A 72089-nucleotide genomic window follows, 5' to 3' on the forward strand; every position below is an offset into this window, starting at 1 on the left:
TTATTTTCAAAAAATAAATTAATAAATAAATGCTTTGAGTGCCCGCCAAGAGGGTCGCGGGCCGGAATAGACCCGTGACGAGATGGGCTTGGGCACGGGCCGCCCAAACCCGGCCCAGTCAAGCCTTAAACCCGGCTTGGGCGTAAGGGCCTTAGGCTCCGTGCCTATAAACAGGCACGAAACCTGAAAGGAAGGGGGGGGGGAGGGGGACTTCTTGGGGATGGAACTGAACCTCTTTGTATTTTTTTGACACACGAAACACAACCGAAACCGACTGAAACACGTTACAATCGACTGATTTGGATCTAAAATACCTTTAACATGTATTAATCTGAGGAACTAGACCCATTTAAATTCATTTTCATTGCTTGACACGTTTTCTGATTTTGTTAAAAATACTCGTTTTAGTTTTAAAATAAAACTTCGTTTTTTGGGATCCCGTCAGACAAATCATGACCCGATTTAGATAGTTCGGGATTAAAACGTCGATTTAATTACAGTTTGGGGGTTGAGAAAGAGGGGAGAATGGCAACCCTGGCTTTTGAGAAAGCGATCATGGATTAGGGTTTCTCTTTCCTTATAAAAAGACTAGTTAAAAACAATTTCGTTTTTTTCTTTCATTTTTTTTAATTTTTAAAATTTTATTTTGCAACTGAAGACCGTTGCTAAGAAAAACAATACAGTTGGTAAAATGGGTGAAAGTTTTACAACCGCTTTTTGCAATAGGGAGACATCGTTAGTGTTCCATTCGGTTAGTAATTAGCGACCAAATATAATCTGGTTACTAAATTTGATCGCTAATTCATTGTTTTTCTATAGTGAACATCAAATATATACAAACAACTTTTCACGAAAAAGCTATTTTTTTTAGTGTTTCATGCAAAACTCTAAATCATTGTTGTTTCCATAAAAAAAAATGTTAAACACTGATATTATATAAATCTAACCAAACACTATATTTCATACGACTTGGAGTAACTAAACGTTGTTTCAAAAAACTGAAATAAACACCCCTTAGTTTACAGGGCCGGCTGGGCTTCTAGGCAACCAAGGCAATTGCCTAGGGCCCCCTAACAATTAGGGCCCCATATATTATAGTAATATATAGGTTAGTTTGGTTAATTGGTAAAAAAGAGAGCTGGGGTAAATTTGCTATATATATACGATTTTAAGTTAAAAAAAATTGCCAGTTTCATTTAATGTGGAGATTGGAAAGTACAAAATATTGTCATATTTTATTATTTTGGAAGGATAAAAAAGACCCCACTCAATTGACTAAATGCTAGTAAGTAGATTATAGTCTCCTCTTTTTTGTGTTTGATCATAGACTTGGAAAGGAAAACCTATTCAATTGTTATCCGTTTTCTAACGTTCAAAAAATTGAAAAGACAAGGTGTTTATATGCATCTGTCCTTACAAATTGAGTTCTTTACAATTAAATTTCTCTACTACACATTCTTCTTTATATTCACTTACAATTATGCTCAACTACAATTATTCTAATCTGGTTCTCTACAAGTTCTTTTTCATACTCACTTACAATTTTGCTCAACTATTCTAATCTTGATTGATATTTGTTCACGGATTCATCTTATCAGATATAAAATTATTGTTCCCCATTTAATACTTCCTTTGATTTTTCTTTAGGTGACTTTGCTATATATATTTTTTATAGTTTCCGTATTTTGTTTGTTATTTTTGTATATTTTCTTTATTTAAATTGAAAATTGCAATTTATAATGAAGAGAAAATATGAACAGTTGCATCTGCAAAAAGAAGTTTTTCAAAATTAAAGTTAATTAAAAATTATTTATGTTCTGCTATGTCACACGAAAGATTAAATGGATTAGCTTTATTGTCTATTGAAAATGAGACATTAAAGGATATTGAATATAAAAGTTTAATTAGTGATTTTACATCTCAACGGGCTAGAGCAATTTTTAGATGAATATTAAATTTATAATTTCATGTATATAAATATATATATTTTTTCATGTATTTATAAAAGTTGTAAGGTATTCTTCCGCCAAAAGAGATGATGATATTATACTTAAATACATCTATTTATTTTTATAGTTTTGCTAGTATATAAAGGCCCATATTTTATATTTCGCCTAGGGCCTCAAGTAGTCTCGAGCCGGCCCTGTTAGTTTATAAAAAAATAAATTCAAATAAACAATTAGAATGCACAATACATTTATTTATACCTTCGCTATATATTTATCAGAGAAGATGCTAAGATATATTTATTTGACTAAATGTAATTGCAGTGTTGTAAGATCCGAATCAGACCGGCCGGCAGGATCAGGAATCGGGCAGGCCTTCGAACATGTTGGGTTTTTTTGAAATGCAATAATATACGGTTCTTGTTTGGTAAAGAGCTTTTGAGGGTAAAGTTAGAGGTTTTTACTAGTCAAAACTCTAATAGTGATATTTGGTGAAAAGTGGTTTGAAAAAATTTATTGGTCCAAAAAGCGAATTCTGAAAAAACTGGTTTTATAAGTTTTTTCAGATAGCTTATTACTCCATCTCTTTTGAATGACATGTTTACCCATAATTGCTACCCTTTAACTCCAAGCAAAGGCTTTATCATGTTATTATTTGTTATTTTACCTAAACAACTATTAGGAATCAGCTAAGTTTTACCAAACAAACTTACATAACCAGCTAGTCAAATCAACTAATAAAAAAAGATAATCAGCTCTTTATCGGCTAACAGTTGAATAACTAGTTTTTTATCAAACATGGTCATAAGCTTCCTTCGGTCATCACTCTCACTATAGAGGATGCTCAAAGGCTTTTTTAAAATCCTATTAAACATGCAAGATATGAAAATAAAATAGGATTGGAGTATATTTAGCTTTATATAGAGAAACAAAAAGGCATTTTCAAAGCAATTTTCTGACTTTCTTAGTGAATTTCAAGCATCCAAAATATGCTAAGATGCCCAATTACAAATTACATTGCGGTTTAAGGTAGTCTCTTTATATTATGATGCAGTCCAATGAGTTTATACATGTATCATTTTTTATATAGTATATTGTTAAATATAGTCAGTCTTCTCTTTCTTTATTATAGTATAATATAAAATCATGACCCATTCACGGTTGGATATATTATATTTGAAGAAATTTAATGTGATTTTATACTTTTCATTTTTTATATTTTCACTTATATTGGAATTAAAGTGAGTTCCAATATTGTAATAAAAATCCCTAAATTTATACCACAATGGAAACCTGTAAATTTATATCACAATTAACTCAAATCAATATATGCCACAAACACTACGCCAAAACCCTATTCAGACGACGGTTAAAAACCGTCGTCCCGCGAGATATAAATCTGTCACGGGATTCGTTGCCGTCTATTGCACCTTCAGACGACGGTCAGGTTCTGTCATGTTTTGTCATCACACATGACATTAGCCTATTTTCTTATTGTCATTTTACCATTGTTACGATGCAGCTCATTTATTACTGCCGTCACCTTTAATGTCATCACATGACATTCTAATAATTAAAACCGCCAGGTTAACGTGTGGAAAATTGACATATTGAATTTGAGATGACAGTTCGTATAATAATTTCTGCCGTTGTAGCCTGTTTAGATGGCATAGATCTTAATCAATCATGTCAAAAGATTTTTTTTTCAGATGACAGATACGTTTATTTTAATGTTTTTTATTGCTGTTTAGATGACATTTTTAAAAATTAAAATGTCACTTTTTGTCTTCTTCTTCGTTTGATTTCTGGTTTTTACCTAAATGCTGAAACATACCAAAATATGAACATGAAATTCTGTATCTCAATGGTTTTAATTTTATTGGAGACCAATACTCATAATATGTTTACATTTGTGCCTATAACCTCAATCCATATCTTGAATAACCAATACATTTCTGAATTAAAACACAAAAAAATAACCAATATCTTACATAAAGTCAATCCATATTTTGGAGTAATAATTTAAAGCTCCTATATTTATAATCTCAAATTAATTCTTCAATTAATCAAATTATTTTTCTAAGCCCAAAATACCTAATAGTAACCTATGTATAAATTAAAATGCATAATTTATAATAATAGGATAACAGAAAGGATGAGACTTCTTTCCAATGTTGAGAAGATGGTGGGAAAGTGGAAATTCTACCACTTTGCCTTAATGAATTGGGATTGGGTGGGCCCCATTTTTCTGTTTAGTTTATGTATGCCAAAGATTTTTTTTTTGTATCGTTTTCGGTGTACATATGAAAGATGTCCAACCTGAATGGGTTGGGCACGTTTTTAAAAAAAAATTAACCTACTCTTAAAACCACGTCGTTCTGGGAGTAGACTTAAGTAAAAAAAAAAATGTCTAGCCCATTATGGTTAGGTACTTTGAATCTCTCGTGAAAAGCTCCCAACACATAATATAAGAGGTCGATGAGCTTAACACAAATAAGTGTGGCGTCAATGGCTAGCAGGGCTTCAACTCCCCAATCCTTAACATGCCTCTACTTTTAGACATGATTACTTGCAACTCGACAACATAAAATTGAGTTATAAAATAAAAGTATTATAATAGAAGTAAATATCTGAAATTCTCTTCTCACGCCGGTCGAATGTCTCGTACATAGTTTCAAAAGCTTCTAGTTCCATAATGTCGATGATAAGAAAAGCCGAACATTCTTGGTTCATTTTTCTAATCAAACACATTCAGTTTACTCCTAATTAGACTAGGAGTGTCTAACTCTTTTTATTAAGGTACGATTTGCAAGTATCATCATAAATATATTACATATTTTCTTTATTTCTTTTTAGTTTCTCCTTAGGTAAGAACTGACTTAACGCCAGAGTATCCCTCATTGGGTATTCAGCAAAACATTATTTTGCCGTGCAGAACCTAATATCACTCTAGAACAAAGTCTCGACAAGCGCCTCCTTACATTAGTTCTGAAAACAAACACTCGGATCTTTTTTTTAGCAACGTATAAATCTCTAAACATGTAGAACTTCATTTTTTTACATCATTAGTATAGTAAGTGTAGACCTGAGATCATTAACAATGACTACTTCAGGCTTGGATATTGATGTAAGGAATGTGACTGCAGGCACCGACACTTCCAAACAAAGGGGACTTCCCCCGAAACCTAAATAAAGGAAACTCTACCTCTTTGCTAGGAGTTGATGATATTAGCACTCCCAAATATGTGGGTCAATGAAGTTTGATATTGAGAAATTTGATAGATTAACATACGTTGGTCCATGGCAACTCAAGATGCAGGTCAACTCATTCCAAATGGATGGGAAAAGGCGTTGTTGGGAAAAAGCAAAAAGCCTACCATGACATAAGAGTAGTGGGAAGAAAAAGATCCAAAGGCACTTTCAACTATGTTTCTTTGTCTATCGAACAAAGTGTTGCAGGAAGTCGCCAAGGAAACCACCACCATCGGTGTTTGGCTCAAGTTGAAGTCTCTCTACATGACTAGATCAGTCACAAATATATTATTGCTGGAGAAGACTCGAGGAACTCCGCTTGGAGGAAGGTAAATTTATTAAACCTCATCTATTTCTTAGAATCATTATGGATCTATAAAAATATTGATGTTGTGATGGGTGGTGAAGATTTAGCTATCACATTGCTTTGTTCGCTATCGAGTTCATATAAAAAATTCGTGAGACTATTTTGTATGGACGTGACGAGATAACTTTAGAGGAAGTTAAAAATTCCTTGCTACAATGAGAACTCATTAATGGTCACCTGACCAAAGTTGATGAGCCACGTGTAGTTGGCTTGGTAGTCTGTAGCATCAATGGACACTCATAGTCCCAAAAAAAATATCATCTGTCATTATTGTAATAAATAAGGGCACGTAAGAGCTAAGTGCTGGCATTGGAAAAATAAAAAAGCAGAAAGTTCAGAATAAGGAGAAGCAAAATCAGAGAAGGCGCATTCCACGTATACGGATGGTGATGATGAAGCATATGCATTCATGGTTATCATAGGGGAAGAAGAGACAAAGAGTTCAGATTAGATATTTGACTCCTTTTGTTCCTATCACATGTGTTCCAAGAAAGAGATATTTTGAAGCTTAAACTTCAATAAAGGAGGAGATGTGTTTATAGGCAATAGCGACTCATGCAATATCTCGAGATTAGGAATATTGAAGAAAATGGAGTGGTATGAATATTGAAGAATGTTCGATATGTACCAGATTTAAAGAAAATTTTGATCTCTTTATACACTCTTACGGAAAAATGGTATAGTTTAGTTGGTCATAAAAATGACCTAAAGGTAATGCTAGACTCTTCTGTTATGATGCTATAGCCAAAAAGACGTGCTTTCAAAAATAAGTCACCGCCTATTAATGTTTGGGTTTTTAGTTCAAGTGAAAGGCTATAAAAGCCATATAGATGCAAAGGGAAAATGAGCTAGTGAGGAAAGAAAGAAAATCTCTTGGAGAAGAGATTGTTATATATATATATATATTGATAAAAATGTCATATTATCATTCCATTAGATAATAAAAAATAGAGATATAGAAATTAAGAGGAATAAAACCTCGTATTCATACATGCTACAACGAATACAAAATCCACAAAGGGAAGAAAATAGACTACAAAGAGCAATAAAACAAAAAGTACACATACAATAAAAATAGAATCATACCCTTCTCGTAATTCGATTCGTGTTGAAAAAATGTTGTAACTCATACTTCATCATTTAGTCTCTTCCGGACGTTCGGATCTGAGTGTTCTTTTTTTACAACCACGTAGATTTATAGATCTACGGATAAGATAAACCTTTTCCGCTCTTACTAAGACCGAAGAACAAAGAAAATTAGAGCTTTTTGGGAAATACTTTGTGCATAGAATTTCTTAGTAATACTCTTGGGTCCAAAGTTCCCTAAATTCGCTTGTAATTGTTCTTGGTTGTTCGAATGATAAAGTTTGTCCTCTTCTATGGATGTAGGCAAATTGGTTGAACCACATAAATATTGTGTTTTGAGTTATCCAATAATTTATTTCTACATATCAAGCTTGTCTAATTAATACGTGATCATATCCAATTCCTAACAAAAGGCACCGGTTTAGAACTAATTTTCCCTTTCAAAATTCTTCATAACTAAAAGCCTACAATAATTCTGATCGTGCTATGGCACAATTATTCATCGGTGAATATCTTGGAAATCAAAGAAGTAATCCACTATTCGATTAGTTCCTCTGTTCTGAGGTAGATTTTCGTGCTATGGCACATTGAACTTATGGACTACAATGTGGTGAAGCTTTTAGCTTAGTGGTTGAGAGCTTACCTATGATTAGAGGTCATGGGTTCGAATCACATTCGGGTTTGGTGGTGATTTTGATTTTTCTTTCTTCAGCGCATTGTGTGCAATTTTTTTTTTTAAAAAAAAAAAACTTATAGACTACAATGGTTGGTATATCTTTTAAGAGATTTTCTCATCCCTCATCCGCATCTGGCCTAATTCTATTGGGATAATTAATTCTCATCCCTCATCGGGATCTGTATACAAGATTGGATACGAAAGAAGGGGAAAGAGACATATATAGAATTGCTCGGATGAGAGATAGGAAGACGCGAGATCTCGGAAAAGTTAAATGTGTGAAGGATGTGGACCAGAAAGTCCTAGTTGGAGATAAGGATATCAAGGAACGATGGAGGTCCTATTTTGATGACTTATTTAATGGAGATCGCCAACAAGATGTTGGAGATATAAGTATCCATCACGATATGATAAATCATGAATGCCTGCGGAGAATTTAAAAGGGTGAAGTCAAAATGGCATTAAGTAAGATGAAGTTGAAGAAAGCAGTAGGACCTGATGGCATCCCTATTGAGATTTGGAGATGTTTGGGAGAAAGAGGATTCGAATGGTTGACGACGTTCTTCAACAAAATTTGGAGAAACAATAAGATGCCATCAGAATGGAGGAAAAGTACCTTAATCCCTTTGTATAAGAACAAAGGCGATGTCCAAGATTGTGCCAACTATCGGGGAATCAAATTAATGAGTCACACTATGAAACTTTGGGAGCGAGTGATTGAACAAAGGCTAAGGAGGACGGTGAAGATCTCGGAAAACCAGTTTGGCTTTATGCCGGGAAGATCAACTATGGAAGCCATTCATCTAATGAGACAATTAATGGAGCACTATCGAAATAAGAAGAAAGACTTGCATATGGTTTTCATTGACTTGGAGAAAGCATATGATAAGGTACCAAGGGAAGTACTTTGGTGGGCCTTGATAAGGAAAGGCATTTCGCGGAATATATTGACATCATAAAGGACATGTATGAGGGAGTATGCACGAGTGTACGTACTAGTGTTGGGAAGACTGAAGAGTTTCCTATTACGATTGGAGTGCATCAAGGTTCCGCACTAAGCCCATTTCTTTTTGCCATCGTTATGGATGAACTAACAAGTTCACTTCAAGATGGTATACCATGGTGCATGCTGTTTGCAGATGATATTGTGTTGGTTGAGGAGACGAAAGAAGGAGTGGAGATGAAGTTGGAACTATGGAGGCAAACTCTAGAATCTAGAGGCTTTAAGTTGAGTTGAAGTAAGACAGAATATTTGGAGTGTAAGTTTAGCGGCCGTAGGAGTAGGGAGGCAGGGACAATCATCCTAGATGGGAGAGTTGTTCAGGCCTCGGATTGCTTCCGGTATTTAGGATCTATTATCCAAACGGATGGAGAAGTAGATGGAGATGTTGCTCATAGGATTAAAGCTGGTTGGTCGAAGTGGAAGAGTGCTACGGGTTTCCTTTGTGATCCCGGCATGCCTAATAGATTGAAGGGAAAATTCTACCGGACGGCAATTAGACCAGCATTGTTATATGGTACGGAGTGTTGGGCAGTGAAACACTGCCACATCCATAAGATGTCGGTGGCGGAGATGCGTATGTTGAGATGGATGTGTGGTCACACGAGAAAGGACCGGGTGCGTAATGAAATAATTAGGACAAAAGTAGGGGTCACATCTATTGAGAATAAAATGAGAGAAAACCGACTAAGGTGGTTTGGCCATGTGAGACGTAGAGCGCTTGATGCGCCGGTTAGGAGAACCGAAGAGTGGCAAAGGGATGTAGTGGTGAGGGGTAGGGGAAGACCTAAGCAAACTTGGAGGAGGGTGATCGAGAGTGATATGAGTTTATTGGGAATTGAGGAAAATATGGTAGTGGATAGGACGGAGTGGAGGGAGCGAATCTGTGTCGCTGACACGACTTGATTTTCACGGTTTTATATGATGGTTCATGTTAGCCGACCCCGAATCATTTCGGGACTAAGGCTTTGTTGTTGTTGTTGTATTACTATATGCGAACCAAATATATCGAAATTGACTCCCACTTTATATGCCAAAAACTTATGCAGAGCATCATTCATCTATTTCCAATACGTTTTTTCAATCCACGTCCAGACCTTTTCACCAAACCACAACATTTCTTGCTCTTGAAACTTTAATGTCCAAGCTTGGGATCCTCAATATCTTTACTAGCAAAGCTTGAGGGGGTGTGATAAACTCTAGTAGTCACAAGATACAGTAGTAGCAGCAGAGCAATCAATTGATCTTCCTAGCTGAAACAACTTGTACATTTTTCATTACAATTTAAACCAACTATTACAAATTATTCCCACAAGATAAATGATTAATTGGAAGCTTTTGCTATATATACACCATCACATTCAGTTAGCCGAACCCGAACTAGTTTCAGCCACAACCTTTTCATCAGTGTGCTTGTACTTAAAGAACTTAGCACAACAAAGAAAGTAACCAAAGTTTACTATCCCTATCACTACTAATACCCAATACACATTATCTAACCTTCCATGATCAATATCATCCGGTAACCAATCCGAATTTGCTCGAACGATATCGATCACCGCTGTACTTAAATAGAAAGCAATCCCAACAATCAAAGAACTAATAGCAGTTGCTGTACTATGTAAAGATGCTGGAAATTCTTGGTAATACAGAGCAACTTGTCCTGGAAAATAAAATGCTTCCCCAATTCCAAGAATGATCAACTGTGGAAATAGCCATACTGCCGACATTACATGCTTATCATTGTTCATTCCAAGCCTTCTTCTCTCCACCACAGCTGCTACAGCCATGGCCAATGCTGTTATAACATGTCCAATACCAAGTTTATGGAGAGGAGTTGGCAATTTTCGCATCACTTTTCGCCACAACAAAGGGAAATACCGGTCTATTACGGTTAGAGAAGCGGATGAACTAATCAGTGCCAGGACTGTAATAGTGCCTGCAGGGATTTTGAGATGGCCTAATTGACGGTCCATGACTAGAGCTTGCAGGACGGTACAACTACCTTGGACTAGTGCTACTTCAACAGCTACTAGTATACTGCTTGACCAAATCGGGAATACTTTTATGAATGCCTTGAAATCTTCTACTTGTTGTACTGTGCATAGTCTCCATGGTTTTGCAATTGAACCATCTGGTTTTTTATCTCCTTCTGTTTCTATAGCTGCTTTATTCAAGAACCTGTTTTATTGCAAGTTAAATTTTGAATTCATCAATCAAGGAGTTTATGATATGAAAATAAATCAAATAAACATAAAAGTCAATTATTGAAGTTCTAGTGTTAATATGATGATCCCATCTCCATCTTCTTTATTGATTGATGATTGATAGAAACAAAAAAGTAATGTGAAAGGAGACCTACTAAATAATGGGAAAAGAGAGCTACTAAAAATAATTGGAAATTTGAGGACTTTTTCTTGATGGATAACAAATTAAATATACTATTTTTAGATAGTGATGGTGTGGGTGCAAAGGATCCGACGAACTACTTTTCATTGACATTTTTGATACGCAATATCAAGAGATTCTTTTTATCAAGAGGATCCAACTATTAGATGTAATTTAAGATTTTTTTTTATCAAAATCAATAAAATATTAATGGGATTACGAAACAATGTGGTTTGACTGATCTCCAAAACAGTTCTGGTGGTTTAAATGTTTTGTGCAGTTTACAAACTCAGTCATTCTGTTAGAAATGATTATTGTGACTATTTACCTCAAAAGGAAATGATGTCCAACAATTAAAAAAACTGACTTCAGAAATTACTTAAAATATGAGATTTTACTTTGCAAATTAACCAAACTAGAAATATGTTTGATGGAAAAATTGACTCACATGTCCTTTAGCTGTAAATTTCACAAAACACATGACTTATGTTTTTGTACTTTTCCCTAAATATTAATCTTTCCTATCTCCAAATTGATGTTGTTATATGGTTTTTCATCAAATCTAAGAAAATACTGATTAGATTATTAAAATGACTAATTTATCATCACTAATTCTTTTCTAAAGTTGTCCTTTATATGTAAAAGTTCTCTTTCTTTTTAAATATTATATTTGAATTAGAACTATTTTGCATTGGTAATAACTCGGTCTGTTACCATAAAGAAAAACAAATTAAGAAAATGTTCATTACAAGTGCAATGAGAATGTAAAATGTCATATAAAAAATAACATTTTGATAATTCTAAAACGACATCTATTAAAGATCGAAAGAAGCAATACATACGCTATGCGAGAATCCAAAGACGTACCTTAGAGTGTTGGTTAATTGGGCATCATGACTCTGATAATACAAGTCCTGAACTTTGGTAGGCATATTTATCTTCCGAATAGAAGCAACTACTACTTGAGCTAAGCTTGTGAAAGGACTTCCTTTAGGCTTATCATGGCGATAAAATCTGTTTCCAACAAGGAAAACTGCTAGACCAATAAAAGTAGCCCCCAAACATATCTCATACCCAAGGGCCCAACTAACATTATCTTGTATATACACTATGCCTGTGAATGCTATCACTGAAAAAAAGTATAATTCGAAGAAAAACCAGTTGAAAAAAGTTGCTTGATCTTTTTCTTTATCGAATTGGTTAGCTCCCATTGTTGATAATGTAAATCTAGATATTCCAAAACCAATACAACCCAGTACTAAGTCTCCATATAATACTGCATACTGAAATTTTGATGGACTTTCGCAATTACTTGCTCCGGTTGGGCACGGTGTAGGCCTCAATGAATCAAGCACTGATGTTAAGGTTATAAGCAGTGCCGCCTGCATCATAATATTGATTGATTGGCGGAGTCAGAACCAAATACTAGACAGAACAAAAATTAACCATTTTTTTGGGATTAAGTATTACTGACAGAATATTCAGTCGACGATTCTATCAGTGATGTCAAATACGTGCAACGAAATTACTGACAGATGTTTTATATTGGCTGTCGTAATTTTTGTCGTGAAATCAGTTTGTGACCAATTCCCTCCTCCCTCGAGTGACATTTACATAATTATCATTTTGTTGAATTATATAATACACTCTCCTTTTCATAATATCTGTCATTCTTATTGTTTCACTAGGATTAAGGAGCATTAATTAATATTTAATTCACGATAGAATTAAATGATTAAGATTAAAATACTCTTATTTTGGCATTTGACATTTTTTATAGCATTAATTAATTATTATAAAATGAAAAGTGGGGAGTAAAATTGGAAAAGGAACAAAAGAAATATTATTGAAAAACTAAAAACAACATAAAAAAAAGAACTTAGACTCCGTTTGTTTTACCTACTGCTTGTTTATTCTTTGTTGTTACTGTTTGTGATTGAAAAATCTATTTTTTCAAAAAAAAAAAATAGGAATTATCTGCTTTTGTAAAATGCTAATTTTTTCAGTGTAAAAAGTAAATAAGTGGTAACTAACCAAACACCAAAAACTCTCTGTTTTGAAATGAAAAGTCAAACAGAACAACCAAATACCTCCTTAATTTTTCCTCAAAAGGAACAAAGGGATTATAAGGAATAAATTTCAAATTTGCCCTTATCATTCTTGGAGACACATTTATCTAAGGTATGAAATGATAAAATTATGTGGTAACGGTTCCAATTGAAATCAATTTTACCATGCTAACAGAAAATTTGAATATACTGGTTTATCGTCGTTTAACTCATTATCTAATTGGCACTTCGGACATTCTAACCATGTGAATTGTATCTAAATTCGAGGAAACAGAGGTTGAGTTTCTTACCACAAAAGAGACGCAGCAAGAAATGGCTACAACAGAGAAAGAGCCCAAGTAAGAATCAGCAATAATGGCTCCAATTAGAGGGAAAAAATTGATTCCAGCATTAACCCTATTGAATACTTGAGCAGCATCTATGCTTTCCACATTGAATTCTTCAATTAGATATACTATCAAGTTAGCCATCCATCCTCCACTGGCTAGTGTCAAGCAGGCCATGGTTCCTGCATAAAAGGTACTAAATTAAATCAATAGAAAGAAGGAAAGAAAGAAAGAAGGAGTAAATTGAGAAAGAAAATAAGTACCGAGGACGAAAGGGAAGGTTATCCAGTTGCCTTTCCTTTTTGTGTTAGAGCTTTGCATTTCTACTTCTGGATCCATTATGCTTTAATTTGCTCTACCTATTCTAATTTTGTTCATCAAACCTCTTCTTATAGCACATTAATTAACTATGTTGTCAAAAATAGCCACCAAAAATGACTTCAACTAACTTAGATTTACATATTAAAATGGCAACAATTAAAAAAGAAATTAATAATACAATAAACTTACAAATACGTTACACTTATTAATAATCAACTGTCTTTCTTCAAAAAAATAATCAAATGGCTAATTAAAATATCAATTTAGTACAACTTGTTAAATGATTAATTTAATTTATTTATTCATAAAATATTAAGTCAAGTGCATCATAAGATTGGCTAGTTGGCGGTACGGGCTCATCCTTTACTGCGGAGCTCTGGGGGATCTTGTCTGGCATTAAACTCGTCATTCGCATGGGTGTTAAAAGACTTTCGGTAGAGTCTGACAATTTGGAGGCTATCAACAGGATTTCGGATAGACAGGCTGTTTGTCTTAAGAGTCAGAATCTCATTAAAGCCATCTTGAGGCTTCGTCCTGTCTTCGATTCTCTTACCTTCTCCCATATTTATAGGGAGCAAAACCGCGTGGCGGATCGCTTGGCAGCTGCTGGGCATGGGGGGATGTTAGGTGTTTCTACCCTTTCCGTTCCTCATTCTTTTCTGTTACCTTCTCTTCTTGAGGATAGGATTGGGGTCAGTCTTCCTAGACTGATCTCGGGTTAGGTTTTTGTTTGTTTGTTTTTTTTTCTTTCATTCTTACCAAAAAAAAAAAAAAATAAGATTGGCTAGTTGGCTTTAAACAAATAAAAATACTACGTTAGAGTAGAATGGAATAAATACGACTGGTTTTTAAATATATATAAAAATTTATAAATATAGGTTAAAAAATAATTATAGTTTAGATTTTATATATAACTTATAAAATTATTTTTATTAATTACTTTAATTATTCACTATACCAATTATTTTTTATAAAATATTTGAACTTACAAATCGAATTCAACAAATTAAAAAGTATTATATTTATTTTTTATAAAATAAGTTTTAGTTTGTTTTTTCGTATTGGATGAGCTTACTTTATCAAAATTCATCACCATCTAATGATGAAAAAACAAAATAAGATTTACTTTGTCAAAAACAAAGTAAACATGACCTAACCTTTATTTAAAACTACGGTATAAAATTGTATTTATAAAAAAAAGGCCTAATACACGAATAATTCCATGAACTTGTTCAAATGTTGCAACTGCCCCCTCAACTTTCAATTGTAACAACTTACCCCTCAAACTTGTCCAATTGTAAAATATAACCCCTCAAATTTATCCAATTGTAAAACATAATCCCAAATTGAGATTTTTTTACCCCGTACTTGAAGCAATCGTAAAATTGTTTCCCCGAATTCGTATCACGCTATGAAATCTTCAATGGAGCTATTTCTCCACATAAACACATTTTCACCCACATAATATCCGAAAACTTTGAATCAAGAAATTACTAAAAAAAGAATAGCAATAACAAAAAGAAGAAGAAGGGGTTGAAGAATTAAGGATTTGGTTACTTAAATACTGATTTTTTTGGGTCTAAAGATCTGATTATTACATTCCACAAGCGTTTGCAGCTTTTGTATTTCACGTGTTTCTTCAATTGCAGTCCGTGTCAGCAATTTGGGGTTCTGTTTTACAATTGAACAAGTTTGAGGGGTTATATTTTACAATTGGATAAATTTGAGAGGTAAGTTGTTACAATTGAAAGTTGGAGGGGGCAGTTGCAACAATTGGACAAATTCAGGGGTTATTTATGTATTAGGTCTTAAAAAAAAAGTGAAATTACTCAAAATATTAAACGGTCAAGTCAGGTTAAAAAAAATAAAGTCAACTACCCGAGCAAGCAAGTAGGCAATTAATTACATAAAGACTCAAAAAGTTAGGGTCAATGGATAATTAATTAAGGAGTCTCCGTATTCCGGTAAATTTGGACAAGGTGCGAACATCATGAATCTTTTCTTATAGTAAGTGCACATGTGCATCACGAGTATTCTAATATTGCACTATATTGTTAGGTGTATCATATTTTATTTAATAATTACATATAAATGCGTTGTATCATTTAAATGAATTTATCTGTTATTAATACAACTGATAATTTTGTTTTATTTTACCCATCCATGCTTCTCACATGGCTATATGTATTAGGATGGATCATAAATCTATTTCTTAAACTGATTCTATTATTTTATTTTTTATTTTTTTTGAAACCAAGAAGTATATTATTAAACCAGAACTAGTTGGTTGTGTAAGATTAATAATTTTACTTTTGAGACAAAGAAATTCATTAATCAGTATTTTTTGGACAAAGAAAATCTTGCTCATCATTCCGAATATCAAGGTCCCGAAAAAGTAATAATTGGTAATAGTTCTAAACTTCTAATTCATTCAATTGGTTTTTTTTTATTGTCATCCTAATGGTAAAAAGCTCAAATTCAAAGATGTTTTGTTCGTTCCTTCCACTAAAAATTTAATGGCTTAAAGCACTTTTTGGCTCATGACCTATCCAACATTTATGCATTTGGCCCCTGATCTATTATTTGGTCATATTTGGCCCCTGACCTATCAAAATAGATAAAATTCAACCCATATTGAATGGAAAATTAACTTTGTTGGAAAATTAACAGTAGTCACCAATACAAAAACGACACATGACACATAAATAGAATTAATTTTCAACTGGAGATGGCAACAGTAACTATTTTACATAGTAAAAAAATCCTAAAAACATTTTCTAGTGTTCTGATAGAGTGAAAATTAGTTTTATTTATGTGTCATGTGTCATTTTTGTATTGGTTACTGCCGTTAATTTTCCAACAGAGTTAATTTTTCATTCAATATGGGTTGGATTTTATCTAATTTGATAGGTTAGAGGCCAAATATGATCAAATAATAGGTCATGGGCCAAATGCACAAATTTTGGATAGGTCAAGGGCCAAAAAGTGCTTTAAGCCAAATTTAATTTATGTTTGTTCTTTTACTGCGTCTAACAAAATTTCTGTTGAATTTTTTTGCTAACTATATTTTGGTGAAAGATTTGGCAATAAAGGTGGTAATCCTCAAGGGCAGAGTAGAGATGAGCTTTATTATCTTCCAGTTTTTTCATCAGTTTCTATCAATTTTGCTGCTTTATTTGCGTCATTTTCTACATGGCATACCCGTTTGGGTAATGTATCTATCCCAGTTATTAGGAAATTAGTTTATTCGAATTTTATTTCAGGTTTTGATAATAAAAATAAGTCTATCTGTGAACCTTGTTTATTGAGCAAAATTCATAAGCTTTTTTTTTTTTATGAAATATACCTTTGTTGCAAAACTACTTTTAGAATTAATTTGTTCAGATGTATGGGGAGCGGCTAAAATACAATCACATGATGGATATTCCTATTATGTCTTGTTCTTTGACCATTATACCAAATATTCATGGATTTATTTTCTCAAAAAGAAATCTGACGTATATGCTACTTTTATTCAATTTCACACAATTGTTGAAAAGTACTTTAATCTTCCGATTAAATCCTTTCAATCCAATTGGGGTGGTGAATTTCAATCTCTTACTAAATATTTTGTTACGCATGGGATAGTACAAAGATCCTCTTGTCCTAATACCCCCGAACAAAATGGTTGTGATGAACGGAAACACCGACATGTTGTTGAAACTGGACTTGCTATGTTGAATCATGCTCGCTTACCTGCATCTTTTTGGTCATATGCGTTTGATACTGCAGTTTATATTATTAATCGTTTGCCTGCCTCAACCATTAATTTTTCTATTTCGTTTAAATTATTGTTTGATAATATGTCAGACTATTCCCAACTTCGTATTTTTGGTAGTGTGTCCTATCCTTGGTTGCGTCCTTATGCTCCATATAAATTAGCACCTCATTCTACCAAATGTGTCTTCTTGGGTTATAGTCAACTACATTAGGGTTATCGTTGTTATGATCCTCCGATTGGAAAAATTTATATCTCACGCCATGTGCTTTTTTATGAACATGATTTCCGTTTGAGGGCTTTGTTAAACAAGCTACTAGTATCCATGACGTGAAACCGGCATTGTTTCCCAATCATATAGTGTCAATTAAACTTCTCTCTAGCTCATATGCTCCTATCCCGGCTACTGTTTGAACTTTAGTTGATAAATCACAGAATTTGTCGCATTCGGATAAGGGGCCAGCCTCTATTGGGAAGCGACCTGCAAGTTCTTCACAATCAGATTCAGCCTCACCTGGCGCGTCGGGTTCTGTTGTGAATGTCAGATCATCGTCGTTCTCTCCAGAGACAACGTCTTCGTCACCATATATGCTTGTTCGTGCTCCTGTGGATCCACTAGCTATTGAAAGTGTTGATGTTACCATGTCTTAGGCTGATTCTTCTTCGGCATCCGGTTTTCCCTTAGTGCAATCTTTATAGCATGCGCCTTCCCGAACTCATAATATGGTGACACAAGCTCAAGTGGGGGCATTTAAGCCCAAACTCTTCCCTACCGCTATTGAAAAATAGCCCACCACGTATTTACAAGCATCCAAGCATCCTGAATGGCACAAAGCTATGACCGAGGAATACAATGCTCTTATGACCACACGTGGACACTGGTTCCTCTTCCTCAAGGGCGAATGAAATTAACAGTCGATGGATTTTCAAGGTAAAAACAACGGCCAATGGTAAAATCGAATGATATAAAGCTCGGTTAGTTGCTAAAGGTGACCTGGTATTGATTATGGGGAGCCCTTCCTGTGGTTAAACCAACAACTATTAGACAGATTTCGACTCTAGCTGTTTCTTTGGGTTGAAATGTCATACAGCTTGATGTTTCTAATGCCTTTCTTCATGGGGACTTAAAGAAGAATGTTTAGATGACACAACCATCTGGTTTCTTTGATTCGACTCGTCCTTTCTTTATCTGTAAGTTGCGTAAGTCCCTCTATGGTATAAAATAGTCTCCCCATATGTGGCATGAAAAATAAATGTCTACCTTGGTCCTGTTTGGTTTTCATGGTTCTAAGGCTCACAATTCACTATTCTTCCTCCACCGAGGACAGCTTCGCTTATTCTATATTATTTATGTTGATGATCTCTTAATCACGGGCAATGATTCGAAGTTGATCACTCATTTGGTTCGGTTTCTTGAGTCGACATTCTCAATCTGGAGTTTGGGACGACTTCATTACTTTCTCGTCATTGAGGTTGCTTGGACACCAACAGGTCTTTTTCTCCATCAACAGAAATAGTGTAATGCTATTCTCTCCCAGCCAAATATGCATCAGAGTAAACCGGTCTCCAGTCTAGCTACCCCCACGAACAAATTAAAAGAAGACACTGGTGATTTATTTGTGGATGTTGGCTTGTATCGTAGCATTATTGGCACCTTGTAGTACTTAACTTTTATAAGGCCATATATTTCCTTCACAGTTAATAAAGTATCGCAATATATGCGCGCTCTACGGGAGCCCCATTGACTTGCTGTTAAGCGCATATTGCATTATTTACGAGGAACTTCTTCTGATGGGTTGCAATTGACTAAAGGCGGGCGTCTTGGTCCATTACATTGTTTTTCTGATGCTGATTGGGGAGGTGATTAGGATGATCGAAAGTCTACTTCTAGGTATGATGTCTTTCTTGGTCGTTGTCTACTTTCGTGGAGTTTCCAAAAACAACGCACTGTGTCTCGTTCTTTAACCGAGGCGGAATATAGATTCATAGCCTCGACTACTTCTGAGATTGGTTAGATTTAGATGCTTCTTCGTGAAATTGCTTTTTCAGTTTCTTCACCTCTTATTCTTTAGTGTGATATTCTCAATGTTGTTTATCTTACTGCTAATCAGGTGTTTCACAATAAGAGTAAACATCTTGAGAATTTCTTCATGGTAGAGTTCGTTCGAAGACACTAATTGTGTGGTAGATCTCTATTGAAGATTAGACGGGCGATATTTTTATAAAACCCTTACACCGATGGCATTTTTTATTCTTACGTGACAAGTTTACAGTGTAGTCTCGCCTCATACACCTTGAGGGGGGGGGGGGGGGGGAGGGGGTAATATAGTATAATTAGGATTCGACTACTTGTGTTCCACTTTAGTTATACTTGTATAGGAATAGGTGTTTGTGTTGTATTTTGGTTCCTTGGGTGATATGGCTTGGCCGAACCCTAGGTGTATAAATATGTGCTTCGATTCAGTTAATAACACAAGCCGAGATTCTCAGTTCCTATTAGTCTTTCATAGTCATATTTAATATAAAATTATACTAAATCACTCTGCTTGGGAAATAGTTGTTAGTTTGTTACATTAGTTGTTAGCTAATTACTTTTTTGGTTAGTTGATTTGACTAACTGACTATGTAAACTTGTTTGGTAAAACTTAACTAATTGTTGATAGTGGTGTGTGTAAAATGATAAACACAGACTTAGTAAGGACTTTCTTTTGGGTTAAAGTGTAGTAATCAGAGGTAAAAATGTCATTCAAAAGAGATAGGCCCTGTTTGGGAATTGGCTGTTAGCTGATTACATTAGCTGTTAGCTGTTAGCTGATTATATTAGCTAATTTGACTAGCTGTTTGGTAAAAATTAGTTGATTGATAATAGCAGTTTGTGTAAAAAGACGAATAAGGGCATTTCTTTTTTTACTACATAAAAATATACATAAAATAATTAGGGTTAAAGAAGTCCATTAATTTTAATATTGCAAAACGCTAATTGAAAAAGCTCCTAAAATGAGCTTTTTCTAAATTAGCGTTTTCATCCCAAAAACTCTCTCCCAAACATCTCTCCACCAAACACTTCAATCAGCGGTTTCAGTGGTCAAACCGCTAAAGTTGGTCAAAACCGCTCTTTTTATCCCAAAACGCTCTTTACCAAACAGGGCCATAGAGTAATAAGCTAATTGAAAAAACTTCTAAAACCAGCTTTTTTTCAAAATTAGCTTTTTAGACCAATAAGTTCTTTCAAACTTCTATTCACAAAAAATTACTGTTAGAGATTTAACTAGTCAAAACCTCTAATCTTACCACAAAAAAACTATTTACCAAACAAGCCAATGGTTAATTTTATTAAAACTCAAGTCTATGCAATATATTTATAAAATCACAAAAGTTAACAAATATAATCTATACAAAATTAACGATATGAATTATTAATATTAGGGAAAAAGTGTAAAAATACCACTAACGTTTATAACCAGGAGCAATTTTACCTCTAAAATCGGCAGCAAAGAGCAATTTAACCCTAACGTTGGCAAGTTAGGTTAATTTCAAACATTATTATAAAACACATATATTTTGCACCAATTATATTGTTGGTTCTAAAAAAAATATTTCATATTTTTTTATGATTTAATAATAGAATTGGAGATTAATTTTTATAAATTCGGCGAAATATAAGAATTTTTTTATCCAACTCGTACAAAAGATAGTATATTTTTTAAATTTCTTTTTACGTCTAATTATATGTTTGTTATCTGTTATTAATAAGTAATAAAATGATGCACATGTGAAAAATATGTGACAAGATTTATGACTGAGAAGATAGTTTGATAAATTATTTCACAAATTGACCTAACTTGTCAATGTTAGGAGGTAAAATTGCTTTTAAGTGCCAACGTTAGGGTAAAATTAAACTATTTCAAATGTTAATGATAAAATTGCTCCTAATTATAAACGTTAAATGTTTTTTTTTTTTTTCATCTTATCGTTTAATTAGTTTTCACATCACGACAAGCAGGCCAGCTGCTGTGGGTTAATTATTTCAGTATTTTGATTTGTAATCTCATAATAATACATTTATACTTTTCTTTATCGAATCTCATAATTGTTAGTATTATTTTTACAATATCTGTAAAGAAGAAAATAAAGAACTTAAGAAATAATTAAACCCTGTTACTAATATGATTGAGAAGCAGAAAAAATAATAAAAGAATTAGAGGTAGGCACATTAATGTTTTCATTCATTTCATTTGTCAAAAATTGGGCAAGACCCAATTATTTCTTTGTTGAAAAATACTACTTGTATTTTGCATGCTTTAAATACCATCCACCACAAGGGATATGTATTTAATATATGCAGATGTATTTTAAAAATGGTGAGATCTAATATATTGAATTTAGATAAAATCGAGTAATATTTATATGATACTTCGAGCAAAGCTGAGTCCAAATTTAGGTAGGTTTGGTATTGGTTTGTCAATTTTTTTAGTAGAAATTGCTCGTCTTCTATTTTTCATGATTTCGGTAGATTATTTGAAGCTCATTCGAATGATGTGGTTGGTAGTTATTTGGGTCTTCCTACCTTGATTGAATGGAATAAGTTTCAAATTTTTCAATATATAGAGTAGTGAGTTCGAGCTCGAATTTACAGCTGAAAATCAAAACTCCTTTCAAGTGCCCATAAGGAAATTCTTATGAAGTCACTCATTCAAGCAACTCCATGCTATGCTATGAGTTTGTTCTTAATTCAGGAGTCTCTTGCGCCGAGCTTGAAAAGGATTATGATTCCCACTTTGTGGGGTTCTGTTAGTTAATCAATGAGGTATTCGATGGAAATCATGAGATTGGTTATGCCTTTCTAAATGTCAAGGTTGGATTGGTTTTTAGAAATTACATAATTTTAATCTAGCCTTTTTGGCCAAGTAGGGATGGAGATTTCTCACTAACCCCTATTCTCTCGTTGCTAAAGTTTATAAAGCTCGGTACTATCCTAACACTGGTTTTCCAGGGACTGAGTTGAAGAGTAACCTTAACATCAGTGCACAAGCTAATTTAAGCCTAGCAGATGCAACAAAGGGGCTTTTAGCACCAGTCAAGCTAATATGAGCAATTCCAAGATCGATAAAACTAGTTGACTGTAAAGAAATAGAAAGCCAATATTCTGACAAATCCGAAGTATGTGTAAACGAGGCATAACAATGGAGGGAAATGGAAGTAGGATAGTGCATATGTGATTTTAACTTAGCTTCAATAGCGGATTTGGTTAGGTGCATTCGATCTCGGCAGATTACACTTGGACCTTTGATCGGATGCATGCTCGAGCTTACTTCACCAACTCTAAATTTTGTTTTCATGATCGATGTGTAATTGTGATTTGATTTAATGATTTGGATCTCAGTCACTAAGAAAGAATTCATGAAAAGTGGTAGTTGTTTCAGTATTATCTAAAGCTGCAACACAATAATCAAACAAATCAAACATTCTTACTGTTATATATGCCAAAATGCTTCTTGAAGTTGGATCAAACAAATCAACTGAATTAGGCATATCCGTTTGAAGGAGAGGCGCTAGACTAAGGCGTTGTTTCATAATAATAATAATAACTACTTAAATTAATATGTTAAGCACTTATTTGATATAAGTGTGTTTGATAAATATTTATATTAGGTACTTAATTTATTCAATTAAGTTAATATTTCACTTAATTGGATAAGTAATTTTTTTTTTACTAAGGTGTTTTTGATAAAACTGAAAATTAAGTGCTGAAAAAATAAGTACTGAATTTTAAGTGCTGAAAAATATTAAATGATATAATTGTTATAAAAATATTAGTTGATAATGTTTAACTTAAAATGTGAAGTTAAATATTTTAACTTATCATAATAAGTGCTTTTTAATTTAATTTATTAATTTAAGTGGTGGATAAATAATTGTTATCAAACGCACTTAGATTACGTAGGTGTTTAACATTTTAATTTAAGTTATTAAGTGAGAGTTCTTAATGATTTTCATTTTATTTGACTTTTATACCCTTTTAATTGCTAAAAGATTTTGTGGAAAATGAAATATGCATCAACCGTGTTCTTTATTTTTCAAACAAAAGGATTAATTATAAAAGGATCTTTCTTTTTTTTTGTTTTAATATCTGTGCAACACAATTTTTTTTTTTTTCTATGTAAACTTATCTTTTTCAATATGTTGTATTTATTTCCTTTAAATTAATTGGAACCATAAAAAAGGATAAAATTGTCTTATTTATAGTTCCTTAATTTTTCTTACGGTAATTATCAAACAAATTAATTATATTTGGCACTTAATTTTCAGTGTAAAACAAAATAGTTCAATAGCTTAATACTTTTAGCTTTTTTAGAATATTGAGCACTTAAAAATTAATACTTAATTTTTTAACACTGAATTTTTATTTTTATCAAACACCATCTAAAATAGAAAGAATTTTTTTGCCATTGAGGTAACGATCGGAGGTGAGGCGTGCCGCGGTTGAAGGAGATGGTGTAAGTAAATAGAAATCCAAAGAGAAAGATTGTGTAGGGTTTCACATCACATTTGAGAAAAGCTATGACTAAATTGGGTGTTCTTTATGCACAATAGTGGGTTTATTTTATTAACAAAGCCCATGGGTGGTTTGTAAAAGGGTAAATTACACGAAAATCATATTGGAGTAAATATATACAAATTTCTCACTATAGTTAAATTACAATTATAATTATAAAGGATAAAAAACTATTTTGCTTTTTTCATTGAAGAAACCCAATAACTGCCACACGATTCTTTCATATAGGTGGAAATTAGTTATTAAGATATTTTTGTTTAAAATAACTGTATATTTTGACAAAAGTAAAATAAAATATTAGGTTTTTAAGAAAATAATAAAAGAAATTAATCTTTTGATAAAACTCAAAAAGATACATGCATTTATTAAAACTAATTTGAGACATGATGTATAGTGTAATTTTCTCTTTGTAAAATTGCCCTACAAAAGGGCTTCCAAAGCCCCTTTTTTTGTAGTGTAATATACTTCAAGTTATAAAATGCATCAAATAAAAAAAAAACCGGCACATTATTGTTTAAAGAAAAAATAATAAATATAAATCTCAAAAATGATTTGTGTTGCCATAGCTTGTAGATGTGTCATTCTTTAAGGTGTCTTTTGTGTAGATGGAAGAATGACATGATAGAGTGAATGATAGTATCGGGCAAGCCTTCCTAGCTCATTGATCATGTTCGTTTAAATGGTTGCTCATGTTTATCATATACCACGATCAATCAATCATCTGCACCATAATATAGAAGGATATAAAACCATCAAAAAACACACAACGATCATGAGCATTTCATCACCAAAATATTTTTTCAAAAGACAAACCAAAATAGAAAACAAATCATGACTGGACTTCAGTCTTAACTCACGTTCAAATTATTCTCTTCAAAAATTGTATCAAGAACTCAATAGTTATATCTATCGTTTTCAAAACATTTGAAATAAAAGTGAAACCCACATACATAAAATCACAGATTTAGGGTACTTACGAAACAAAACAAAAATCCTAGATAAGATAACATACATCTACTTAAAAAAAAGACTTCTTTGTTTTTTTTTGCCATAAGAAAAACACATATCGAGGAAAAAAACAGAAATTAAGAAATCCAATTTGCCAACCTGGGAACTTGCAAATGCTTTTGGCAAGGATAATTCAGACTAATGAGTATTGCTCTTCAAGACACCTCATTTTTATAATTTCATTGATGGGAATCTTCTTCATAAGAACAAATATATTCTAGAAACACAATGAATATATATATATATATATATATATATATATATAAAGTTGGAAGGTTACTTTTAAAAAGGAGAGAATGATGAAATTTCAACACAATAATAGAAGAACATAATATACAGACCGAAAAACTTGGAAGGTCTCAAATTTTAAAATATACATTTTACTTCGTGATAAATTTGATTTTTCGTAACTGGTCGAAAAACCTTGTTACATACACTTAATCAACTGTATATTAACCAAGCTATTTGTAAGGAGCATGAACTAAGCACGTTACAAAAAAAAAAAAAAATTCTTTGTAACCTGGTAGGAGTAAGGAAAGCAGGAGATATGCCACTAATTTGATCACACTCTCAACCGTCCATTCTTCTTCTTTTATAAGCAAATACTTGTATTACACAAACAGACTGGATACAGGGGGATGGAACATCTTCTATCAAGACTTCCATTTGGTTTAAAGACATAGCCTAGGAGACTAGTTGGTGAGCCGCTTTATTTGCTTGGCGCCTTTCATGTACACACGAACTTGAAAATTGCCAGCCAGTTCCACAATGTCCTCATAGCTAGTTTGTGGGGATCAGCTTATTGGAGATCAGTTGTATTTATGAATCGACTAAAAAAAGCAATTTTTTCAATTAATGAAGCTTCGAATAATGGTTAGCATCGTCTTTGATTGGATATGTAGATTCTACTCATGCAGGAATTTTCATATGCACCTTAATGAGCAATTGAATTCACCGTTAGATATGAGCTTATTAAATCTAAGTTTCAGGATGCTTTGAATCTCCATCTTAGGATTCTAATAAGCCTAGATCTAACGGTGAATGAGCAAATTCTAAATGCTTATTAAGGTGCATGTGATCAAAACTGTCTGCTCATGTGGTTGATCTTTTTAAAAGAGAGCCCACAGTGGTGCCTTGGGAGATTTTGAATAAAAATATATATTAATTTAAATTTAAATACCAACAAACACATGGATAGTCGTATCCGTCGCGGACAGTCGTATTCGTAAGTGAACAGTCGTGTCTGTCCGTGTACAATCGTGTTCATTCGTGAAAAGACTTATCCATTCAAGTTCTATTTATATAGAATGGATTGTCAAATTCACAAGTTCTTGAAAAAAGTTGTTGAAAAACTCTTTGTCTATTCATAATGTTCTTGTTTTCCTACTCTGGTGATAATGAGTCTACACACGGTTTGAGTTCGCTTGTGTAATCTGTTGTATCATGTCTGTCTTAAAGAATAATAATTTGAATGAGTGAATCACTAAATTGACATATTCTCATTAAAATTAAAAGTCACTAACTATTACATTTTATATTAATGTAGGTGTGCTCTCCAAGCAAACTTGGTGGCTAAGAAAATAAAAGGGACAAGACAAGTGTCCAAAGACAAACCCTATGATAATCTGGATTTCTTCTCCCTTCCAAAAACCTTCTCTGTACCTAATCTTCATCATCTTCCATGAATACTGTTCTGATAAGTTTGATAAAGAAACTGTTAATACAAACCTCAGATTTATCTAACTCTTTCCTTTTAATTTATAGTTTTATTATTCGTATGTTTTTTTTGTGTTCGATTTGTTTTTTTTGTTAATCAAATCCAATATTTTTAAGACAAACGTAATTGTTTGTCCAATAAATTTGACAAGATTGGATGAAGTATTTATTTTTGTGTTGTAAAATGAGGTTGGTGGTCTTTCATATTTTTCTGTACATAATGCACTTTCTAAACATGTTTTGTTCGGTATATAATTTTTTACGGTGTCCTCAACTATGTATTTTTGCAGTTCGCTTATTCCTGATGATATTTTGCAGTTTAAGCCAGTTTTATTATCTTAATATGTGAGATCTTTTCTGGCTGTATTGTTTGCCATTATTGGTTTTTAATAATATTTTGACTTGAAATTGAGAGGAGTCGGCCTTGTTTGATAAAGCACTTAATTGTTTAAATTAAAATGTTAAGCACTTATTTAATTTAAGTGCGTTTGATAACGGTTGCTTTTCCACCACTTAAATTAGTTAATTAAGTTAAAAACCACTTATTTTGATAAGTCAAAATATTTAACTTATCATTTTAAGTTAAACATTATCAACTTATACTTTTTTAAAAACTAAATCATTAATATTTTCAACACTTAAAATATTCAGCACTTAAAATTCAGTACTTATTTTTTCAGCATTTAATTTTCAGTTTTATCAAACAGCACCTTAATGTTACATTCGCAGCAAATTAATCCCAAAATATGAAGTGTATAATAGAGATAATGCAATCAAAAATCACGTTGAAGTCAGTCAGGACAATAATGATATGTTTAGCTTTTTAATTAGTTGTGCGTTGAGTGGCCCCAAATTGATCTTGGCCGATAATCATGAGGGTTAAATGGTACCATTTTAGACGTACGAGTAAAATTATTCCTGACCGTCAATATTAGAGATATTTTTATACTTTATCTATTCTTTTGATACGTGGTGAGTATTTTGAAACGTGGAGAAATATATGAAATTATTGAATGTAACTAGAAAAAAAAAAATAGAGATCATTTAGAATTTTTAAAATTTTGTGCGCAAAGTATAAAAGGTAATTCATGTATTAATCCAAATTTGTTGTTTTAAATAATATAATCCAGCAATATTGGTTATGTACAACAAGATTGAAGCAAGTTCTCTTCTTTATCAACCAAACAATTGAAGAAGTGGAAGAATTTATAATGATTGTGTTGATTCCACTCACAACATATTGGATTTACTCAACGTCATCCTCTTGCATTCCGGGGTTGGAAATGGGGCTCAGACTGTTTCTCTCATCTTTCTTCTCATTTAGATACAAAATCCTTATTCCCATTTATAAATGGGAAAAATATAGTTTCCAACTTTGTCCAATTGGATTAGGATTCTCCGACACATTAAAGTTGGATGTGATTAATTAGTTCATTGATTTTGTATTTCACTATAAAATTCAATTTAATAGGGAGAATTGTACTATAATTTTATTCAAAACGATTCAATCTTATTTCTATAGTCTAATGTCATGTTTGGCAATTAGCTGTTAGTTTATTACTTTTTTAGTTAGCGGATTTGACTAACTGGTTTGAATAGCGGATTGTGTAAATTTGTTTGGTAAAACTTAGCTGATTGCTAATAGCTGTTTGTGTAAAATAACAAATAAGGATATAATAAAACATTTATTTGGAATTATATAATATTGATTAAGGGTAACAATATCCATAAAAAGAGATGCAACAATAACCTAATTGAAAAAGCTCCTAAAATGAGCTTTTTCAAAATTAGTTTTTTGGATCCAATAAACTATTTCAAACCTCTCTTCATCAAACACCACCATTAGAGGTTTGACTAGTCAAAACCTCTAAAGTGGTTCAAACTTCTAATTTTACTCCTAAGTATTGAAGATGAGGAAGGAGGTGTCGTTATGATGGAGGATGCAGATCTGAGTAAAGCAAATGTGGATATGCGATGGTGTCTTGTTGGAAGATTTTTAATAGATAAGGCTATAGGTTTCCAGGAGATGAAGGATGTCCTTACTTCATTGCGAAAACCAAGGAGAAGAGTCGATATTCGTTCGCTCAATTCCAATCTTTTCCTTTTTCAATTTTTTCATTAGATTGACATTAGAAAGAGTTATTGAGCGTGACCCTTGGAGTTTTGATAATAAGCTTTTGATTGTTAAAAGGTTATCCGTTAATGATTTACTGGCAGAGGTTCCTTTATTCCATATAGATATATGGATCCATGCTTTCAACCAAATGGGGAAGTTCATCGACTCTGATCCCAATAATTATCAGGGAATATGGAGAGAATACACGCGTATTCGATGTCAGGTGGCCATAGATGTCAGACCGGCAGGAAAAAGTTGACAAAGGGTGCTCCTTTGTTGGTTAATGATGCTGGTGGAAGAAACAGCCACGGATGCAGGCCAATGATAATGGATTCTCCGATCAACCAATCGGTGATTCCAAGATTAGGAAATAACAATGATGGGGGAGTGAATTCTGGTAATCAATGAGTAATTAGTGAGATTACTAATATGGTAGTTGACATTGAAAGTTGAAGGAATTTTGAAAATGTTAAGGAAGGTAAGAAAGAAAAGTCAATTGATTCTGTTTGCAATGATGGGGTGGTGATTGTTGACTCTAAACATAGAAAAATGGAGGACAATAATGAAGGAAGGGTAGTTTCGGAAATTTCAATGGAAAATGCAATGGGCTCAAAAAACGGGTCACAAGCGGGTTCTGCTGGACAGACCCGCCTATCATCATGAGTATCATGGCTTGGAACTGTCGTGGGCTGGGAAACCACAGTCAGTTCGGGTTCTCTTGGATCTTGTCCACGTTTAGAAGGGTATGGACATCTGTCTTGGTGAAATCGATGCAGACGTGGTGGTTTGAAATCTTAATCAATCTGCCTCCAGGTCTTATTATGGCATTGTTCTTGATGATTGTAATAGGTTGATCATTCCTTTAATGATGTTAGTATCATTTTTGCTAGTCGTTCTGCGAATAGTGTTGCCCATTAACTTACAAGGGCTTCCTATTCTATGCCAGGACTGATGATGTGGCATACTAGTCCTCCAAATGTCATTGTTCAAACCTTATATTCTGATTCTATTTAATATATGGTCTTTTCTTAAAAAAATTAAATAGTTAATTAAATATATAACTTTTTTTTTCTAAAATTAAATATAAAACTAAATAAAATAAATAAATAAATAGTTAATTAAATATAAAACTAAACATCTAAAAATTCATAAAAACTATTCCTCTAAAAACAAATTCTTCACACAATATCAAATGAAGATTTCTCATACCCATTGCGACGAATCCCCGAATAATCACCACCCTAATTATAACCCTAATTCAGATTGAATATAGACACAACACAACTTGGATTTTTGGTTTTAATTAGATCTTGTACTCATAATTTTTTAATTATCCACAAGTCTACATATCATCCTAATTAATAAATGTAATAAATTATAATTATTATTATATGCAAATACAATTCTAACCTTCCATATTACTATATTATCCTTAATAGAAATAATAAATTTATGTGTTCCACACATTGTTTGTAGTGAAACTCTTAGCCTAGTGGTTGTGAGGATATCTATGACTAGGGAGATCATGGGTTCGAATCACATCCGGATATGGTGGATATTTTTCTTTCTTCTTTAATGTAAGTGTATTGTGTGCAAAATTTTAAAAAAATAAATATAAACACATTGTTTGAACCTCACCATTATATTAACAGATTTTCAGATGACTACAAATAATCTTCTATTCCATAAACAATATAAAATATTTAAAAATATTACTATATAATTCTATACTTTTAAATATCATCATTAACCTAAGTGTCTATATCAAAAACAGGATTGAAATTAATATTAATCCAAAAAACTTATATAAATTACTTTTGTTTTTCAAAAGTTAATGTCCTTTTCCTAGATTGTGGATGAACTGTCAATTATATTGGATGACAATATAATTAATCATGATTTGAACCACAAAAGCACTTAGTTTGAAATGTATATATTTAGTGAGGCATAAATGTTTATGGTGTTGATTCCACTCACAACATATTGGATTTAGTCAATCATATAAATATTAGTATTATATTAGGCCATTTTTGTCACTTGCATTCACTAATTTTTACAACTAAAATCATTCCATTTTAATTCAATATTTTAACTACAAATTAAATACACATTTTGTCCATTCTTTAATTCTTTGGTCGACCTTTGTTATCTATCAACAAGAAAAAGTGCCACAGGCTTTCAGGAATGAATCGAAGAGTAATTAGATTATAAAAAACGTTTGGAGTAGTTGGGCCAATGAGATTAGGAAGCAAGTCACACAATACAAGAAGAAATACAGATAGAGAAATCTTCCATGAGAATTTCCAAATGAAAAAGAGAACGCGTCCAAGCAGCTAAATTATGTGCAACAGTATTCGCTTGTTGTCTCTCATACATGAATTTGATTGACACAAAGGCATGTGTCACATCAAAAATATCACCTAATAGAATTTCACTCAACCAGTTTGCCATTACTTAATCTCCTTTAAGTAATTCGATCGCCGAAACTCAATCAGAAGCAACCATTATCACTTGATAAACGCAATCACGAACAACACGTAATGAGAAGAGAATCGCTAATAACTTTGTGTGCAAAACTGAAATTGTGGAACCAATTGGACCCTCACCAGACATTGAAACGTACATGTTACACTCCCTAACCACCATGCCAAAAGAGCCAACACATATTCTAACCGAGAAAGCAACATTGCAATTGAGTTTATAAGAACTTGAATCATGAGGCAACCAAAATCTACAATCACAAATTAATCTCGTCAGAGCAGCACCACTCCAAACAAAACATACACCAGCTTGCTGAATCGCAGGCCCCGCAACCTGCACTAACAAACCAGACTCCCTCACTGTTACTACATTCACATGACTAACAACACTTACGTCCTCGCCCAGAAAAGACCTATATCTGTCGCACTAACAACCGACTCTGCCAGAAATGAATTTTGCTCATTTGCAGCAGTAGCAGTTACCATAGGATGAACAAAGCCATCTCCTCCAACATTCCCAACTGGGCCGCACATCGCCCCACCCAACACTCGAACCCCCGACCCATCAGAAAACTAATGCACAGAATTCCATACCTCTGCCACAATTTTAATTTCCCCAAGCCGCCTTTCCATGAATAATATGCTTTCTCTCAAACCAAATATAATGAATGGCAATAATTTCAACACATCAACAAACGACTCCAGGCAATTCAAACCTGTAATATTATACACATGAGATAACAGAATCGCATGTCTCTAGTATGATCTTGTTTCTGGGCACTACTTAAAATGTGTATTAATGTTTTAGCATGACAACCGCAAAAACAACAATGACCGTTCAAATTAATTCCTTTCCTCAAGAGATTTTCATAACAAGATAAGACATTCTTAGCTGCATTCCAAACAATGTGAATAAATTTTGAAGGAGATTTAACATTCATTTTGGCTATTTTAGAAAGATGCCCTCAAGAGCTAGGTACTAATTCAGCTCGGGCAGGGGCCAACTAGGCAAGTAAAATGAGTTATTATGGAAAGAACTTAGTAATAGGGAAATACTTTATCAAGTTCAGATCTCGTAGTCCTATATTTCGTAAATTCGGATAGTTGTGCATATGTGCAAGCTTGTGAATATAGATGAACTATTGAGATAATGACAATTACAGTGAATGTGATATTAAGTATAAGATAAAGCATATTATTTCTTAATTACATATGTAATTCAAGAGGTTGTACATCTCCAATGAGTATACATTGTTTGAGTTCTCGATTTTATGCCGGTCGCATGAACTGTTTGCGAGTATGAACGAGACAAATTGATGGAATTTGTTTCCGTTATGTGCGAGTGGGAGATGTAGGAATAGATGGAGTGAATGAGACTTGGTCCATCTACTGATCCATTTATGGACCGCCCGTAACCTAGTCAGTTTAGGATTAGGATTAGGGTTAAGGGTTTAACCTAGCTATAAATAGATAGTTAAGGAGGCCAAACCCTAAGATACTACACAAGAGAAAAAACAAAAGAGAGACTGTTCTCTGTCTCTCTCTCTCCAAAATCGTCGCCCTCCCTCTCTTTGTTCTATTTGTGTTCTTAGTTCGTAGAACAATGGAGATTACTCTTTCGGCGTGGTAACCTCCTAGGTGATACGGAGCCAAGATCAATTACTTCTACTGATATTCAACAAATCTGCGCTACAAGAGATAAGCCTAAATCTGTTGATTTACTTATTGTTAGATTTAAGTTCATTACTCGTCCTTTAGAGGTTAGAGAAATTCATTTAGCTTCTCCATTGAAGCCTTTACAAATTAATAAAATACAATCTAAATACATAAATAAATAATTTATTGAACGCAACAAAACCTTGTTTGTTCGGTAATAATGTTATAGAAATAGAAATAATGTTAAAGAAGAAACATATTCTGTGGAAATAAGAAGGATAATTTTGTCAATAGCAAATAACTACAAACATTTGTTTATGAAAAGCTTTAAAAATAAGATTTTCATGAAAAGATCTAAAATGTTGCAGTTTTCGTAAAAAATGTTAAACGATGTTTTTATATAAATCTAACCAAACACTACATTTCATGTGGTTTGGAATGAAATGTCAAACGCTCATTCGAAAAGTAAAACAAACACTCACAAAAAAGTATGTGTTAGCAAGTCTATAGTATTATTTTATTTAAGAGATAATATATAATGATAAATGATTACTTCATAAATTTTAACTTGGTCAGTAAATGGCCAAATAAATATGATCAGTTATCTTTGGATATAAGCTTATTAAATCTAAATCATGTGATTATTTCAATTTCCATCGTATAATTCAATAAGTTTAGATCTAATGGTTACTGGTCAGGTGAAATTATTGGTGATTACTTTAATAGGTATTTTTCAAATATTGTAAAAATCTTATATAAAAATAATTATTTTTGGATAAGATATAAGAATATTATAATATTGGTAATAAAAAATTTTTAACCCTAACATTATAAATATGGATAAGTACAAAAAAATGTATGTGGTTTACACGTTTTACAAACGCGAACCTGTGGTATTTTTTTTTTTACAAAAAGAGGTCTGTGCTAAACGACGTTAGCAAACAGAGGCAAAATTGACTAACGGTGTTAAAATTAAAAGAGAAAAGAGTTAATTTGGTCCTTATATTTATTTATTTTATAAATTAACCCCCCTAATTATCTAATTATCACAAATAAACCCTAAAATCAAAAATAAAAATAAAAAATACCATCTTCTCCATCTGATAACATTGTGATATTATCCCAAGGATCAAACGGGATATTCACCTACGAACGCCACGTGTTAATCACTTGATGCCAGAATATCGCGGCGTATTGAATAAAGAGATCCGAGGGGCGGATCACCAAGGTTCCACCACAAGAGATCCGCGGGCGAACCTAGAAGGCGGATCCCTATAAACACTCAACCCGCCATTGAAACAGCTGGGCCGATCCCGCAATAAAAGCCATTAATAAGCTATCAATTAGCTAACGGCTTGCTTAAAGGAAACCAGTAACCGCCATTAATGGAGCATTAATGGAGACTTCCTAGTTACTGAAAGTTACAGCTTCATGACTATATATAGCCTATGTCCTAGGCTATGTCCCAGGCTATCAATGTACACTTTCACTTACCCTTTGTCAATACAGTTTGCTCTCTTGTTCTCCTATACTGACTTTGGCATCGGAGCTTCCCCCCGTCGAACCCAACGACGCCCCCACAGAGACGGATTCTTATCGAAAATTCTCCACAAGTCATCAATTGGTGCGGTGAGCGTGGAACTCTTAATCAAATAAAGGGTTTTTCGTTCACATTAGGAAAGATATGACAAATGGAGAACAGAACCCCTCCTCAGGGGTTAAAACGCCCTTGGTAACGCCCTCAAGCCAACCTGAATCAAGCGCTGGACACGTTGATGCAAGCACTCCAGCAACTCATGACGGAAGGAGTCTGTCGCCAGATGCATTCATTGAAACATGTGCGGAGGCCATAGGAAGAGTGTTTGGCCCTGATATGGAGAGACGCCTAAGGTCGTTCATGATCATACTAGAGCTTCGGCGCACCAACCCTACGTCATCTCAATGGCAACATGCCATTGTAGGATCTGGCGCCCATGATTCTTCATTCTTCCAACCACAACCCACAGATTCCATGGTGACTACTACAGTGGCTGGTAATAACCCGCCACTCAATCGGCAATTATTTTTTGATGAAGGAGGTGGAAGTCAACGGATAAATCTGGGCGGATCAGGTAATCCAAGTCACCCGCGGTCGAGTCTCCCTGAGGGCGGATCGGAAGGTCGAAGGCACAAAAAGCGTAGAAAAGATAAAAGTAGGCGGTCAAAATCACCTTCGCCCCGGAGACCAAGATCCTCCCGTAGGGGTAGATCACCCCCATCTACTGGTCGTAGACAAAGCAAGAGGCCAATGGAGACGCCACATTCAGATAGGCCACCACCACCACACCAAGGAGAGGATAGGCACCTTCCTTCAGGGGACCATGGAGGCAATAACGGCCAAGGTAGTGGAGGCCAAAGTGGTGGAGGCCAAGGTGGTGGCGGACAAGGAGGTGGCGGACACGGTGGTGGCGGTGGACATTCACCATCAGATCCATCATCTAGTTCCAGCTCTTCATCTTCTCCAAGTAGATCTCCCCGTAGGAGACCTCCGAATCGATCGCCACGAAGAGGACACCCCAGGGCGGGTCCGGAGAATTTTGATGATCGAGTTAGAGCTGCGGTACTCCGCATTAATGAAGAGGATGCCCGACATAATCCATTCGCCAATCGTGATTCGCCTTTTACAGCATGGATCGAATCTGAGGAAACGAATATATATTTTAAAATACCTAATATACCCCTTTACATAGGGGCGGACAACCCAGAAGCCCATGCAAGAAAATATCGAATGTTGCTCAGCCTTAACCGTGCAACTGAGGCAGTCTTATGCCGAATGTTTATCACCACCTTAGGAGGTCCCACCTATGATTGGTTCCAATCTTTGCCTCCCGGTTCAATCGACAGTTGGGATCAATTGAGTAGAGAGTTTTGCGCTAAATTCGCCAGATGTATTCCTCCAGTGGTCAAGTCACGGAAGCTTTTTGAATTAAAGTAGAAGGCGAATGAACCCCTTCGAGAGTATGTAGACGATTTCAATAAATTGTGTATACGAATTGTCGATGTGGATGTCTCCATGGCAGCGGAGGCTCTAGCGAAAAACACCACATGTAAAAGCTTGCAGGAAGATTTAATTCGAAAGAAGCCCAGAAGCATAGCAGAATTAATTGAAAGATGCAAGGATTTCATGGAGGTAGATGACATTCGCCGGGAGTCATTATCTCCGCTCAAGAAAGACAGAGGCGAATCTCGCCATCGTGATAAAGAGAAAGATAAACACCAGGATTCATCATCTAGAGGTCGGCGAAGAGGCTCTAAGAACAAATCAGCATTTGTATCATCATTTATGCCGCTCAATGCCTCTAAAAGCGAAGCGTTCATGTGGATCGAGAACAGTCAGCGCAAGCGGAGCATTTCATACCCCGAACCAAAAGGGGGGAGTACACCAACACTGGTAAAAATCTCAAAAATTATTACAAATACCACAGGAAGAATGGCCATGACACAGACGCATGCTGGGAGTTAGCCAAAGAGATAGAAAGGCTTATAGAAAGGGGAAAGTTGGACCGGTTCGTCCAAAATGATGGCAAGAAGGGAGATGGTGATAGATCTAAAGATGACCAGAAGAAGAAGGCAAAAGGGATCATCAATGTCATAGCAGGCGGACCTAGGTACCAACCTGTGTTGAAAAAGGCAAAAACCACTGCTCTAGACAGGGCATCACTTAATCGCCCTTTTACGGATACCGGTCCGGAGATCTCTCCACATGCAGATGCCCTGGTCATTACTATGATTGTGGAAGGCTGGGAGATGAAAAGAGTGATGATTGATACAGGATGTTCGTGCAATGTCATCACAAGAGGAGCATTCGCCAAACTCATGGTCGACCCAATCCAAGTGGAAACCACCATAGTGGACATTCTGGGAGTAACAGGACACACCATCCAAACAAAGGGCCAAGTAACCTTAGATTGTGAGTTGGCAGATGAAGATCAAATCTGGAAGGGTGATCTGGAATTCTCCATCCTGGATGGCCAGTTAGCATATAATATCATCCTTGGGCGACCCTTTATCTCCGAGGCTGCAGCTCTCATCTCCATACGTCACTTAACTCTTTACATCCCCACGGACAAGGGAGGTGTAATGATCAGAGGAAACCAAAAAGTGGCTCAGGAGACGTATTCAGCATCGTTAATGATTCGCCCACAGTCTAAGGACGAAGACGAGGAAGAACTGGTCACAATGGCCTTGGGTGAAACGGAGATGTACCTCATGGCGGATGAAAAACAGGTACGGATGGCCAAAGGGCTCAAGGGGGAAATTAAGGAAGCAATCACCAAGGTTCTCCATGAGTCAGAAGATGTCTTTGCATGGAAAGATAAGATCCTCCCTGGGATTAGTCCGGATGTGATCACTCACAAACTCAACATAGACAAAGACGCGGTACCTGTGGCCCAACAACGAAGAAACCATGGCCCTGAGAGGAAGAAGGTAATAGAAGAAGAGATCGCTAAGCTCAAACAGGCGGATGCCATTGAAGAGGTACTTTATACACAATGGCTAGCGAATGTGGTTCTAGTCAAGAAAGCGAGCGGATCATACCGCATGTGTATTGACTTCACAGATCTCAACAAAGCTTGTCCCAAAGACAACTACCCCTTGCCATGTATTGATATTCTAGTAGATGGAACCGCGGGGCACGCTATGTACTCCTTCACCGACGTAAAATCAAGTTATCACCAGATCCCAATGGAGCCTTCAGATAGGATCAAAACTTCGTTCATGACTCACCAAGCCACCTATTGCTTCAAAGTCATGCCCTTTGGGCTTAAGAACGCGGGTGCAACCTATCAGCGGATGATGAACAAAATATTTGCAGAAAGCAAAGGTGAAAACTTTTCTATCTATGTGGACGATATGATTATCAAAAGTACCACTGTAGAGAAGCATGCGGATGACATAAAGGAGGTACTGGGCGTAATCTAACATCATAACATTAAGTTGAACCCGGAGAAGTGTACCTTTGGGGCAACATATGGAAAGTTCTTGGGATTCATGATTAGCTAGAAGGGAGTGAGTCCAAATCCAGATAAAATCAAAGCAGTTTTGGAGATGAAAGCACCGCAGAATATTAGGGAAGTGCAGCGTCTTAATGGGCGTATCGTAGCCTTGGGCAGGTTCATCTCATGTTCAGCCCGGTGATGCCAGCCCTTCTATGAAGTAATCAAGAAGCAAAAGGCGTTTGAGTGGAACGAGGACAGCGAGAAAGCTTTCTAGGGGATCAAACGGTTTCTCACGGAACCACCCCTTATGAGTCGTCCCTTGAAAGGTGAGAATCTCTACATGTATATTTCAGTCACAGATAAGGCTGTTTGCACGGTCGTGATAAGGGAAGAAGAGGGCCAGCAATATCCTATTTATTACGTGAGCAAAGTATTAAAAGATGCTAAAACCCGATACTCCAAGCTGGACAAAATGGCACTGGCCGTTGTCACCACTTCCATACGCCTCAGGCCTTACTTTCAGGCACATACTATCATAGTTCGTACAAGTATACCCATGAGGAAGGTATTGCAAAAACTAGAGACCTCGGGGAGACTGATGGAGTGGGCAATTCGCCTTGGAGAATTTGATATACGATATGAGAGCAGATCAGCCTTGAAGAGTCAAGTCTTGGCAGACTTTGTGAATGAATTCACTGAAGAGGGAGTGAATCTTCCCAAATCTAAAGTCGAAGAATGGACAATGTATATGGATGGAGCTTCCTCGGCAGAAGGTGCAAGGATAGGCATCGTAATCAAAGGTCCCCAATATATAAAGTTACGGTACGCAGCAAAATTGGATTTCCTTGCAACCAACAATGCAGCGGAATATGAGGCCCTAATATTGGGGCTGCGCCTGCTGAAAGAAATCACTCCAGAGCGGATTGTGATCTATAGTGATTCCGAGTTAATGGTCAATCAGGTGATCAAAAATTACGAGGTAAAAGATGACGTTTTGGCCAAATACGTTGTTGAGGTCAAAAAATTGTTGGATCACCTTTTGAAGCCAAAGAAACCAAGTGGGAACTGATCCATGTACCTCGAGGATCAAACACAGAAGCAGATCGCCTAGCTAAAATGGCTTCCAGCGAAGAGAACTGGGCGGATCCTCAGTGCCCATTCGAAGTCAAAGTAGCTCCCGCATTCGTTGCGGAAGAGGTATCCGTACTCACGCCAGTAGAAAGTGATTGGAGGTCTACAATCCGCCAGTATCTGATAGATGGAACTTTACCTGGGGACAAGGAAGAGGCTCGGCAGATAGTCAGGAAGGCGGCTTATTTCTCCGTGATGAATGATTACCTGTACAGGAAATCTTTTAGTCACCCCTGGCTGAAATGCATCATGCCAGAAGAGGGTCAACAGATCCTCAAGGAGTTGCATGAAGGCGTATGTGGAGCTCACGAGGCATCCGCCTCCATCTTGAAGAAATCCAGGTTAGCAGGATTTTATTGGCCCACAGCGGAACTTGATGCACAAAAATTGGTGGAGTCTTGCCATAATTGTCAGATTCATGCAAATGAATCACACACCGCTAAACACCTTCAAAGGCCCATCATTGAAGGTTGACCCTTTGCGATCTGGGGAATTGACATAGTTGGGCCATTTCCTCCTACAAGACGACAGAGGAAGTATGTTGTAGTGGTTGTGGATCATTTCACCAAATGGGTAGAAGCGGAAGCTGTCTCCTCTATCAATGCTGAACGAATGGTGGAATTCGTCAAAGATAATATCGTAGGAAGGTATGGTGTTCCTCACACGATTATCACTGACAATGGAACGCAATTCAACTGTGCAGAGTTCAAAACTTTCTATGAAAAATTGGGCATTCTGAACAGATTCGCCTCAGTTTATTATCCTCACTCGAACGGTATGATTGAAGTTACGAACCGAACGATCGTTAAAGGAATAAAGAAAAGATTGGGAGAGCATGATAAAAAATGGGCGGATCAGTTAACAAGCGTCCTATGGGCGTATCGCACTACTCCTAGAACAGCCACAGGCGAAACACCATTCGCCCTCTCTCATGGCGTGGAAGCTGTAATCCTAGTCGAAATACTGGTCCCAAGTGACAGAGTCGCATTCTATTGCGAGGAGGAAAATAGTCAAAGATTGAAGGAAAGTCTTGATCAAGTGGAAGATAGGAGAGACAAGGCATATATACGTATGGCGGTGTACAAGCAGCGGATCGCAGCTTATCATGACAAAAATGCCAAGCTTGTAGACTTGAATGTAGGAGATCTCGTGCTCCGCAAGGCAGACAAAATCCAATCCAGGGAAGGAAAAGGAAAGCTAGGGCTCAACTGGACTGGTCCATACAGAATAGTTGACAAGATTGGGTTCGCCACATTTAAGATCCAAGACATGGAGGGAAATACGCTACCGCGTACATGGAATCTCCAAAATCTCCACAAATATTTCGCCCAAAAATAGAATGTAAACAAGGTCTTTAGTACTCTTTTTCCTTTAGTAAGCTTTTTTCCCATGAGGTTTTTCTTATTAAAGGTTTTAATGAGGCTCACTGATGGGTGTCGAATCCACCAAAGATAATTATAACTTCACTTAGCCGAAAATAAATTGTAAAAGAGCAAGTAAAGGTCGTACCCAAAGGATTAATATTGATCTAATCACAAATATAACCAAGCAATTACCAAAAAGTAAATAGAGGGGGATTGAAATTGTTGATTAATGAATAAATAAAAATTGCAGAATCAAATTGAAATTGAATGTAAAATTATATGTTGGAATTTCAGTTAAGGGGGATTCCGCAGGCCAAACAATTATTTCCCATCGATCATTGACGGTGAGACATTATCTTAATTAACATGATCTGGATTGGTTATAGTCGTTCCTTATTCATTCCCGACCTAATCCTTCCTTAATTGTAAAGCAAATCCTAGAGCGCCTAAAGATAAGCTTCTATTCAATCAGACAGTTCTAGCTTAGCGCTTAGAATTTAATCCGTCGAAAGCATTAGGAATTAGAAGGACCCAATCTAAGTTAACCGAATTCTTAGCGATTCCGATTCAAACCAAATCACATGTTCATGCGCTTAATCGTTGTTAAGATATTCAGATGATTACAAATCCTATTTCCTAACGTTGTTCAATGAATGAAAAAGCAAAAGTCTGGCCAAACCTTCACCTGAACCTCCAATGATGGTCTGATTTTATAGATTAACAAACATGCAAACAACTCATATAAATTCAGATTTCTAAATTAAAGAGTAACAATCTCACGATAGAAAATAATGCTCGCCTTTGATTAATCCCTTAACCGAATAAAGTGTTTAGCTACACATAGTCATGAAATCGACTATGATAGCCATTAAAGACGACAAAAATAAATAAAGCTAACTAAGAAACCAAAAAGAGAGAAAAAAACCTAAAAAAGAACTTATCCCCCAAGGTGTAAATTCTCATCTATTTATAGAGAAAACCCTCTCCTAAAAGTTGGGTAACAAAATAATATCTATCTAAATCATCAACCTCTTTTACAAATTTCAAATCCCTGATTTTCTGCCTTTTATTTCGAGTTGGAAAAGGTCCTGGTCAATTTGAACATCAGAAGATTCGGAGGTCCTTAGTCTTGGGCAAGACTAACTCCATTTTCGCTTCAGCTCCTTTAATTCAGCACCAAATTCCTTTCTGGTCTAAAGTTTCTCTAATTAAGCCCAATTCTGCTCCTTTTAATCATTTGAGTCCTGTGGAGGCAAATCAAACCAAAACAAGCAATAATACCCAGAATAACACCAAATTAATTAAATAACCTAGCACTAAAGTGGACATTTGAACGTTGAATTGGAGACTTATCACTCACATATAAGACACGCTTGCTGTAATAAAGCGTATCTCCTATCAATAAAAAGCAATTGTTCTATTGTCCATATTCTTTTTAAGTATTTTCTTGCAGCAATATAAATATTCCAGTCTCAAAAAGAAGGGGGGCATCCAACGATAGGAGAACAAATCTTATGGGCGGATCCATCCTTAGATGATCACCATTCGAGATAGAGTTAAAACATTCCTTGGATGCAAGGTCTTTACACTCTCTTGCACCCTTCCCAAAGAAGGATTCACAAGTCCTAAAGGCGAATCGCTTCACCTCAAAGATAGGTAGCAAGAGGATCCCTAAGGCAGCTTAACTTCCTCGAAAGGAATAAAACAGCTTCAAACCTTCACAAAGGTTCGCGCAATGGAGTATGGCTGGCCACCTACTTCAAAACAAATCCTAAATGCCTATAAATTTACTTACGCAAACGTAAAAGTAAAATAAATAAATAGCAAGGATTTTGAACAACTATACTTAAGTTTTACAAGTAAAACTAAACATTAGCAGGAGCATCCTCCTTAACAATCTTTTCGCCTGATACGCCCTCTTGGGGGATTTCCTTCTCAACGGCTCCATATACGCCCGAAAAGGGAACTTCCTTTTCCACAGTAGTGGTTCCCTCAAGAGGAAGAGTGCCATCAGTTATCAGCTCCTCACCCGCCTTTGGAGGTACTTCTTCAAGATCCACCAGCTTGACGATGGCAATAGGTTTGCTTTCTTTGGCGGGTCCCTTCATCCATTTTCGAACTTGATCACGGATGTAATCCTTGACGTCTGGAATTTTGTGATATTTAAGGACAACATCCGGGTCGGGAACAGCGAACTCCGGGTCAGTAAAATCAATCTCAGGATTCGCCAGTTGGACATATGCCATGATCCATTCGCCGTAAAAGAAAGCCTGCTCTCCCGCCATAAATTTCGCATCTGCTAAAGCATTTTCATGCTCTTATCATCTGCTTCAATCTTTTCCTTTAGCTTTTGGTTCTCGGCATCCTTGAGGGCAATGGCAGACGTGGCGTTCGCGTTAGCATCAGCGACTTCTTTCTCTAACTTTTCTATAGTGACCTTATCCGCCACGCCTTGAAGAAGCTCGGCTTCCATGGCACGTAAGCGAGTATACATCTACCAAGACAAAAAATTCATTCAGATAAGAGAACAATGAAAATACTCTCCCTAAATAAGGTCACTTATTCGTCCAAACAATTACAAAAAGACTGAAGGAACTTACCGTTAGCAGCTCTGTCTTTCCCATTTGGACATGGGTTGATCCTGGGATCTGGTTTTGTTTCTTCTGCACCTCGCCCAACTGGCCAAGAGCCTCGTCCAGATCATTGATGACATACTCATTCTCCAAAGAACCCTAGATACCATGTTTGGCGGACCAGTAACCGCCCAGGTCAGGCTTCGCCATCTGCATAAAGATGGGAAAGTCAGAACTCAAATCCAAAAATATAGCAAGAAGAAAAGGTAAAACAACTTACTTGTTCCTTCTCCGCCAAGGGCCTTGCGGATTTCATGGCGTCCGCCATAAACTTTTGTCCGCCAACAGCCGTAGGCTTCCTTTTCTTCAGAGGTGGATCAGTCGTTATATCCGCAGGACGTTTTCCTGCACCCTTTTGAGGATCCGCTGCCTGCCCTCTCTTTCGAGCCTCCTCCTCCTTCATTTTCTTACGCATATCTACAAGAGCGTGATTGGCCTTAGATAAACCCCTGACAAAGAGAACAGTAAAGTAATCAAGGTTTAAAGAAAAGAACAAGGTTACCTTCATCAAATTGAGCAAACTTTGAGTAAATGAATTGGTCCCCTTCCCAGCGAATCAAGGGAATGTCGTTCATCATGAAGTCCAAAGCGTCAGCGTATGTCCAGGCATCCGCCCTGACACTCTTCATGAGATCCGCTACCACCTCATCACTATTCGTCAATATACGCATGTCTCCCCCTATGTGCAAAGGTTTGGGATTCCAGAACGATGGAAAGCCCATGGATTCGCCCTCGTTTATCTTTACATAGAAGAATTTTTCGTCCCAGCAATGGACGTTGGACATCTTATCGCTAAACGGCGAATACGTTCCAAACTTTGCAAAAGTGAGGAAGGACTCGGACTTTCGCTTTGACGGTTTATGAAAAGATCGAAAGATACGAGGGGTGCACACTACTCCTAAATTTGAAGCTAGGTAGCAATCTAAAGCAAGATCTAACCAGCCATTTGGATGTAATTGGCTGGCAGTAATGTCAAAGTAAGCAAGTATGTCCACCATCATCTTTGGAAGAGGTAGTCGGAACCCTCTTTCTACATGACTATAATATACGGACAGATATCCGCTTGGCGGACAGGCGGGTCGTTGATGAGCAGCCGCCAACTGGATCTCATAGTTATTTATCCATGGGAAGCGACTCGCCAGATCCGCTAGATCCGCAGCACTCATGCGAGAGGGAGTGGACTCTGCACGAGGTGTCTTTTTCCTAGGCGGGGCAGAAGAAGAAGCCACCATCCCGGAAAATCGCCTACAATCTATTGCCGGAACAGTACCCGTAATGGGAACGGAAAGATTCTTTCTACTCGACCGAGTTCAACCACTATTACGCGTCGAGTTACACAACTCATCTAAATTAGAGCTAACTGTACCTACGGAAGAATCAGAATTTTCCGATGAGGAAGTAGTCCAGCTAACTACGATTTCAGACGAAGAGGTCAAATTAAAAAGTTCAAAAGTCGATTCGGAGGAGGACGAAGAACTCCTAAACATTCAGAAAAAATAGAATGAAGAAGATGAACTTACATGAAAGTAAAAAGTGTCGAAAAACTCTAAAACTCCGGGAAAATTCTGGGCAAAGAAAGCGCAAAGGAAATGAAAGAGAAGTGCAAATGAGGAAGAAAGAGATAGGGAGGAAAAGAAGAAGGCGTTTTCTCTTTCCTCGAGCAATGCACCTGACACCACGTGTCACCCATCGATTGGCATCAAACAGAGTGATCATTAATGTAGGTAATCATGTCGGCGCGCGAAGAAGCTCAAAAGCCTTAAAGGACTTTAAAGGAACTTTGGAGGGGCTTCTGATAACATTGTGATATTATCCCAAAGATCAAACGGGATATTCGCCTACGAACGCCACGTGTTAATCACTTGATGCCAGAATATCGCGGCGTATTGAATAAAGAGATCCGAGGGGCGGATCACCAAGGTTCCACCACAAGGGATCCGCGGGCGAACCTAGAAGGCGGATCCCTATAAACACTCAACCCGCCATTGAAACAGTTGGGCCGATCCCGCAATAAAATCCATTAATAAGCTATCAATTAGCTAATGGCTTGCTTAAAGGAAACCAGTAACCGCCATTAATGGAGCATTAATGGAGACTTCCTAGTTACTGAAAGTTACAGCTTCATGACTATATATATAGCCTATGTCCCAGGCTATCAAGGTACACTTTCACTTACCCTTTGTCAATTCAGTTTGCTCTCTTGTTCTCCTATACTGACTTTGGCATCGGAGCTTCCCCCCGTCGAACCCAACGACGCCCCCACAGAGACGGATTCTTATCGAAAATTCTCCACAAGTCATCACCATCCCTTTTTAATTTTTTATTTTCATTCTTCTTTCTGTCTCTTCTCTCTCTTCTTCTTTCTCCCTCTCTTCTTCTTCTTCTTCTTCTTCTTTCTCTTTTTGAATTTGAAATTTCCATTGAAGAACGTCTGGAATTTCCAGACGTGATGATGAATCACGTCTGGAATCTGGAAATTCCAGACATTCTAAACGTTCTTCAAGACGTTGAAGAATGTCTGGAATCTAGAAATTTCAGACATTCCAGACATTCTTCAACGTCTGGAAATTCCAGACGTTGAAGAACGGGAATTTCAAAAAAAAATTAAAAAAAGAAGAAGAAGAAAGGAAAAGAGAGGAGGAAGAAGAGAGGAGAAGAAGAAGAAGAAGAAGCAGAAGGAAAATAAAAAATTAAAAAGGATGGAGAAGATGGTATTTTTTATTTTTATTTTTGATTTTGGAGTTTATTTGTGATAATTAGATAATTAGGGGGGTTAATTTATAAAATAAATAAATATAAGGACCAAATTAACTATTTTCTCTTTGAATTTTAACACCGTTAGTAAATTTTACCTCTGTTTGCTAACGACGTTTAGCACAGACCTCTTTTTGTAAAAAAAAAAAACCACAGGTTCACGTTTGTAAAACGTGTAAACCACATGCATTTTTTTTGTACTTATCCCTTATAAATATAAAGGGAAAATTACAAAATTGGATCAAATCGGAGACTCATTTACATATTTAACCCCTTTACTCAATCTACTACATATTTAGATTGTTTTTGTGTGACTTTCCCATAATACCCTCAATATGTTTATAATTTTACGGCGCGACTGTCTTCCTCCCGTCTGACTTTGCAGATTCTAGCATATGCGAAGTATGTGAAGCTAATGTTTGGTTTAGTTGATGATTTTAGTTAGCATATGCGAAGCCAATGTTTAGTTGATGATTTTAATTAGCATATGCGAAGTCTGCGAAGCTAATATTTGGTTTAGTTGATGATTTTATTTAGCATATACGAAGTTTGGATGTGTTTTTAACAAAATTTGCTAATTCGCATACTTCGCAAATCTGAGAAGAGCAACGATGGCTCCGGGAAGAACAACGATGGTTCCAGGAAGAACAGCGGTGGCTTTGCGAGTGGAACTTCGTAGTCTTTGTTCGGATCACACTGTATCTTCCTCTTTCAATGAGAGAGCGGGGGTAGCATTCCGGTCTTAAGCAAAGTCGTCCTGCCATGGACCTATAAATCAAAGAGAATGCATTCACAGTAAATAAGATCATTGTAAGAACCAGTGGAAGCTGGACCATCTCTAATTTCAACAATTCATGGAGAAGCCCAGAAAAGAAGACTTAGATGCAGTCTACAAGATTTTATGATGACTTACACATTTTCAATCCAATCATGAGAAATTTCGCATTGATCGGGACAGACGAAGGCCAATCGAATTTCTGGGCTGCATGATCGATCAATTTATCTTGATCGATCTCAAGAGAAGACTGGGAAGGGGAAGGGAAATCGTGCATTTGGAAGAGGAAGGGGAAGGGAAATCGTGCGTTTGGAAGAGGAAGGGGAATGAGAAGATGAAAGGCTAAGGTATTTTTGTGAAAGTCACAAAAATAAAGTTTAGATATATAATAAGTTAAGTAAATGGGTTAAATATGTAAATGGACCTTCCATTTGGCCCAGTTTTGTAATTTTCCCAAATATAAATGGTACAATTGTATTCCTAATATCAAGTTTGGCTAATTTACTCCAAACATTTACAATCAATTTTCGGTTTTTATTAACAGAGTAATAAATCTTGTAATCTTTACTCTACTTATATATGTGTCATGTTAGAGAAATTATTAGAAATACCGGGTATCTATATCGAATAAAAGACTCTCACACATATTTGTTCATATGTAGTGTGTGAGTTCTTATATTAAACATTCGGTCTTCCATGTCACTTGAATGATCCTCAATTCACATTTAGAAAAATTATATTATGTTAGATGTGATTCAATAAAAAAACGAAATAAACACAGAAATATATATTAACAATAAAAACAAAAAAATTAAAGAACATAGTTTAGATCTGATTCATATATTAGCGGTCTTCTTAAGACAGATTTCGTCGTTATTGACGATCATACATCAGATTACGCAAGCGAACTATTATCGAGTGTACATTTTTTATCACTGGAGCAAGAAAAACAACAACGTACAAAGAGTAGAGTAAATTTTTTCAAAGTCGGTTAAATTTAACAACTCCATCCTATATATATATATAGAACTTGAATGGACATATCTGTTCTCAAATTAACACGACTATTCATGAACGAACACATATGTTCATGAACGAAGACGACTACTCATCAAGAGAGACGTCTATTTAGAATTTATATTAATTTCATTTATATATCAATTTTCTAATATATTTATGATATCATTTTTAATAATTAAAATATGGGATAGTACATGGAGAATCGGATGGTTTTAATATTTTTTTTTAGCATGGATCTACATCAATTATAAAAAAATCTCACCTTTAAATTTTAGTAAATGGAGTTACAATACTCGGTTGTATAAACATAAAAGAGATATATACACTCATTAAAAGAAAAAATGATGTGTTACAGCAGCAGATTTTAACAGATTTTAACTTCATTATTCACATATATAAGCATGTCTTTTATTTGTTACTATCGAGCAATAATACTATTGTAAAGTGCAGTAAAGATAATGGCTTTTTTTTTTTAAGATAACGATGTTGCTGATTACATAGTTAGGCTTAATATATTTATAGCCCTGAATTTATCTCAGAAACTTAATTAGCTTCTTAAATTTATAAAGTGTTTCGTTAGTCATCTCAATTTATTTAAATAATATATTGATCATCTAAATTTGTTTAAAATAACTAATTAATCTTCTGAACTTACTTACAGTGGTCAATTAGCTTCCAAAACTTATTTAAAATAATATATATTTCAATTTATTTAAATCTAATAAAAATAATCAAAAATAAAAAAAAATAAAGATTTAATTTGCAATTCTAAATCTTTAAAACAAATTAAATTTTTAGTTTTTACACCTCTATAATGCTTTTATGGATGTATTGATTTAATCACCAGATAGCTAATAAAACATTATGTAATTTTAAAGAGAATCAAAAATTTTCAAAAAGTTAAAGCCTTGTACTTATAAATAAATTTACAGATGTCAAAGCTATAATTATATCACCGTAGAAGTAAAATTGTTTTGTTTTTGCATTTTTTATTATGTTGCCATCGATTCTAAAGTATATATAAATTAATTGAATTAATTATTGGTGGGACAGTCTATTGGCTATCAGTGTGCTATATATATATATCAACAGCATTGAAGAACAAAATTAAAATAGACAAGAACAAAAAATGATGGAGCTAGAAGTAGAAATGGAAGGCTCTAACACACAGAGAAAAGGCAACTGGATAACCTTCCCTTTCATCCTCGGTACTTGTTCTCTTTCTCAATTTACTCCTTCTTTCTTTCTTTCCTTCTTTCTATTGATTTAATTTAGTACCTTTTATGCAGGAACCATGGCCTGCTTGACACTAGCCAGTGGAGGATGGATAGCTAACTTGTTAGTATATCTAATTGAAGAATTCAATGTAAAAAGCATTGATGCTGCTCAAGTATTCAATATGGTTAATGCTGGAATCAATTTCTTCCCTCTAATTGGAGCCATTATTGCTGATTCTTTCTTGGGTTCTTTCTCTGTTGTGGCCATTTCTTGTTGTATCTCTTTTCTGGTAAAACTTCAATTCTTGTCTATATAATATCGTGTCACGTCAGTCAGTCGAGTTGTCTCGTGATAATTTGACATCCTTTGGATGCAGGGGACACTACTTATAACATTAACATCAGTAGTTGATTCATTGAGGCCTAAACCATGCCAAACTGGATCAATTATTTGCCAGACTCCATCAAAATTTCAGTATGCAGTATTATATGGAGATTTAGTACTGGGTTGTATTGGTTTTGGAATATCTAGATTTACGTTATCAACAATGGGAGCTAACCAATTTGATAAAGAAAAAGATCAAGCTAGTTTTTTCAACTGGTTTTTCTTTGCCTTGTATTTCTTCTCAGTGATAGCATTCACAGGCATAGTGTATATACAAGATAACATTAGTTGGGGAGTTGGGTATGGGATATGTTCGGGAGTTAGTTTTATTGGTCTAGTTGTTTTCCTAGCTGGTAACAGATTTTACATCCATGATAACCCAAAAGGAAGCCCTTTCACAAGCTTAGCTCAAGTAGTAGTTGCTTCTATTCGGAAGATAAATATGCCTACCAAAGTTCAGAACTTGTACTATCAGACTGATGCTACCCCATATCAACACCATTTGCCTCCCCAATTAACCGACAGTTTTAGGTATGTTTTTCTGTTTCTTAATTTTTTTATTAATAATTTATTATTAACGACTTTTTCTCCAAACTTTTGTTAAATATACGAATAATTAATAATTTTAATAATAAAATAATAAATAAATAGTGAATATAAAAATTATTAGTAGAAAGGATATGTGTTAATTATTTACTTTTTATAGAATATATTAAAAGTTTTTTGGAAATGCTTTTAAAGTCTCTGATCTTTTATTTTACTTTTTGTGACATTAAGTCATTTAATGATAAAAAAAATCAATTTTGAACATAAAATTTGGTTAAAAAAGTATTATTCATTGCATTCAAAATTTATAATTTTAACTGTTTAAAAAAAGTTTTAGATGTGTAATGTAGATATAGAAAACTGTAAAAACATTAATTCAATGTATAAAAATATTTTTTTAATAACTTCAAATACACGTGAAATTAATAAAGTCTTTTTTACAGATTTAGATGTTGACAGTTTACTAATTTAGTAAACAGTGACTTACTGTGATAAACAAAAAAATTTAAATAAAAGATCAAACAGTAATAATAATAAAAAAATATATATATCATGCTTTTTGCCTAAAGGCTTAAAATGCTAATAGATTAGCATGTTGCCATTGATAGTAATTTACAATTAATTCTTTTGTCCACCGTTCTTTAATTCGTTATCTTGAGTATCCCTTGCATTTTCTATCAATCAATCAATAGAGAAGTGGGGTAGATGCACTTTGGAGGAGCATATTAACACTGGAATCATTTAATTATAACTTAATACGTCTGATTATTATTCGATGAGATCATTTAATTTGTTTACAATAATTTCTAAATTTGTTTAAATGATATGTTATTAAAATAGTTAGAAATAATCTATTAGTATTCCGGGGGATGCCAAGTTAGTTTAGATTCTCGGATGCCCCTCTCTTTTCCGGCTTCCACTAATGAACCAATGAAATAATCTGGAAGCAAATGGTTATACTGATTTTATTAAGCATTTAAATTTGAATGTAACTATCATAAACTCCTTGTTCAATGAATTCAAAATTTAACTTGCAATAAAACAGGTTCCTGAATAAAGCAGCAATGGAAAAAGAAGGAGACAATAATTCAGACGGATCAATTGCAAAACCATGGAGACTTTGTACAGTACAGCAAGTAGAAGATTTCAAGGCATTTATAAAAATATTCCCAATATGGTCAAGCAGTATACTAGTAGCCGTTGAAGTAGCACTAGTCCAAGGTAGTTTTACCGTCCTGCAAGCTCTAGTCATGGACCGTCACTTAGGCCATTTCAAAATCCCTGCAGGCACTATTTTAGTCTTGGCATTGATTAGTTCATCTGCTTCTCTAACCGTAATCGACCGGTTTTTCCCCTTTTTCTGGCGAAAAGTGCCAACACCTCTCCATAAACTTGGTATTGGACATGTTATAACAGCATTGGCCATGGCTATAGCAGCTGTGGTGGAGAGAAGAAGGCTTGGGATGAACAATGATAAGCATGTAATGTCGGCAGTGTGGCTATTTCCGCAGTTGATACTGCTTGGCATTGGGGAAGCTTTTTATTTTCCAGGACAAGTTGCTTTGTATTACCAAGAATTTCCAGCCTCTTTACATAGTACAGCTACTGCTGTTAGTTCTTTGATTGTTGGGATTGCTTACTATTTAAGCACGGCTTTCATCGATATCGTTCGAGCAAATTCGGATTGGTTACCGGATGATATTAATGATGCAAGGTTGGATAATGTGTATTGGGTATTAGTAGTGATAGGGATAATCAACTTTGGTTACTTTCTTTGTTGTGCTAAGTTTTTTAAGTACAAGCACAATAATGAAAAGGCTGTGCCTGGAAATTGATGGGCATATGTGTTTATGATATTGAATAATATGTAGTAGTTTGTATAATTGTAATGGAAAAAGTGGAAATTGTTTATGTAATTGTTTGAATTTTAACTATAAAGACGCGGGAGGTAATAGAATTATCTCAATAAGAATATCTGAACTGAACGATAGCAACCTCTGGTGCCCCTGCCAACAAAAACCGCCCGTTTCTTGCTTGAGATTAACGGAACAATCTCAAGTTGAAATCCTTAATCTTACAATTGATAAAACTTAACAGAGTAATATAAATAAAATGTCATGTTTCGTTATCGAAACCTAATACATTTTTTAAAAATTAAATTTGTATTGATGTTATTTTATATATAAATACTTGTTCAGAAACCATAAATCTATATTTATATCTTATCCCTTAATATATATATATATATATATATATATATATATATATAAAAATTGATCAGTTTTTATATTAGATTTTATATTTTTTTTTTACTATATCTATTGAAAATTAATAAAATTACCCTTATCTTTAAGATAATACTTTCTACTTTCTATTCTAATCGTTCCCGCTTAGAAAATTAGAAAAATTAGATAGATTTGTATCTTTTATCTTTAGATAATACTTTCTAATTTCTATCCAAATCTCTTCTACTTACAAATTGGAAGATAAATTTTCACAAAATAAATTTTCTTATCACCTTTTTTATAATCAATAGTTACTCCTCAAACATTATTTCTAACATTCCTCGCTATTAATAAAAGGATAAAAACCAAATTTAGACTTAACATTTTAAAAGAAGTACAGATTTAACATTAACATTTGAAATTGTGCAAATTTAATTCTAACGAAGCTATCACATCATGAAATGGCATATATGCCCAAGTTGTATTTTTCCCACCCTTAACATTTTCATCTTTCCTATCAGCCCCACCATCTTGAGCATTTCTCTCATCATGAGCATGTTGATTCTTAGCACCATCTTGAGCATTTCTCTCATCATAAGCATGTTGATTCTTAGCACCATCTTGATCTTTACTCTCACCATCAGTCCCATCACCTTGATCATTTCTCTCATCATCATTATGTTGATCCCTAGCACCATTTTGATCCTTACCCTTACCATCATCTGTAGCACCATCTTGATCCTTACCCTTAACCTCACCCCAGCATCAATAAACGACTCAAATAATTTATCACAATCAACATCACGGCCCTCAATATAATCAACAAGAAAATTATACCAAGTCGTATACTTCTCGGCATCTTCAATAACAATTTCAGGTCGTAGAGGAGTGGAATCGTACAAATAGATAGATTATCAAATGATAAATTAGAGATGCTCACCTTGACAATATCAAGTAGAGATGCTCACCTTTATAATGTCAAGTACTTGTTCAAAGGTCGGGACTTTGTTAGTCTTCGATCTAAGCACGCGGGGTGGAAGACTATTTACTTTCTTCACGTAGAAGGATTCTAATGCCTTCCAAAGCTCAAATAGCCAAACAATATTTTTGTAATTCATAAACAACAATATTTACAATCTTATGTGGGCTACATGAGCAAACCCAGTTGATATTTAACTAGAGCTCTCTTTTCTTTAGACATAATTGCGTCCTCTCGTTTCGAGATACCTATCGATATCGTCTTGAAGGTCTCAGACCAAGTTACCTCCTCTCACGAGAACGTATCAAATAGTGTAGGATAATCACACTACGCTAAAACCCTCTTCAAACGACGGTTAAAAACCATCGTCCCGCGAGATATAAATCTATCATGGGGCTCACTGCCGTCTGTTGCACCTTCAGACGACGATTAGGTTCTGTCATTTGAAGATACTATACATGACATCAGCCTAGTTGCGTACTGTCATATGAATCTTGTTACGATGCATCTTTTTTATTATTAACATCACCTTTAATATCATCACATGCCATACTAATAATTAAAAATGGCAAGTAGCTATATGAAAAATTGTCATATTGGTATTCGCGGTGACAGTTTTTATAATAATTTCTGTCGTTATAACTTGTATCAGATGGCATAGGTCTTAATCAATCATGTCAATAGATTTATTTTAGATGACAGATTCTTTTATTTTAATGTCTTTTTATTGTTGTTTAGATTATATTTTTTTAAACGTAAATGTCACTCTTTGCCTTCTTCTTCGAATGAATCTGGTAATGAACAGTAATCAAATGAACACAAATTTCTGTATATCAATGATTTTAAATTTATTGGAGACTAATGCTCATAATCTGTTTACATTTGAACTAGACAAATTTTTGAATGTAATAAGGTAAAAACAATAAGCAATGTACATCTCCAAATCTATCAATATGTCAATCTTTCAAGAGGCGTGGTGGTGTTGATTGGAAGCCAAATCCAATGCATGCATATCTAAGTCATTATTGCCTAGAATTCCCAAGTCTTGATATCTGCAAAACCAAATGATGCCCATTAATTACGTACCGTATACAGATAGACCTAATTAATCTCGTTTTACCCTTTCTCCCTTCTGAAACCCTTCACTTACCCACCCACATTATAAATATGAAACTTTTAACAATTCTGAAGAGTCCACCCAACACTATACTTACTCTAGTTATATCAAGCATGGATAGACGTATAAGGAACCTCTATCGTTGTGTTGAGTTGCAGATTTTCCTACTCCGGTCTGAGGCACCCATGTGGCTTGTCAATATATATGCAGGTCCTGACCGTCGGTAATGGATTACCGTGATGAAGGGCCCTCCAAACACCCCTTATGAAGGAGGTGTATTCATAGTCCACATCGACTTCTCTGTCGATTTCCCCTCCACACCTCCAGTTTTAAGAACATGCATGAATTTATTAACACACAGAAATCAGTTCATATATATGCAAATACACTCATGACATTACTATTGTTTGCATCTCATATTCAGGACCAAAATTTATCATCCTAATATCAGTCCCTTCGGGCATGTATCTATACCCCAGCTACTTGATCGCCATTCTTATCCTATTGCCACGGTAAGATGATGCTATAAATCTATGCATTTGCCTATGTTTGGGGTCTAATTTATATATTCATGTTTGGGGTCTAATTTAATTTATCTATGCATTTTATAGCTGCTGTGGAATATTTATGGACTGTTGATAGAGCCCTTCATTGAGGGGCCATTTCCTGACCGAGAGCGAATTGTTGAATGATACATCAGCAACAGGGTAGGTTATGTAGCAACTGCCAAGAGATGGACTAAAGAGCATGCAGGGGAATGATGATGTGCAAATAGCAAGCAAGGGGGGCATGATGATGTGACGTGCGAATAGCGTACAAGGGGGGGCGTGATGTGCGAATAGCAATGAGATTTGGATGCTAAACAAACATTGAGTTGGATGGAGTGAACTACTGGATGGGCATAAAGCCAATCTTGAAGAACAGAATGATTACTGATTACAAATATACTTGGTAATCAATCTGATCTTCAATGTTGGCTTCATGCCTCGCCAGTATTCGACACCATCCAACTCTAATGGTTGTTCAGCATCCAGATATCCTTGGTTACCATCTGCACATCATACACATGCAAGGGGGTGTGATATGCGAATAGAAAGGAGATTTGGATGTCAAAGAAACACTGAGCTGGATGGTGTGGACTACTAGATGGGCATAGAGCCGTTTTTGAAGAACAGAATGATTACTGATTACAAATCTACTTGGTAATCAATCTGATCTTCAATGTTGGCTCCATGCCTCTCCAATACTTGACACCATCCAGCTCCAGTGTTTCTTTAGCATCCAAATCTCCTTTGTTGCTATTCGCGCATCACGCCCCCCTTGTACGCTATTCGCACGTCACATCATAATGCCCCCCTTGCACGTTATCCTTTTTTGATAGGCAATACAAAGTAGACAACTTATTCAAGTAGACATATGTATTCTTCAAAAAAAAAGTAGACATATGTATATTCAAGTGACACATAACATGTTATAACTAGTCAACTTATTCGTTTATGTCTATTCCTAAATTGATATAAAACTTGTGCTGATAGCATCATAAAGCCACCACTATGTACCTGCCACTTGGATTGTACAGTTCATGATGAAGTGAGCACGGTGATGAAGTGAACGATACTGTCACCACAAGCTTAGTCATAAACTCGTGTTGTTAGGATCGTACAATACATCACCATGTGAAATACTTTTCCATAAGCATAACAAGCCAAGTGACTTGATACATAGTAATGGAGCATTAGGTTGACCATATGACTATGCTTCACAAACCATATGTTGTAGGCATGAACACTATTTCACATACTCAATCAACATTCATAGCATAAGAGTATGGACAGTCACAACAACATCATACATGTAACTAATCAGCTACATGCCCAATGAACATTCATACATAGACATACACATACAGTACAGCTCGTAGGTATAAGATTATTCTCATATCACAATGGACATTCATATCTACATGCCAAAATGAACATTTATAGCAATGCACATAAATAACCCTTTACAATATACTTGCCACTTGGATTGTACTCGCTGAAAAGTGAGCACGGTGATGAAGTCTGCGATGCTCTAGCCACAAGTTCATAACTTATGCTGATAGCATCGAAAACCCATCACCATTCTGAATGGTTTCAATCAGATAACAATCCAAGTGGAAGGTATATTGTAAACTTATCTCATCAGCATAACTCATGTTAAAATAAAAAGAAATCAGGTGAGTTCATAACATTTTCAGCTTTAAGAGTATGCCTAATCAGCTACATGCCCAATGAATATTCATACGCATACTCAACAGTCTAGCTTCCTAAACAGAATATCAAGTAGACAACTTATCCGTGCATGTCTATTCCTTACTTATTCATAACATTTTCAGCTTTAAGAGTATGCCTAACATGCTATAACAAATAGACAACTTATTCGTGCATGTCTAAAACTTGTACTCATAGCATCATAAATCCACTATGTACCTGCCACTTGGATTGTATAGTTCATGATGAAGTTAGCATGGTGATGAAGTGTATGATACTGTTACCACAAGCTTAGTCATAAACTTGTGTTGTTAGAATCATACAACTACATCACCATGTTAAATACTTTTCTATAAGCATAACAAGCCAAGTGATATGATACATAGTAATGGAGATTTAGGTTGACCATATGACTATGCTTCATAAACCATATGTTGTAGGCATGAACATTATTTCACTCAATGAACATTATAGCATAATAGTATGGCCAATCACAACAACATCATACATGTAACTAATCAGCTACATGCCCAAATGAACATTCGTACACATACTCAATCAGTCTAGCTTCCTAAACAGAACATCAAACATAAACATGTTTCATAGACATACACATATCAATCACTTCTAGCAGTATAACTCATAGGTGTAAGAGTATTACCAATCACAATGAACATCCAAAGCTTTAGAGTATTCCTAATGATCATTCATAGATAAACTCTATGAGTCATAGCTTCCTAAACAGGTATATCTAACTAATCAGTTCATACCAATCACTTCATCATCACCCACAACATAATACATATATGTAATCATTCATTTCAAACCCACATAACAATATATATACTAAATCAAGCTAGTTTCCTAAATCAATGAGTTCTAGGTTCCTAAACAGTACATCAAACATACTCAATCACTTCTAGCTTCCTAAGCAGAACATCAAGCATGAACAAGCCAACCTGCTTCATATACATACACATACTCATTCAGATAACAAGCCAAGTGGAAGATATATTGTAAACCTATCTCAGCAGCACCACCCACAACAACATCATGCATGCAACCAATAAGTTCAAACCAATATAACATTAATATATATTCATTAAGTTAAAGAAATCTTCCCATATGCTAAAGGTATGAATCGATTAACAATCTCTTCAGTCAGCCTTCCCATGTACTGAAGCATTCTTACTATCCCTGCAAATATTATGTTCAAATAAAAAGGAATCAGATGAGTTCATACCATCTTCAACATCAGGCACTGTATTGCCCTAGGTTAAAAAAGATAAAGACCTAAGCTTTTCAGCAGTGAATCTGAATAGAATAAAATCATTGTAGCTAAGAGAGAGATCTAAACCTTTCAACGATAGGTCTGAAAATCACTAGATCCTTATTCCAGCTGCGGAAATCGACATACACAAAAGTAAATTGGATGAGGAAAAGATAGAGTAAGGAACAATGAAACTCTAATACATCTAAAAAGGAAGAAAATATGGCTTACCAGTACCGTGTTTCGAGCTCACTCCTAGTGATTGCATGTTGAAATCAACCATGGAGATAGAGAGGGATGAAGCTTGCATAACCTAAACTGGGGTTTGGGATTAGATAGAGGGTTTATATATCAGCTGAAATTTCAGTCAAACGATAGAGCGCCTAAAATTTGGTATATGGCCACGTAAGTGAAATTTCATTTGCCGCTTTTTTGTTTTCGGCATATACTGACATTCATTTATTAGAGGTGTCATCTGTTGAGCGCATCAAATTTAACGAAAATGCGCATTTTCTTTGGATGACATTAGTGTGTAATCGTAATGTCATTTGAGAATCGAGCGCGTTTTTTTATTACGCATTTAGATGACATAATGTTAAAATACTGTCACGAAAAATATTCAGATGACACGAAAACAAATGTCTGTGATGTACATTGTGTCATGTGAAAGGGAAAATGGCATAGTGTTAGTAAGGACTATCCAGTCTATATTCACCAACTGTGATTTCTTAGTGGTAAGTAGACAATGATGCATGAAATACAACATTCCCATACTAATGGCTTCACCGTCATTCACATGACTCTAATCCATTTCTATGAACACTCGAAACATATCACTATGAGCTATGGGATCTACCATGTTGAAGTACTTCTTCAATATTTCTCTTTTCTCAAGCTCATTAATGCTCTTCATAAACTCAACGTAAACCACCAAATCGCGAGTTGGCATGTCTGTATTCCTAATCATTTATTCTCAATTCAACTCTTCGGATAGAAAACCACATTTCTCTATCCATCGATTTCACAACCTCTCTCTATAACAATGTATAAATAAAGGCGCTAGAGCAGGTGAAGTTACCCAAATCTGTCATATGTCTGAAACATCTAGTTTTGAAAGTCTTAATTTGTGAACGCGTAAATATGTTTTGTAAGTCCATCATCACTTCAAGGTCTCCTCTTATTGTTATTGTTCCTTTTGTACCCAAACTCCAATGGTATTTAAATTTAACACCACTATTTGCTTTTTCGCCTTTATTTTGATAAATGGAACCTATAATTGCATTTCACACAGTAAAATTACAGTTAAGCCAATTTCATACCATTCACATGTCACTAAATTTTGATACATAACTCATTTCTTTTTATGTAAATGCGAAACAGACTACCAAATGTGATTTGCGTTCAATGCATCCACATCGCCTTTTAGTGAAATGCGACTATCTCATTATAGTTTTAACTATTCACATATATGCATAATGATCACATTTCATCAAAATGTGATGAGGGTTTATCTATTTGTAAATCCACAGAGCGATCGCATTCCATCGATATGCGAATAGGGTTTATGCTTATATGTTCGCATTTTATGAAATGTGAACCGCATTCAAAAAATATGAACTATCGAAAACCAGTTCTCAGTGCCAGAAAACAACACAAATTAGTCCGACTAAGCATGATTCACACATATACAACGTAAATTAGTTCGAAAATCACCAATATAGCTAGTAAACACTAATACCTAAGCATAAACAAACATATCACAATAAGTCCATGTATAAACCCTAAACTTAACCGAAATTAAGTAGAAGAAAACAAACTCACATGGGGAGGAACATACCTTCGATTTCGGTTTATTATGGTCATTCTTTTCCATTTTACCCATTCGCGTCGGATGTTTTTTCCGTTCACAAATCGTCGTCGTTCGTAATAGGAGGAAGAATGAGAAGGGTTAGGGAGAAAAAGAGATGTTATGGGTATTATAGAAGTGGAAAAGTCTATTTGTATTGCATGTATAAGAATGGGTCTAAATATATAAATGGGTCTCTTCCACTATGTAGTTTTGTGATTTACCTATTTTTAATCCAAAAAATTATATAAATTTTTTTTTTCTCACAAATTAATGCCCTTTTCTTAGATTGTGGATCAACTGTCAATTATATTAGATGACAATAGAATTAATCATGATTTGAACCACAAAATTAGTTAGTTGGATCCTTTGCATCACCCTATAAATGTAGTAACTAACATAATTTCAAAATAAGTATATATTTAATGAGACATAAATGTTTATGGTGTTGATTCCACCCAAAACATATTGGATTTAGTCCAACATATAAATATTAGTATTATATTAGGCCATTTTTGTCACTTGCCACCTCATCATCTTGCATTCACCAACTTTTACAACTAAAATCATTCCATTTTAATTCAATAATTAACTAAAATTAAATATACATTTTGTCCATTCTTTAATTCTTTGGATAAATTAAACGCATGATCACTCAATCTTATCTATTTTAATATTGTAACTACTGAACTTTAATTCTTAACGATATGATCACTAAACTTTACACTTTTTAATAACAGTGCACTTAATACCTCAAAACGACCATTGACGGTCTGAAAATAAAAAATTCAAAAAGTTACAATGGTCATTTAGGCATTGTTTGGTTAGGAGAGAATGAGTAAATTTTTAGAGAGAGAAAACTCCAAAAATGTGATTTTGGAAAATAAAAAATGTGTTTTTTTTTATGAAATGACTATAATGTTAAAATTGGTAAAGTTCAGTGGTCATAGATGTAATTTATCCTGAATTCTTTTGTCGACCTTAGTTAAATATCAACAAGAAAAAGTGCTTGAGCCTTTCAAGAATTAATCGAAGAAGAGTAATTAGATTGTAAAAAAATGTTAGGAGTAGTGGGGTGAATGAGATTTTCAGGATTTTTTTTTTCTTTTTTTTTGTAAACCGAAACTTCTATTACGGAGCAAGTGGCAACATAATTCTGAATATAAGAAGAAACACAAACAGGGAAATCTTCAGTGAGAATTTCGATATGAGAAAGAGAGTGTGTCCAAGCAACTAAATTATATGCAACAGTGTTCACTTGTTGTCTCTCATGCACGAATTCAATTGACACAAAGGCACGTGCCACCTCAAAAATATCACCTAAAAGTACACCCAACCAGTTATCTCCTTTAAACAATTAGATCGCAGAAACTGTATCAGAAGCAACCTTTATCACTTGATAACCACAATCACGAACAACATGTAATAAGAAGAGAATCGCTAATAACTCCACGTGTAGAACCAAAATTATGGAACCAAATGGACCCCCACCAGACATTGAAACATACTTATTATAATTCCTAACCATCATGCCAAAAGAGCCAGCATATGTTCTAACCGAGAAAGCAGCATTGCAACTGAGTTTATAAGAACTTGAACCAGGAGGCAACCAAAATCTACAATCAGAAATTATTCCCATCCGAGCAGCACCACTCCAAATAAAACATACATCAGTTTGCCGAATCGCAAGCCATGCAACATGCACTATCGAACCAGACTCCCTTACCATTGTTGCATTCACATGACAAGCAGCACATGCATCCTTGCCTAGGAGACCTATACATGCTGCACCAGCAACCGACTCTGCCAGAAATGAATTTAGCTCCTTTATAGCAGTAGCAGCTACTTTCGGATAAATAAAGCCATCTCCCCTAACATTTCCAATTGAGTCGTACATAATGAAAGACTCAAAGTCAAAGTAGAGGATGGACATAACTAGCACAAGGGAAATGGAGTCCGATTTTGAAAAACTCTTAAGAAATGAAATCCATTCAGGCGCCCCACCCAACACCAACCCCCCGCCCCCCCCCCCCCCCCTTGAACCATCAGAAAACCAATGCACCAAATTTCTTACTGTTGCCACATTTTTAATTTTCCCAAACCGTCTTTTTCCATGAATAATATGATTTCTCTCAAACCAAATATAATCAATCAAACCACAAAAAACCACAAACTCCACCTTTGGTAATGATTTCAACATAGTAGAAAACCACTATAGATAAGATATAATAGAATCGCATGTCTACAGTATGATCTCGTTCCTGTGCAATCTTTAAAAATGTGTATTAAAGTTTGAGCATAATAACCGTTCAAAATAATTTATTTCCTCAAGATATTTTCATAACAAGACAATACATTATTAGCTGCATTCCAAACAGTGTGAATAAATTTTGAAGGAGAATTAACCTTCCGTATAGAACCCCAAAAAAGATCAATACCTGTGGAAGAACCGAATGGGGGGCTTCAACATATTATGATTATTAATATGATTTATCCCTCGCTCCTTCTATTCATGATTAAAATCGGATGAGGGCTTCAACACATTGTGATTATTTTCGTGCGATAAGTTAGGGTGTTAGTGTTGAGGCATCCATCTGTTATTATCATTGTTATTGTTAGTGGTGGTGTGGGTTTGAGTAGGAGTTTTGATTATAATTGTACATTTGGTCCTCCTACGTAACTTACACTTTCGACGTCACCAGCAAATGGACTACTGGCTTGACAATCGCTTCCATAATGATTACCACCACAATGAAGGCACTTCAAGACCTGTGGATTTTTACTGAGGCTCATTTGTGCCATTAAGGCATTTATCTTTTGATTCATCTCCACCATGGAGTTCTTTAGAGCCCCGTACTCCATGGTGAATGTTTGATATATCGATGGTCCAGCGAGCCAGTCTTCTTTCCATTGGACACTCTACCTAGCAAGCTTGTTGATTAGGTCATAGGCATCACTTGTTGACTTTCTAAACAAGTCTTCACCTATCGTAGAATCTATGGTTGTACAGCTAGTAGGAGTAAAACCATGATAGAAAGTACTTACTATGACTTGTTTGGGAATGTTGCGATGCAGAAAATTCCAAAGCAAATGTCTGAATCTAGCCCAGGTCGTATGAAGGGCCTCGCAATTTGTTCCGCAACATAACCCACTTGGAAGGCGGTAAGTAGTAGGAAAGGAACTCCTTTTTTAGCCCCTCCCATATAGAGATCGATCCTTCTCCCAAGGACCGCAATCATTTCAATGCTTGTGCTGTCAAAGAAAAAGGAAAAAACTTTTTAGACGAATGGCATCGATTGGAACATCGTTTTTCAGAGAAGTGTCGACACACATTAGAAATTTATCTAGATGTTCATTTGGATTCTCATGAAGCTCTCCTTCAAACTGTCCACTTTTTTTTATGAGTTGGATCATGCGTGTCTTAATTTCGTATGTGTTGGTCAGAATGGTTGAAGCTACAATGTAATTCTGGTTTTGAGGTTGATGTGGAGCTAAGATCTCTATCATAGATTGGGTATTATTGTCTCATCCATTTTGACGTTGGTTGTCCTCGGGCTGTTGGGTTTTGTTGTTAATTGCGGCCATCTTTTCTCTCATGATCCTATATAGAGTATGTTCAATTTCGAGATCAATAGGAATAAGAGTATTGCTCCGGGATAGGGTGTGCATACACTAGGAAAAGAAAGAATTGATAAATGTAATAAAAGAAAATATTAACATAAAAAGAATGATATTAGTGTATGTATATAAAAAAATATTCACAAAAAATGTTTAGACTAACAATAAAACGTTTTTGGTCTAATATTGCAAAAAAATAAGCCATCGGAAAAGACACCAAAAACTTGATAAGAGAATATCACGAGCTATACACTCGAGGCGTTCTGCAACTAAGGGAGATGTGTACCCTATCATTAATCAGGTAACAAATCTGGTTAAGTCCAACTATCAAATCCACAGGATTTATACCCATAAGTATCAAACTACTAGGCTTTACAATGTTATCTAGGCGATGAATACTTTGGTTTGGTGTGTATAACAATTATGAAATACTCCTAAGCTATATGTGAGACATATTTTAGCGTACAAGCCCTTATGGGATGATATGGATTGTGTTAAGTTACAGTACGTAATAAACAATATTTTAGATTACAGACAAGTAACAATTTATTTTTGCAAACATGATTATGTATAAATCGACCAAGTCTGTTAAGTACTTAGTGTTGAAACACAATTTTCATATTGATTTTGATTATGACAAAAATATTAAATTTAATTTAATATCTCAATAATTAATAACACATTAAATTAAAATGTCTATTTGTTTATACTAATGTGTTTCTTGAAGTCTTTGATATTATAAGTCTTAGTTCAAAGAAATTAAAATTGGGCCTTAAGGCTTAAATCCAAGCCCATTGTCAAGAAGGATTATGAATCGAAGCATTAAGCTCAGCTTATAGAAGGATCCAGAAGTCTTCCACCTATCTTAAAGATAAGAGCATTCCGGAAGACAAGAATCAAGCCACATTGGACATGGTCAACAACGCTGGACAAAGATATAGTTGATTTCTACACAACTGACATTGCCCATACCAGATAAGGAAAGTTTCAAAACCACAGACGGCTTATCTCCTAGTCAACCTGGAAACTTTGCCTGATTTGGTTAGACCAAGAAGTCTGCCTCCGACCAACTCTGAAGCAAGGCGCAATAGACAAAACCAACGGTAAAAGATAGAAGATTATTTGCTATTGGCACTAGCCTCTGAAGAGTGAAAACGACAGTTGAATGTTTCCGTCTCAACAGTTATTTTGAATTTCGAAATGATCTCTGCCTCAAGTGTCAACTATAAAATCCCTCTCATTTGCAACATTGAAGGGCAGGAGGTGTATGTAGGCTTGACTTCGAAATAGTCAAGTAGACAAAAAGATGAAATAGCAGGTGGAAACTCATCCCACGAAACCAGAACATAGGCTTCAAAAGAAGCTGCAGAAGGATTACCCCGAAAGAGAAAGAGAATCGGGAAAGGAAGTGGCTGACTTTCAAAGTGGGAAAACGATCGGGCTACGAACTCGGGTACTCAACTGTTGGAAAGTGGAAAGTAGGTTGCCAGTTCAACCGAAGCCGGAGAAATAACGAAGGATATTACTAAAAGGGGTATGGGTTAACCAAGTAGAAGATTGAATAGAATAAGCCAAAAGAAAAAGGGATTCCACTCCAAATAGTCTAAAGGATAGAACCAGACCTAATAAAGAGCTTAGTCTTCGTACTTGCATTCTACATTACATATTACATCTATAGTAAATAAGAACTAGAGAACTCATTCACACCCCTGAAACTAGCTCAGTTAGCTGCCTACCCTGCTTCGCTTTGCCTTCCTTTGACTTCCATCTCCTGCTTTTAATCTTCTTTCCTCTTTGCTTCTTTTTTCGATGATCTTCTCCTATCCAGTCAGTTAACCTTTTCCTTCGTAAACTAAACCTTCAATGGGAACTCCTACTACTTATAGTTAGTCTATCTACGTAATTCTTTCTTTTTCTTTAATAAGAAAATTTACCACGGTCAAGCCTAGTAGAGCTCAATGTCTGACAAGACTAGCTTTGACCACGAAAGAGAGACCAAGGCTGAAAAGAAGCATTCTTTGACGATCCATGGATGCGTAGTTTGAAAGTGTTTCCACCTAAACCTTTTTTTCATTAGAAATGGCTTCAGACTCGACCTGAAAGGTTCCAATTACATCTATTGGACCAGACAGAATTACAAGCTTTCTTGTAACATGCATGGTTTCGATGTATTCTTTTGCTTGAATTTGACTAGATCCCTTCCCGCCTAGTAGTTCTCACCGGTAGGCTACCGGGAAAACTCGGTGGAGCCACTGGTGGTTCTTTGTTTCTTTATCCATTCCACTTTGTGTAAACCCCTGACTCTTTGACTCACGCTTTCCAGCCTTCATTCCATTCCCGCAATTCCTTTATGAAACTACATACCTTGCCTCAGGGAACTACACTAATGAGGAATATCATATCCTACCAGGCATGATTGAAAGGATTTAAGGAACCTTACTTATAAGGTTAGGACTTGACAATACAGATGAGGGACGACCCAGAGGATATCCGTGCAAAAGTAGAAGATCAGTATGAAATGGCAACGGAAAAACTTCAGGGGGAAAACGCAGCACGCAAATGCACTCAAATGCAAAAGAACTGGAAGGGAAGGACAAGCTAGAGAAAGTAAGGAAGAATGCTCTTCAACTTACTTTTTATGACCTAAACCAGACTCAATGCAATCTTATCCAAACTATGACAGAAGAATGTGAAAGGCTAGCGATTGAGTGCTAGAGGCTGAAAGCATCAATAACTAAGATTGCTCGGTGTTGGATAATCTATCAAATGTTGATTAAGTGTAGAGGCTAGAGGTTGTTTAAGAAGAGAGAATCGATGAAAAAGGTTTTTTTCATTAGGGCATTGGATGATATCTTTACCCCCTTCTCCTCTTTCCTTATCGGAAGGCCCCTCTCAATCAGAAGTCTTGCAAAGGAAATTCTATATTGATGAGTTGTGCACTCATCTGCATAAAGTGGAACACCCAAAATGCTTCCTATCCTGCTCAACGAGTCCTCACCCCCTTCTACTCCATCTCTTTTGTATATTGGCACCTTCTCATTCTTCTCCATTTTCAGTCGTTAGCTAGGCGATAGCTATATTAAACCGACAGCCCATCCGGGAAAAGGAACTCACTATAGGGCTGGTAGCAATGCAATAGGATTGCTGGGTGTTATCTAGCTATCCACGGTCGGAGTTTGAAGCACTTGGCTGCCCCCACTGGATTGGCTAGTCCCCGGCCAGATAAATCTACCTCATCAGCGATGGGCGGCTGTGGATATAGCTGCGGTTCCCTCCGGTTCGTTCCCAGGTTGGAGAGGGTCATTGCTCCTCTACCTTTATGAAACATATGAGAATAAGTCAAGAAGATAACTCATATGCAGTCTCGCTTTCTCTATTGAATCAAACGGACCCCTTATGGAATAAAAATTCGGTCGATTGTGAACCTTCAGCTAAATTTCCATTTCCTTTTGATCCTAGAAAATGTCCGAAAAACCTGCTACTATGGAACTTAGAATGGGGAAAATTCTAAATAGAACTGCCTCTTCAATCGGGTCCCGTCTCCTTTCGGAAGACGGTCGAGTCTACCTGTCTTTTGTTCCATTCTCAAGTCCCTGGGGTCCATAAGGCGGAATTGTCCTAAAGTAGCCATAACGTTGATTACTCTCCTTATTTTAACGCACAAAAGCTCTGAGTGATTATTCCTTGAAGTTCCAAAGCAAAAAAAAGAAAGAACTGCTACACAAATTTCCATATTCTTCTGTGTAATCTTTTCTTTAAGTCCATTCAAAGTGTTCTTAGTTTAGAACAAAATTATCAATTCTTTAGAATAGTTCAGAAGCTCTGTTTATTCGGTATTTAGCAAACAAAGTTAGATAGTTCGAAGTGTAGGATTATAGAGGAAGGTTTCTGTAATTGGCTCAACAACTATTGTAAGGTTTGTGCTCTACCAGAAAGAGCTCGGTAGTGGATTAAAGCTCGGCAGAGAATTCCAGGGACTGGATGTAGGCAGGAGGCCGAACCAGGATAAATCTGATGAGTATCATTTTCTAACTCTTACTCCTTATAACTGCTTGTGTTTAAATTCGGAACCATTAAACAAATCAGAGTAATATCTTAAACGTGCAAAGTTCGGAAGTCTTCTAAGTGTTATCTTTTGAATGAAGGACAGAAGAAATCTCAGTTGGTAGTAAACTGAAGTTGCTTCTGAACCTCAATCTTTGCACTCTGAGTTGTGCTGCTGTGCTGAGAGAAATGTTTTACGTGTGAAAAAGTTTTAAATCTGTAACAGTTCCATTAACCACCACCACCACCCCCCCTCTAGAACTAATTCTCACATAACTAAGGGACCAACACTTAGATTGTGATTCCCTCTTAAGGCAATGCTAATTAATAGATTCAGAAACTAGGGCCTGTAAGTGTCGTGACTTGTCAATTCCTACGGTTTTCGGGTTGTTAATCCCAATGAGGCAGCACCTATATGAATCCTAATGGATTTTAGAGTTTATAATCAACCTACATAATAATCAATTATAAGAATCAAAGCAAGGACTAAATATCAACAAGTATAGTGAAACTGAAAAACATAAATCATATATTGAAACTGTGAAAAAAGTTAAAGTGAAATACAATCGAATCTAGCACATTGGAAGAGTACAAACTAGTTAACAAGGTAAGGGGAAAGAACATTCAGCCCTTAGAACTAGTTAGCCTGACTAAAAAGTCGTCGCTTCGGATTTGGAGGTGAACTTTCGAGCTTGGGGAAAAAGGATGGAACTGTAACTTCGTCGGGATGATGGAGGAAGTTTGCTACAACAAGCAAGGTTATAAAACTCGGACCAAACCGACCGGTTGAAGTGGAAACCGATTGGAGCACCGGTCCGAGTAGGACTGGTTTGTTGCATTTGCAACAAGCCAATCAGAACCGGAGTCAAACCAGGAACCGGTGGTCTAATGGGTATTCGGATTGACTCCGGGTTGATAAAAAAAATTCAACCCAAAGGTGTGGTAAGTATCCTCCTTACTTTATTCACCCCACTTGTTTTGCTAGATTTATACTACTTGTTTACCTTGGTTTTTTTTTTTTTTTTTGTATTTCTGATGTGGCACAAGATAACAATGGAGAATTACCAATATGATCTAGGTATTTTTATATATATATATATATAAAAACAGCCACAACTTTTTATATAAAGCAGTTTTTTTTTAAGAGACCAATTGTATTATTTTATTTTATTTTTAAAAGAGGGACAATTGAATACACTTAACTTTAATATTAGGGTAAATTATATAATAGTGAAATTGAAAATAATATTTTGTTTTTAGTCAAATATTTTTATTTTGAAAATATAATAGGAAAACACATTTTTGTTTTTAAATTTTAACTAGGATAATCTTCTTCCCATTAACTAATTATTATTGATAACTTTCTAATTGACAAAATTCAAAATAAGATTTGTCATAACTATAAATTGTTTATGAGATATGTTTTTCCATGCAATTTCCTCTATTTATTATTATATCCCAAATTACATATAATTTATCTCATACCAACATTAATGTATTGGATTATATATAATTTAGAAAAAAAATTTATATATATATATATATATATATATATTATTTATTTATTTATTACATCATCCGGTCCGACCAATCCAAGTCATCCGATGCAACCAAGTGATCCTTAATCCAAATGTAAATCTGGTTTGATGTCCGATCCGGTTCTGATAACATTGACAACAAGCTCTCAAGGTTTCAGGTGCTTTTATTGCATAAAAAAATGAATAACTAATTGGGTGCCAAACACCTATATTTATACAAAAATCAAACTCGGGGTATAATCGTAAATTACATTCATCTTTCATTCGTTCACACAAGACATGTTGAATTTAGGGATCACGCGGCGTGTGGAAGGATGATACGTCGTGTTGATTTGTCTTGATGGTTGACTTGGATGACACACGCCATTTGGGACTGATTTTACTCGTGTGAGTGCAAGCCACACGCCGTGTGGGATGTTTGTTGACTAGGGAATATTGATTTGGCTGACTTAGTTTACTGCCAAAATCCTGTCGTTCTTGTCCCATTCACACTCCACACGTCGTGTAGGTGTTTGAAAGAGGAATTTCTTCATTTCACATGGCTAGTGGTGAGTTATGTCTTGGCTTTTCGTCTGTCTTTTGCATCTTATGTGCATTCCTTAAGCCTGTAAAATACGAACATTGAATCCAAAATTACTTGATTTATTTATTCATTTTATTTACAACAAAAAGAGATTGAAAATAACTAAATTAATTAAAAGTGCATATTTTATTATTTTTGTTGATTTATTGAAATACGTGTGAAATTAGATATTAAAGTTAACTATTTGTTCAAGAATAAGCCGTTGATTACTCTAAAAGATATGGATAAAACGGCTCTATCAGTAACCCTTCAATATACCCTATAACCTCGTTTCCATTAAGAAAACTACATCTGGACAATGACTCCAAACAAAGCGAGTCAAAGTACGAACAGTCCGAGAATCACCTAGTCCTCGAATGTTCCAACTAAAATTTTCATAATGCCCGATGGTCCTGATCAACAGTCACCACCAATAATTCATTTTCCAATAACATCAAAGGCCATATCATATCATATCATGTACCTCACCATTAATCAATTTCTTATGTTGTCCTGCAATATTTGAAAGTGCCACTGGTGACTCAGAAACTGATTTTGCCTTCTTAAGGCATCCATAGTGGATGTTATTTGGATAGTACTTTTTAAATTTATTTATTACTAACCATTAGACTTAATGTTAACAAAATTGGTTTGTTATCAAAATAGATAACAAAGCTTTGACACCTCTTGAATCTGTAGCATGCTTCTTTCTTTGTGTAATTTATATTTGTTTTTCATCTCTTTTACTTCAAACTAGACCTGTTCAAAAGTCCACTAGCCCGCCCAGCCCGTCCAAGTCCGCTCTTTAAAGACTGGGCTTGGATGTATATGTTTCGTAATTGGCCCGGCCCGGTCCAAGTCCGCTTAGGCCCGCGTATAGAGTAGGTTGGGTTTGGGATTTGTCTCAAAACTCAGGTCCAGCCTAGTCCGGCCCGAAATTTTAATAATAATTTTAATTTAATAACTTTTATAGTTTAATAAACTTTATATTCCAAAAATAAAAATTTTAAATTTCTTCAACATAAAAATTTCCAAACCATATAGTACTTTTTAGAATTGGTGAACATGTACATGTTTTTGTTACTATTTTATTTATTACTATCAAAAAAGTATTTTTTTTATTTAGGTATGCGTTAATTGATTTTTTATTGAAATAATCCTCTAAAATTTAGTTCACTGTATTTTATTATTTATACTTATAGTATAATTTTTTTAGTTTAATTTTAATTTTTATAAAATATAAAGATATTAGTTGGGTCGGGCCGGTTGGGCTTGGGAATTAGTTCTTTTAGCTTAGCCCAGCCCGGCCCGAGCCCGATGTAAATATAGTGCGGACTTGGTTGGGCTTGGACAAAGTAATTATTTGACAAGCCCGATTAGACCCGGCCCAGCCCATGAACAGGTCTACTTCAAACTAACATTGCAATCTATTCTTTTCTTTTCAAAACTTTTTTTTCTTTTCAAACATTTTATCTTTAACAAGAGTAATAGTTTTGTTTTGTTTTTCAAAAGATTCTAAGTAGTTAATATAAGGGAAAATTACAAAACTGGGTCAAATGGGAGGCCCATTTACATTTTAATACCCATTATTGTTCAACTTACATATATAGACTATGCCCTGAAAACTTTTCAGAAATGCCCTTCATATATATATAAGGACTTTTGCATTTCACCCCTAAACCATTCGCGAAACTTGAAGGACGATAACCATAAACTCGAACGACAAACATCTTCAACACCTCCAATCTTTACATTTCTTCTTTCAGCGACTTCCAACCGATTTCAATGGTAAGAACCGGCACGAAGGTATGTTATTTTGTGATTTCTGATTAGGTTTTAACGCTTCTATTCCTATACTACGGTGATTTTACTTCTCATGCGATTTAGAAGTAAGGTTTGCAAATTAATTGTGTTTTTTGGTTGGTTCAGAGCTTCATTTTGTTATAATGATACTTAGAAATAGTTAAAATCAGTTGGGTGGACCAAATTTTACAGAATCGACCAGTTCGCGAATATGAGTTTACTTCGCGAAGAGCAAAATCTGCGAAGTAAACTCATGCCCACATAGCATTCGATGCATATGCTATTGTTCCGCATATGCGAAGACAACTTTTACGCTTGTCAGTTCGCGAATGTCATATTCGCGAAGTGAGTATTGACTTGACTAATTTGATATACTTTATGCTTTGGAAGGGTGATCATTCTAAGTCTAATTCCAAAAAGAGGAAGAGGACATCAAAGACACTTAAGAAGAGTGTAAAAGACACGTTTAGGTACCCCTACGCCTATGATACGAGAGCTACCATCACAGTTCGTTCTGATGCTGAGGTGATGAAGAAAGTGAAACAAAGATTATCCACAGTGTAGTTGGCCATGTTCAGGAAAACATGTTTTGGGCATTTGGTGGACTTCGAAGTGTATTCGTTGTCCTCTCCTCTATGCCATGGGGTGCTTACAATGGAGATCAATCCGAAAGAGGATAAATCCGGAGAAATGTGGTTCCAAATCAATGGTGTTGAAGTGAAATTCGGTCAGCGTGAATTCGCACTCGTAACCGGATTGAGACTAGGTGATCCGTTACCAATTTTTAAACGGATGAGGAATTATAAAAGGGAAAACAGATTGAGGAATCTCTATTTTGGAGGTAGAGATAGCATATATCACAAAGATATATTCGATACCTTCTTAGAGACTAATTGGGAGAAAAAAATAACGATGATGCGGTGGCAATGGCTATGTTGTTCGTTATACACAGGTTCCTACTCACAACTGATGCAGTGAAAAAGGTTGATGACAATATCATCAACCTAATTGATTTCCCGACTGTATTTAACTCGTTTCCATGGGGTGTGCCTTCTTGGAATGAGCTGTACAAGACGATGGGACGTGGGATCCCAGGCAGGAAGAAGGCATTTGACGCGGACAACGCGAAAGAAGGAAAGAAGAAGGTCGTCCCATATCAGCTTCATGGATTAGCACAAGCATTCCAGGTATGTTTCCTATATGCATGTGATTTAATTAATGTTAGATTTCAAATGTAATGGTTTTTATTTAATACTTTGTAGGCTTGGATACTGGAGATATTGCATGCACCCCCTAAATACTATTTGAGGA

The 72089-nt window shown here is 35.4% G+C and overlaps 2 protein-coding genes across 2 annotated transcripts; one reads left to right on the top strand and one right to left on the bottom strand.

Moving 5' to 3' along the window:
• Positions 1-9581: 9581 nt before the first annotated feature.
• Positions 9582-13486, bottom strand: LOC136221771 (protein NRT1/ PTR FAMILY 2.7-like). Its single transcript, XM_066009201.1, has 4 exons — positions 13374-13486; positions 13075-13292; positions 11583-12097; positions 9582-10508 (listed from the first exon to the last, which is right to left on the bottom strand). The coding sequence occupies exons 1-4, from the start codon at positions 13447-13449 to the stop codon at positions 9689-9691; spliced, it is 1629 nt and encodes a 542-aa protein (XP_065865273.1). The 5' UTR covers positions 13450-13486; the 3' UTR covers positions 9582-9688.
• Positions 13487-48458: 34972 nt separating this feature from the next.
• LOC136223662 (protein NRT1/ PTR FAMILY 2.6-like) lies at positions 48459-51419 on the top strand. The gene is made up of 4 exons (XM_066011775.1): positions 48459-48584; positions 48666-48883; positions 48971-49509; positions 50570-51419. The coding sequence occupies exons 1-4, from the start codon at positions 48506-48508 to the stop codon at positions 51357-51359; spliced, it is 1626 nt and encodes a 541-aa protein (XP_065867847.1). The 5' UTR covers positions 48459-48505; the 3' UTR covers positions 51360-51419.
• Positions 51420-72089: the final 20670 nt, after the last annotated feature.

Source organism: Euphorbia lathyris, chromosome 3 (genome assembly GCF_963576675.1).
Source record: "Euphorbia lathyris chromosome 3, ddEupLath1.1, whole genome shotgun sequence".
Taxonomy (NCBI): Eukaryota; Viridiplantae; Streptophyta; class Magnoliopsida; order Malpighiales; family Euphorbiaceae; genus Euphorbia; species Euphorbia lathyris.

Coding starts and splice junctions, on each gene's coding strand:
- LOC136221771 (XM_066009201.1), bottom strand. CDS start 13,449: ATGGATCCAGAAGTAGAAATGCAAAGCTCTAACACAAAAAGGAAAGGC. Junction 12,098..13,074: donor CTTGCTGCGTCTCTTTTGTG/GTAAGAAACTCA, acceptor ATTATGATGCAG/GCGGCACTGCTTATAACCTT. Junction 10,509..11,582: donor CAATTAACCAACACTCTAAG/GTACGTCTTTGG, acceptor GCAATAAAACAG/GTTCTTGAATAAAGCAGCTA.
- LOC136223662 (XM_066011775.1), top strand. CDS start 48,506: ATGATGGAGCTAGAAGTAGAAATGGAAGGCTCTAACACACAGAGAAAA. Junction 48,585..48,665: donor AACCTTCCCTTTCATCCTCG/GTACTTGTTCTC, acceptor CCTTTTATGCAG/GAACCATGGCCTGCTTGACA. Junction 48,884..48,970: donor CTTGTTGTATCTCTTTTCTG/GTAAAACTTCAA, acceptor CTTTGGATGCAG/GGGACACTACTTATAACATT.